The sequence below is a fragment of the Bufo gargarizans genome, chromosome 2 (genome assembly GCF_014858855.1).
Source record: "Bufo gargarizans isolate SCDJY-AF-19 chromosome 2, ASM1485885v1, whole genome shotgun sequence".
Classification (NCBI taxonomy): domain Eukaryota; kingdom Metazoa; phylum Chordata; class Amphibia; order Anura; family Bufonidae; genus Bufo; species Bufo gargarizans.
Window position 1 is genome coordinate 9,779,142 of NC_058081.1, and position 72,089 is coordinate 9,851,230.

A 72,089-nucleotide genomic window follows, 5' to 3' on the forward strand; every position below is an offset into this window, starting at 1 on the left:
GTAACAGAGAATCTGTCTTCATGTCAGCAGAGAATCAGTCTGCATGTCATAGCAGAGAATGAGGCTTCACGTCAGCCACCACTGCAACAGTCCATTGGCATATATTTAGGCCTAGCACACAGGCAGAGGAGAGGTTCATTCAACTTTGGGTAGCCTCGCAATATAATGGTAAAATGAAAATAAAAATAGGATTGAATGAGGAAGTGCCCTGGAGTCCAATAATATATGGTTATGGGGAGGTAGTTAATGTCTAATCTGGACAAGGGACGGACAGGTCCTGTGGGATCCATGCCTGGTTCATTGTTATGAACGTCAGCTTGTCCACTGCAGAAAGACGCAGCAGTTGGCACCTGTGTTTCGTCATCATCAGAGACATGCTGAGGTGGTATTCCCATGTCCTCATCATCAGGAAACATAAGTGGTTGTGCGTCAGTGCATTCTATGTCTTTCACCGCTGGGGAAGGGCTAGGTGGATGCCCTTGGGAAACCCTGCCAGCGGAGTCTTCAAACAGCATAAGAGACTGCTGCATAACTTGAGGCTGAGACAGTTTCCCTGGTATGCATGGGGGTGATGTGACAGACTGATGGGGTTGGTTTTCAGGCGCCATCTGTGCGCTTTCTGCAGAAGACTGGGTGGGAGATAATGTGAACGTGCTGGATCCACTGTCGGCCACCCAATTGACTAATGCCTGTACCTGCTCAGGCCTTACCATCCTTAGAACGGCATTGGGCCCCACCATATATCGCTGTAAATTCTGGCGGCTACTGGGACCTGAGGTAGTTGGTACACTAGGACGTGTGGATGTGGCAGAACGGCCACGTCCTCTCCCAGCACCAGAGGGTCCACTAACACCACCACGACCATGTCCACGTCCGCGTCCCTTACTAGATGTTTTTCTCATTGTTATGGTTCACCACAACAACAAATATATTATTTGGCCCAATGTATTGTATTCAAATTCAGCGGGATATAAATTTGAGGCCTAGTATTTAGGCGCTGGGTGACAGGTATGGGTTTAGTGACAGAATTAGATTTGGAAATGCACAGTAGCGGGTGTGTGAAGTTATTCTGAATGACCCTATGTGCACCTTGAATATTATATACCCTTTTAGGGATAGATTTCAAATAGCTCTGATATAGCAGAAACCACTAAATTATGAAATTGCTAAATTGGGAATTGTATTTCAACCCAGAACAAGAAATGTGCTTGAACGGACACTAAATAACTCGCCCAGCTACAGCACTAGGGACAGATTTAGCGGGATATAAATTTGAGGCCTAGTATTTAGGCGCTGGGTGACAGGTATGGGTTTAGTGCCAGAATTAGACTTGGAAATACACAGTAGCGGGTGTGTGTGAAGTTATTCTGAATGACCCAATGTGCACCTTGAATATTATATACCCTTTTAGGGATAGATTTCAAATAGCTCTGATATAGCAGAAACCACTAAATTATGAAATTGCTAAATTGGGAATTGTATTTCAACCCAGAACAAGAAATGTGCTTTGACGGACACTAAATAACTTTCCCAGCCACAACAGGACAGCGGTAACGAGAGATTTAGCGGGATATAAATTTGAGGCCTAGTATTTAGGCGCTGGGTGACAGGTATGGGTTTAGTGACAGAATTAGATTTGGAAATGCACAGTAGCGGGTGTGTGAAGTTATTCTGAATGACCCTATGTGCACCTTGAATATTATATACCCTTTTAGGGATAGATTTCAAATAGCTCTGATATAGCAGAAACCACTAAATTATGAAATTGCTAAATTGGGAATTGTATTTCAACCCAGAACAAGAAATGTGCTTGAACGGACACTAAATAACTCGCCCAGCTACAGCACTAGGGACAGATTTAGCGGGATATAAATTTGAGGCCTAGTATTTAGGCGCTGGGTGACAGGTATGGGTTTAGTGCCAGAATTAGACTTGGAAATACACAGTAGCGGGTGTGTGTGAAGTTATTCTGAATGACCCAATGTGCACCTTGAATATTATATACCCTTTTAGGGATAGATTTCAAATAGCTCTGATATAGCAGAAACCACTAAATTATGAAATTGCTAAATTGGGAATTGTATTTCAACCCAGAACAAGAAATGTGCTTGAACGGACACTAAATAACTCGCCCAGCTACAGCACTAAGGACAGATTTAGCGGGATATAAATTTGAGGCCTAGTATTTAGGCGCTGGGTGACAGGTATGGGTTTAGTGCCAGAATTAGACTTGGAAATACACAGTAGCGGGTGTGTGTGAAGTTATTCTGAATGACCCAATGTGCACCTTGAATATTATATACCCTTTTAGGGATAGATTTCAAATAGCTCTGATATAGCAGAAACCACTAAATTATGAAATTGCTAAATTGGGAATTGTATTTCAACCCAGAACAAGAAATGTGCTTGAACGGACACTAAATAACTCGCCCAGCTACAGCACTAAGGACAGATTTAGCGGGATATAAATTTGAGGCCTAGTATTTAGGCGCTGGGTGACAGGTATGGGTTTAGTGCCAGAATTAGACTTGGAAATACACAGTAGCGGGTGTGTGTGAACTTTTTCTGAATGACCCAATGTGCACCTTGAATATTATATACCCTTTTAGGGATAGATTTCAAATAGCTCTGATATAGCAGAAACCACTAAATTATGAAATTGCTAAATTGGGAATTGTATTTCAACCCAGAACAAGAAATGTGCTTTGACGGACACTAAATAACTTTCCCAGCCACAACAGGACAGCGGTAACGAGAGATTTAGCGGGATATAAATTTGAGGCCTAGTATTTAGGCGCTGGGTGACAGGTATGGGTTTAGTGACAGAATTAGATTTGGAAATGCACAGTAGCGGGTGTGTGAAGTTATTCTGAATGACCCTATGTGCACCTTGAATATTATATACCCTTTTAGGGATAGATTTCAAATAGCTCTGATATAGCAGAAACCACTAAATTATGAAATTGCTAAATTGGGAATTGTATTTCAACCCAGAACAAGAAATGTGCTTGAACGGACACTAAATAACTCGCCCAGCTACAGCACTAGGGACAGATTTAGCGGGATATAAATTTGAGGCCTAGTATTTAGGCGCTGGGTGACAGGTATGGGTTTAGTGCCAGAATTAGACTTGGAAATACACAGTAGCGGGTGTGTGTGAAGTTATTCTGAATGACCCAATGTGCACCTTGAATATTATATACCCTTTTAGGGATAGATTTCAAATAGCTCTGATATAGCAGAAACCACTAAATTATGAAATTGCTAAATTGGGAATTGTATTTCAACCCAGAACAAGAAATGTGCTTGAACGGACACTAAATAACTCGCCCAGCTACAGCACTAAGGACAGATTTAGCGGGATATAAATTTGAGGCCTAGTATTTAGGCGCTGGGTGACAGGTATGGGTTTAGTGCCAGAATTAGACTTGGAAATACACAGTAGCGGGTGTGTGAAGTTATTCTGAATGACCCAATGTGCACCTTGAATATTATATACCCTTTTAGGGATAGATTTCAAATAGCTCTGATATAGCAGAAACCACTAAATTATGAAATTGCTAAATTGGGAATTGTATTTCAACCCAGAACAAGAAATGTGCTTGAACGGACACTAAATAACTCGCCCAGCTACAGCACTAAGGACAGATTTAGCGGGATATAAATTTGAGGCCTAGTATTTAGGCGCTGGGTGACAGGTATGGGTTTAGTGCCAGAATTAGACTTGGAAATACACAGTAGCGGGTGTGTGTGAAGTTATTCTGAATGACCCAATGTGCACCTTGAATATTATATACCCTTTTAGGGATAGATTTCAAATAGCTCTGATATAGCAGAAACCACTAAATTATGAAATTGCTAAATTGGGAATTGTATTTCAACCCAGAACAAGAAATGTGCTTTGACGGACACTAAATAACTTTCCCAGCCACAACAGGACAGCGGTAACGAGAGATTTAGCGGGATATAAATTTGAGGCCTAGTATTTAGGCGCTGGGTGACAGGTATGGGTTTAGTGACAGAATTAGATTTGGAAATGCACAGTAGCGGGTGTGTGAAGTTATTCTGAATGACCCTATGTGCACCTTGAATATTATATACCCTTTTAGGGATAGATTTCAAATAGCTCTGATATAGCAGAAACCACTAAATTATGAAATTGCTAAATTGGGAATTGTATTTCAACCCAGAACAAGAAATGTGCTTGAACGGACACTAAATAACTCGCCCAGCTACAGCACTAGGGACAGATTTAGCGGGATATAAATTTGAGGCCTAGTATTTAGGCGCTGGGTGACAGGTATGGGTTTAGTGCCAGAATTAGACTTGGAAATACACAGTAGCGGGTGTGTGTGAAGTTATTCTGAATGACCCAATGTGCACCTTGAATATTATATACCCTTTTAGGGATAGATTTCAAATAGCTCTGATATAGCAGAAACCACTAAATTATGAAATTGCTAAATTGGGAATTGTATTTCAACCCAGAACAAGAAATGTGCTTGAACGGACACTAAATAACTCGCCCAGCTACAGCACTAAGGACAGATTTAGCGGGATATAAATTTGAGGCCTAGTATTTAGGCGCTGGGTGACAGGTATGGGTTTAGTGCCAGAATTAGACTTGGAAATACACAGTAGCGGGTGTGTGTGAAGTTATTCTGAATGACCCAATGTGCACCTTGAATATTATATACCCTTTTAGGGATAGATTTCAAATAGCTCTGATATAGCAGAAACCACTAAATTATGAAATTGCTAAATTGGGAATTGTATTTCAACCCAGAACAAGAAATGTGCTTGAACGGACACTAAATAACTCGCCCAGCTACAGCACTAAGGACAGATTTAGCGGGATATAAATTTGAGGCCTAGTATTTAGGCGCTGGGTGACCGGTATGGATTTAGTGACAGAATTAGACTGGGATATGGCCAAAAAATAAACAGACTATTGCTGGTTAAATGCACTTGGTGTGACAGCTTCACCCTGATGTAGGCTTTAGCCAAAAAACAACCACACCATTGAGGGTTAAATGCACTTGGTGACAGGCGCAGCTTGCCCCTGATTTAGTATATGGCCAAAAAATGAACAGACTATTGCTGGTTAAATGCACTTGGTGTGACAGCTTCACCCTGATGTAGGCTTTAGCCAAAAAACAACCACACCATTGAGGGTTAAATGCACTTGGTGACAGGCGCAGCTTGCCCCTGATTTTGTATATGGCCAAAAAATGAACAGACTATTGCTGGTTAAATGCACTTGGTGTGACAGCTTCACCCTGATGTAGGCTTTAGCCAAAAAACAACCACACCATTGAGGGTTAAATGCACTTGGTCGCAGCTTGTGCTGGCGCACCACAAGACACAAAATGGCCGCCGATCACCCCAGAAAAATGTGACTGACAAACGGTCTGGGCAGCCTAAAAACAGTGAGCAATTGAGGATCAGCAGCTCAATGATCCACAGCTGCAGATCGATCAGTTAATCAAGTCCTTTGGAGGAGTTAATCTGCCTAATCTCGCCCTACTGTCGCAGCCGCAACCTCTCCCTACGCTAATCAGAGCAGAGTGACGGGCGGCGCTATGTGACTCCAGCTTAAATAGAGGCTGGGTCACATGGTGCTCTGGCCAATCACAGCCATGCCAATAGTAGGCATGGCTGTGATGGCCTCTTGGGGCAAGTAGTATGACGCTTGTTGATTGGCTGCTTTGCAGCCTTTCAAAAAGCGCCAAGAAAGCGTCACAAAAGCGCGAAGAAAGCGACGAACACCGAACCCGAACCCGGACTTTTACGAAAATGTCCGGGTTCGGGTCCGTGTCACGGACACCCCAAAATTCGGTACGAACCCGAACTATACAGTTCGAGTTCGCTCATCCCTATACAGGATGTAATCAAATGTGCCAGGCTGCCCAGAGGCAACGACAAGCTGTCCTCTGTGGGAGGTGTATCGTCTGTGTCCTCTGTATCTTGCCAGCCACGCACCAGCGATGGCCATGAGCTGGTTTGGGTGCCACCCTGCTGTGAACATGGTTCCTCCTCCTCTATCTCCTCCTCCTCATCCTCCACATCGTCATCCTCCAGAACTGTGCCCTGGCTGGACAATTGTGTACCTGCCGTTTGTGGGTGCAGGAACACTCTCTCGGAGCCACTTGTGAATGACTGGCCAGAAACCCTATGAAATGATGCCTCTTCCTCCGCCTCTTCCTGTGCCACTTCCTCTTCAATCAGCGCCAGAAGCATTTTTTCAAGGAGGCATAGAAGTGGGATATTAACACTGAGAACGGCATTATTGGCACTGGCCATGTTGGTGGAGTACTCAAAACAGCGGAACAAGGAACACAGGTCTTGCATGGAAGCCCAGTCATTGGTGGTGAAGTGGTGCTGTTCCCCAGAGCTACTCACCCGTGCGTGCTGCAGCTGAAACTCCACTATCGCCTGCTGCTGCTCGCACAGTCTGGCCAGCATGTGCAAGGTGGAGTTCCACCTTGTGGGCACGTCGCATATGAGTCGGTGAGCTGGAAGGCGAGCTGGACAGGCGAGCAGCAGCAGGGTGAGAACGCCGAAAGCGCGCATATACGGCCCGCACTTTATGCAGCAGCTCTGACATATTGGTGTTATTTTTAAGGAACCTCTGCACCACCAAATTCAGCACATGTGTCAGGCAATGGATGTGCGTCAAACCGGCTAGTCCCAGAGCTGTTACGAGATTTCGCCCATTATCACACACCACCAGGTCGGAATAAAGAAATCTTCACTCAAAGATTACAGGGGCTGGAATCCTTTCATCTTTATATTAGCATGAAGAGGATGTCTGGATTCATCTTGGACTCCCAGGTCGCTGCTAGGAACTATGTTGTCCGAGTAGTACGCCACTTTTACAGACTGACAATAATACACACCAAAACGAAGATAAAATTGATTTTAGAGGAAAACAATTTTGGGAAATTTTCTTTTCTGTATATTTACTTGTATAAAAAGTGCAAATGCTGCCAAAAATTGCAAGGAAGATGTACTCCGATACAACCTGTATATCACATAAAGTAGGGCCTCATTTACATTGTCGTACAATTGCTCAGGGAAAGGGCTGCCAAAAATTACAAGGATAACACATAAAGGAGTGCATCATACACACACTTGAAAAATGATTATTTATGGCCTGCTGGTGACCCTCAAAAACATTAGGCCGAGGGCCTGCTGCTGATCTGACCATCTAAAACAGTAAGGGTGAGGGTCTGCTGCTGAGCTGACCATCTAAAAAAATTTGTGGGCAAGGGCCTGCTGGTGAGCTGACCATCTAAAAAATGTTGTGGGCGAGGGCCTGCTGCCGGGCTGACCAACTAAAAATTTATGGGCGAGGCCTGCTGCCGAGCTGACCATCCCAAAAATTTTGTTGGCGAGGGCCTGCTGCCGAGTTAATCATCTAAAAAATTTTGTGGGCGAGGGCATGCTGCCAAGCAGCCCATCTGAAAATTTTGTGGGCGAGGGCCTGCTGCTAAGCTGACCATCTAAAAAATGTTGTGGGCGAGGGCCTGCTGCCGGGCTGACCATCTAAAAAATTATGGGCGAGGGCCTGCTGCCGAGCTGACCATCCCAAAAATTTTGTTGGCGAGGGCCTGCTGCCAAGTTAATCATCTAAAAAAAATTGTGGACGAGGCCCGCTGCCGAGCAGCCCATCTGAAAATTTTGTGGGCGAGGGCCTGCTGCCAAGCTGACCATCTAAAAATTGTTGTGGGCGAGGGTCTGCTGCCGAACTGTCCATCTAAAAATTTAGGGGTGAGGGTCTGCTGATGAGCTGACCCTCAAAAACATTATGGCCTACTGCTGAGCTCACGCTCTATATCATTAGGAGTGAGGGAAGCCTAATAAGCATGTTGATATGATGGAGGAGGAGCACGAGAAAAGGGAGATTTGGGTGGGTATTTGCGCTTTTGTTCAAAGACCTGAGATATAGACATCTGTACTCTGCGCTGGTACACAGAAGTGTATGTGCTAGCTGATGGTGCTTGCGAAGGTCCAGGTGCATGGCGGGAGGCATCCAGGCCTGCATCTTGGACAGGGGATTGGCCAGCACGTAACACAGGGAAAGAGAAGGCAGTGGTGTGACCCACAGACACTGGTTGTGGACCCAGGCGTTTGGCCCACCTATTTGGGTGCTTTGATGCCATGTGGGGGATCATGCTGGTGGTACTGAGGTTGCTAGTGTTCACGCCCCTGCTCATTTTGGTACGGCGAGGATTGTGTTGACCAGACTCTTGGCTACTGAGACTGAACTTTATGAAAGACAGGGTGGTGCTTAACCGACTGGAAGAATTATCTGCTGCAATCCAACCGAACACCTGGTCGCATTGGTCTGACTTTGAGTGTGGTGTCCTGTGCCGTCCTGCAAACTAGAACATAAAGCTAAGTATCGTGGATGAGTGTGTTTCTTGTGCTCTGGCATCAGGCACAGTTTCACCGTGCCCAGGGTTACAGCCTCTGCGTGCATCATCAGCAGCACGGCCACTTCCCTGTCCCTTACTGCTCACCTTGCGCATATTAAATGGTATATATGCTCTCAAGTATGTCACATGTACAGTAGCGTAGGTTTTGTAAGTGTATGCACAAATAAAGTACACAGAATGTCACAGATATTTTTAGGATGTGCACATGTTAAACAGGAGGTATAGCGCAAGTAATGTCTCTGTCACCACCGCATAATAAAAAAAGACACTGAATTAATGTCACTGATATTTAGTATGCACAAACGTTATACCGGAGGTTAAGCGCAAGTAATTTAACTGTACGCATTGGACACCGTCTACGGAAAAAGTACACTGGATGTCACAGATATTTTTAGGATGTGCACACGTTAGACAGGAGATGTAGCGCAGATAATGTCGCTGTCTGCAGTGGCCAAACAATTGCAAGCTATTTAGCGCAGGTTGCGCTAAAAATATAAATTGCTGCCACACACAACAATAGTCCTTAAGATGACTTTTGGGTCTATAACAAGTATAAAAGCTAAAAATTCCTATTTCACTCCCTGCACAATCTGTCCCTTCCTCAGCACACTTCTCCCTGACTAATACTGAGCCGAGCCCGTGTCATCGGGTGCTATATAACACCCGATGACGCGTTTCGGCTAGCCAATCACTGTAATGCCAGTACGGCGTTTTAGTGAATGACAGTAGTTACCTGCACGTTCATTGGCTGCGTAGCAGGCAAAAAACGTGAGGGGAGGAGACTCGAGCATCGCGCTAAAGCACACGCTATATTCAGCCGAACACCGCGATGTGCCGAGCATCCCGATGCTCGAGTAAAATTTGTGTTCGGCCGAGCATGCTCGCCCAACACTAGTGAACAGTACATTTAGAGATACACGCATATCTATGACTCAGAAGCTAAAAGTAAGTGTTATATCTTACCCAAGTGCTTTATTCACATCACTTCTGTTCTTAATATTTCTATAATGTGATCTCTGGTTCTTTCAAGTGACTCTTTGTGAGTGAGAAGTAGCTGTGGAGCAGAATCTGTTGTCTCATTGTGTAGTCTCTGGGCAGACATGATCCTGTAAGATAGCCCACAAACTAAGGGAGGATTAAGAATTATAAATAAATCTTATAGCATATCTCCCAACTGTCGCAGATCCAACGGGACAGACCCGGATTTGAGTGGCTTTCTGTATGTCCCAGAATGGTTGAGGAATGCCCCAATCTACGCTGTCTCTGCATCCATAGAACGCAGAGACTGTTGTTTGTAATGGTGAAGCTGGGGACCGTTGGCTCCATGCTTCACTATTCAGCTCAGCTGCCGTGCTCCGCATTGCTGGACTGTGTAGGAGGAGTGGTGCTGGCCCAGGAATCAACCTGTGGACTCCCCCTACACAGACCAGCATCACGATGTGTAACAGTATCCTGATTGCTGCTGCCTATGCAGGATGAGCTGTAATGATCATTGGAGGAACTAGGTCAGTATTTACTGTTTTTAGTTTTTTTTTTACTTCCTGTGAAGGGGGGCATAGTTATTGTGAAGGGCGCACATATCTTGGCATATCCACTGTGAATGGGGCACATCCGGGCAAAGCTACTGTTAGGGGATACATATAGGCATAACTACTGTGAGGGATCTGTGCATAACTACTGTGAAGTGGGCACATATCTGGGCATAACTACTGTAAAGGGGGCGCATATCTGGACATAGCTATTGTGAAGGAGGCACATATCTGGGAATAACCACTGTAAAAGGGGCACATCTGGTCATGGCTACTGTAAAGGTGGCACATTTGGGCATAGCTACTGTGAGGGGATACATGTAGGCATAACTACTGTGAAGGAGACATATCTGAGCATAACTACTGTGAATGGGGAACAAATCTGGGTATAACTGCTGTGAGGGGGCATAATGGGAAAATAATTACTATGTGGGGTAATAAGGGGACTGGGTGTGTATGATTATATTTTGGGCAGAATTAGAGGTATGGCCTAGTGTGCTTTTCCAAAGTTGTGTGGTATGACTATAGAGGGAAATCAGATAAAATGGAGATACAAGTCATATGATGGCCAGATATTGTGTTATTCCTCATGTACACACATGGCAGCTTATTCTGAAAAGTTCTCTGAAAGTGTCAGTAAACTTTTTATTTCTTGGTTATTTGCTTTAGATAAAGTTTAACTTTTTTACTTTGGAAACTTTGTGACCTCTTGACAGCACATATGAAGTTTTCCTCCTCAGAGATCTCGGCCCCAGGAGACACATGAGGTAATGGTAATTGGTTTCCACAGCCCATTCTCTTCACTATGTGGATATACTATATATACAGGCAGTGACATTGCTCCTGTGAACCTCACAGAGGTCCCTACACCAGAAAACTGCTGCGTTACATTGTAAAATGTTCTATTCTTTTTATATTAGGAGAATATTTATGTGGAAACAATGACTGGAACATCTCATCAATAAAGAAGTCATCTGCCAGGAAAATCCCTAAAATCTGATGTAAGTTCATATTCAGTGTGGAGACTCTCAGTCATTGCAGGAATAGATATGTGACACGGTAGGTTTATTGCTGTCAGACATTGATTTATTATTATTATTATTATTGCTATTATTATCAGTGTTGATGAATCGTAGTTAATGAAGTGGACTTCGATTCGGATTTCAGGAAAAATTTGTTTCATCATGAAGGGGAATTTCCTCTTGTTTTGTGGAAATTAATACATTTTTCCTAGATTGGCGAGGGGGGGGGGGGGGGGTGGGGGACAAAATGCAGCATCTGAGGGGTTTAATGACCGGGGCGACACCATGGCCGTTCTCATCTTTGCGCCTACTACATACAATGTAATGTGATTGATGACAAAGTAATTCGTAACTAATCAAATTTCTTGTTGGAATTTGGCAAAGCAGCCAAATTGAATTTTTTAAAACTTCTCTCATCTCTAATTATTATTATTGTGTTTTTGTTGCTCAATGCTGTAATGTGTACGGTAGTAATAACTGGTTACACAGGCAAATACAATTAACAGCAAGAAAGACGTAATGGGGGTCATTTATCAAACCGAATATGTCAGGTTTTTGGTCTAAAAATACCACACGACATGACAATTGTGACTTTTTTGCAACATTTCTGCAATCTTACGGAGACACGGCACTTTTCAATGTGGTCTATGTATACGGCAGAAAAGTGAGATTAGGTTCACTGCCTAAGGGTTCATGCACACAAAACTATTTTTTGTCTGTGTTAATTCTGTTTCTTTTTTTTGTGGCCCGTATACGGAACCTTTCATTTCAATGGAGCTGCAAAAGAAAAGGAAATGACTCTGTGTGTCCGCAAGTCTATTCTGTTTTGCAGACAAGGACAGGCATTGTTACAATGTATCTGCAAAAAAAATGGATGTAACACTGACGGCGCCTGTTTTATTTTTTTTTGCAGATCGGTGTTTTGCGAACCTCAAAATACCTACGGTCGTGTGCATGAGGCCTAAAGGACGGTAAAACAAAACAAGAAATAACTTTATTGATATCCCTAATTAAATAAAGTAAACATCCTGTAATTGTAATATTAGTGGACTGCTCCTTCTCAATATAAATGATGGGCAGCAGATAGCGGTACCGTTGTGTCCCCTGCAGTATGAGCAGCACCAGGTCCCCAGAAAAGTAACAGTCCTAGCAGTGTTCTGATGTTGTACAAACCAGCCGGTTCCCGCTCATTTTATGGGGATATGCTGGAGCAAAAATTGACGCTGTCCTAACAGAGCCAATAAGAGGAGGGGAGACGTCTACTGCCGAAGTCATTACCCCCCGAGTCCTAGTGCCCTCTGTGTGATGTACTGTTATGTGCCATCTCATTACTTGCAAGTGGTGGTGAAGAAGGGATCAAGCAGCCTATTATATAACAAAGCAGGGTATAAATGGCAAAAATAACCATATATCATTTTCTTCTCCCTTTACTAGAAATGAGTGAAGTTATCAAAAATTGTATTTGGCTGCTTTGTCGAAATTCAATTTGTTACAAATTACTTCATCACTAATCACATTCCATTGTATGTAGCGGGCACAATGACGGGGAACGGTGATGGAGCCACCCCGCCATCATTGTACCACTCAGATGCCGTGTTCTATGCTGATTGTGGCATCTGATATTATAATGAACGCCTTTCAGGGGTTAATCAGGGTTAAAAAAAAAAGTTTAAAAGACTCACCTTGTCCTTTTGCTCACAGAGAGGCCGTCCCGGCCATTTTATTTGAAGTTACCGATGATGTCATCACGCTGGGCAGACACATTGACGTCATCACTGATCTCACACATCACTGTTAGTGAGATTTTGCTCAATTTCTTCAAATAAGATAGCTCTGTGAGAAAATGGATAAGGTGAGCATGTTTTTTTTTGTTCTTTTTCTTTACCACCATTTCAAGAAAAATAGATTTGTTAACACAAAGCACAAGGAAATTTGGCTTTGTGGCAAATCAAATATATCCTGAAATTCAGATCAAAGTCAATTTGTATGACTTCAATTTGCTCAACACTACCCTTAACTCATACAAACCTTGTGTTAGTCTATTGCAGTGATGGCAAACCTTTTAGAGACCGAGTGCCCAAACTGCAACCCAAAACCCACTTATTTATCGCAAAGAGCATACACGGCACTTTACCCTGAACACTACAGTCCAGTATAGTGTATCTTCCATGTACTTTATCATTTAGCTATAATAGCCTGCCTACATTAAGTGCGCTGCTTGTGCTGTTCATAGTGCGCCCTGCGCTGATGAATGGCAGGAAAAGTCTAAGGCATGTTGGTACACCATAGACTGTTTTCAGGGTGCGGGTGCCCATAGAGAGGGCATATATATGGTCTATCATATATATGTCCATATTGGGTAATTGCAGAGCAAAATTTATTCCTGTAAGTAACAAGTATAAACAGTTAAAATTAACCCCTCCCCCCCCCTATGGCTTTCAGCTACTGTAAAAAGGGCAATAAATGACAAAAAGGGCATTTATTAAAAAACAAATCTGAGGGGTCAGCTGTAAGCTTTGAAGTTTACAAAGTGCTTAATAAAATCTGTAAAAAGGAGATAAAATCTGCAAAAATACAAAACGAACAGTAGGTGGCAAAAGAGAGCAAAACAAATCCCCAAAAGTTATTTAAATATAGAAATGCTGAAGAAACAAGGTCTGAGCAGGTAGGTCCCCTAAATAACTGTAAAGAGGGGTTAGTCACTGAAGATAAGGAAAATACAGAGTTACTAAATGTTTTTTTAGCTCTGTATATACAAAAGAGAAAGGAGCTGATATCTGTGGTGCTGGGGCGGTTAGTACATCTAGTAATATACTCAAATGGCTAAAAGTAGATATGGTCCAAGCTAAGTTAAATAAGGTAAGTGTGAACAAGGATTCAGATCCAGATGGATAACACCCAATTGTGAGAAAATGTTTGAAGGACTCTTAAGGGACTATATACAGGAGTATGTGACTGTAAATAATATTATAAGTGATAACCAGCATGGGTTTACCAAGGACAGAAGTTGTCAGACTAACCTGATTTGTTTTTATGAGGAGGTGAGTAGTAGCCTGGACAGAGGGATGTCTGTGGATGTAGTGAGGTAAGTAGTAGCCTGGACAGAGGGGCGGCTGTGGATGTAGTGTTTCTGGATTTTGCAAAGGCTTTTGATATTGTCCCTCATAGACATTTAATGGGTAAAGTAAGGTCTATAGGCTTGGAAACTATAGTCTGCAATTGGATTGAAAAACTGGCTGAAGGACCGTGTCCAGAGAGTTGTGGTTAATGCTTCCTATTCAGAATGGTCCCAGGTTATAAGTGGTGACCCCAAGGTTCAGTGCTGGGTCCTTTATTATTTAACCTATTTATTAATGATATTGAGGAGGGGATTTATAGCACCATTTCTATTTTTGCAGATGACACTAAGCTGTGTAGTACTGTGCAGTCTATGGAAGATGTCCATGAACTACAAGCTGACTTGAACACTCTGAGTGATTGGGCATCAACTTGACAAATGAGGTTCAATGTGGATAAATGTAAAGTTCTGCATCTTGGTAGTAATAATCTCCGTGCTTCATATGTCCTAGGGGAGGTAACACTGGGAGAGTCACTTATAGAGAAGGATTTAGGTGTCCTTGTGGATGGTAGATTAAATAACGGCATACAATGTCAGTCAGCAGCTTCTAAGGCCAGCAGGATATTGTCATGCATTAAACGAGGCATGGACACGCGGGGCAGGGATGTAATACTAACACAAAGCGTTTGCTTGGCCTCATCTGGAATATGCAGTTCAGTTCTGGGCACCAGTCCATAGAAAGGACGCGCTGGAGCTGGAAAAAGTACAGAGAAGAGCGACTAAACTGATAAGGGGCACGGAGGGTCTTAGTTATGAGAAAAGATTAAAAGAATGAAGTGTATTTAGTCTTGAGAAGAGACGTCTAAGGGGGGACATGATTAATCTATACAAATGTATACTGTGAAAAACTGTTCCATGTAAAATGCCCTCAAAAGACAAGGGGGCACTGCCTCCGACTGGAGAAGAAAAAGTTCAGTCTCCAGAAGAGTCAAAGCTTCTTTACTGTAAGAACTGTGAATCTGTGGAATAGACTTCCTCATGACGTGGTCACAGCAGGAACAGTGGACAGTTTAAAAAAAGGTTTAGATGAATTCTTAAAAGTAAATGACATTAATACTTATGAAAATGTGTAGAAATCGGAGTCCCGCTTCTTCCTATGATTCACGTCCCCACCTATCCCTTGATTGAACTTGACAGACTAATGTCTTTTTGTCAACCGTATTAACTATGTAACATAAAATCCCAATAAAAAACATTTACGTTTATAAATACTTTTATTTTTTTATTTTTTTTATTTGAAGTATTCAAAATTGTACAATCATGAGAGATGCAGGAATCGTACATAGTCAATACTAAATTGTACAAGGTTAATGTTTGATATAAACAGTAACAGAGAAATGAAACTGTAACTTGGACACATGTGTTAGTTACTAGATAAAATCTGAAACACAAGCTTCTCTTGGAATCTGGCATGAGAACATAAGAACATATTTGTATGCCTTTGCTTCTTTTACATACTGGATAGATGACAGTTAGGGATGTGTATAAAATACTGCTCTTTACTGACTGGAGATTACTGTGTGTATTCCTGTTGGCAGAAGTCGGCTATTTGGCAGAGGTAGCTTGTCCGTGTTTGGAGTGACTGTATTTCACCCAGTTATCCCATCTACCACAAATTTTTTTGTAATTGCGCGCTTCAGCAGCCGCCAGTTCCTCGAATCTGTATATTGTATCAATCTTTTCCCTCCATAAGTCAGGGGACGGGAGATCAGCTGTGAGCCAAAAACGAGGTAATAGGAGGCGTGCGGCCATGAGCAGGGTGTGGAATAATGGAGGAATTATTGATGTAGAATCAGATTGTGGGAGACTTAGTAAGGCTAACTGGGGAATTGATGGAATTGAGGTTTTGCATATTTTGTTACTCCTGTCAAATATATCTTTCCACCAACTTAATACACGAGGGCATAGCCACCAAATGTGGAGAAAAGTTCCCTTTGAATCATTACACCTCCAACATTTGTCAGATCTTGAGCTACTGTATTTGGATGTGATGTCAGGGGTTCTGTACCACCTTGTGAGTAGTTTATAGCTATTTTCCTGGATGAGGACACATCTTGAAGATTTGTGTGGGGTAATAAATAGTTTGTTTAAGTCTCGTGGTAAGAATGATATTTCTAAATCTCTTTCCCATAAGCCAATAAAAGCTGGTTTTGGCATGTTAATAGGGGTATTCAATTTTTTGTATATTTGAGAGATTGGTTTATTAATTGTAGTTTGGCTGCATATCCATCCTTCAAACCAGGTGATTGGTCTGAGAAGAGTTTGAAGGGGTATGTATTTAGTAATATAGGTGTGCAGGAAAGATATTGGAGAAGGAATTGAGTCCGAGGTGGATAGTATTGAGGAAATTTCTTTTTTGTTAATTAACTCCCCTTCTTCATTGAACAGTGAAATAATAGGGATTTGGGATGTTTTAAGTGAGTTGGGAAGACATTGTTTCAATTCTAGTGGGGCCAATTCTAGCACATCTCTCACTTGAATCAAGGGGGAGGGTAGAGGAAAACCCCAACTGGATTCTTGGAACCATTTCCATACTGTGAGCGAGGAATTAATGATCTGGTTGGTATTTGAAAGGGGTGTAATTTTTTCTTTATCACCCGTCAGTAGTGCCCTTAGTGAGAATTTGGTTGTGGAGGACTCCATATCCACCCAGGATTTATGAGGTGGTTTGCGAAACCAGTCTAGAACTCTGGTTAGATTAATTGCTTTGTTGTAGAGTTGGGGGTTGGGAAGACCAATGCCCCCCAAGTCCCTGGGTTTTTGTAGAGTAGTTGTCGCCAATCTCGGGCTTTTTTGTTTCCATATAAATCTACGGATCAAATTCAATATAGTCGTGAAATATTTATTTTTAATTGGGATAGGGAGAACTTGCTGCAGGTAGTTAAGTCTTGGGATGATCAGAGAAGTGACTAGGTTTTTCCTACCGAACCACGATAGCGTCTGGAGATCTAAATGTTTTAGTTGGTCAGAAATTGTAACAATACAGCCTGGACCGCAGCGGCTCCCTGTGACGATACGCTGGCTTGTGCTCCAGCGTGGAACGCACCGGCCGCCGGGCCTTCTGTGACTCCGCCCACCTACCATTCAGCCCTTAAATTGAAGACAGGTGCTAAGCAGGGTGTTCCACTAATGGAGTGCGCATCCTGCTAGCTCCATGGTATCTGAAGACTCTGTCCACATATCCAAAGCTGGATGCCTAACTACATCGTGAAGGACTGTCTACCTTCTTGCCACTGGCTTTCTAGCCAGGGCCAACTAACCGCAAGTATATGCCTGTTACCTGCTCTGATTAATGTCCTGGAACTCAGAGTGAACCTACTGCATAGTATATATCAAACTGTGGACATGCTATACTAACTCTGAACCTACTGCATAGTATATATCAAACTGTGGACATGCTATACTAACTCTGAACCTACTGCATAGTATATATCAAACTGTGGACATGCTATACTAACTCTGAACCTACTGCATAGTATATATCAAACTGTGGACATGCTATACTAACTCTGAACCTACTGCATAGTATATATTAAACTATGGACATGCTATACTAACTCTGAACCTATGGCATACTATATACTAAACTGAGGACATGCTATATACTAACCTTGAACCTATGGCATACTATATACTAAACTGAGGACATGCTATATACTAACTCTGAAGCTATTGCATACTAGATGCTAACTCTGAACGTTGCACAAGCTTATACTAACTCGTGACTCCTGTAATTCTGAGAGCCCCTCCTTACCATCAGTAAAACTAATTAGATGGATAGCGGTAAATGATTTTGTTACCCCAAACTCTCCGCCTAAGACTGAGAGTGACGCCTGGGGTACATACTGAGTAACCGCGAATCTCACAGCCAAACACAAGGGTGGTGGGATAATAGTGGATGTCCATTGCTTCCGCAGTTGAGATCCTAACTGATCAACTAGGTGCGTTACAGAAATAGACTGAAGTAATGGGGTATAGTTAAGATTGAAAAGATTGCTGGGATCAGGGCCTATTTTTATTCCTAAATAGGTGATATAAGGGTTATCCCAATTAAAGGGAGATTTAGTTTTTAGGGAATTTTTCATAGATATGGGGACGCCTATGCCCATGGCCTGAGATTTTTTCATATTGATTTTAAAATTGGACAGAGGACTGAACCGTTCTAGTAAGTTGTAGATGACAGTTAAGGAAGTATGTGGGTTCGTAATTAGGATCAAAAGGTCATCTGCAAATGCAGCGGTTTTATGTTCTTGTTTGCCTGTTTTTATCCCCGCTATTTTTGTATCTTGTCTGATGGTTTGTAGAAGTGGTTCCATCGATAATACGAATAAAAGGGGGGATAAGGGACAGCCTTGCCTCGTGCCATTTTTAATGGCGAACGGGGGGGATATTGTGTCATTTACCAGCACTGATGCGGAGGCATTAGAATACATAGCAAAAGTGGCTTCTATAAATGGGGTAGGGAAGTCGAATTTGTTCATTGCACAGCGCATGAACTTCCAGTTGACCCTGTCAAATGCTTTTTCCGCATCAGTGCTTAGCAATGTCAGAGGGATACCTTTCTTTTTTGCGTGGTAGATGGCATTAAGGATTCTTGCAGTGTTCTCACAAACCCTGTTTGATCTCTATGAATCAAATCTGGAAGAAATGGGGCAAGACGGTTAGCTAACATTTTTGCAAGAAGTTTTAAATCAATATTTAGCAAGGATATGGGGCGGTAACTTGAGCACTGAGAAGGGTCTTTACCCTCCTTGGGAAGAATGGTAATATGGGCTTTAGTCATGTCTGTTGTGAGGGGTAGACCCAGAAGGGAATTATTACAGATCTGTAGCAAATGTGGAATGAGGGTTTTACTGAAGGAGCGATAGTAAAGAGCTGGGAGACCATCTGGGCCCGGAGCCTTACCATTTGGGAGTTTTTTTTTAAAGTTTAATTTATTTCTTCTGATTTGAATGGAGCAATGAGGGCTGATTTTTGAATTTCAGTCAGTCTGGGAAGGGTGATAGCATTAAGGAAGGAGTCAATGGTGACTGGGATTGAAGAGTTTTGGTCTTTTAACCTACTTTGTGGGATGTTGTATAGAGATTGGTAATACTCTTGAAACTGAAGAGCAATGTCTTTGGAATATGTGGCCGTACCTCCTTCTCTTTTATTAATTTTGCTAATATGCTTTTGGACTTTCCTCTTTTTTATGAGGCCCATCATTAACTTGGAAGCTTTGTTGCCATGAGCGAAGTATTTAAATTGGGAGTGTAAGTAAAGTCTGGCTGATTTGGCATTGAGGAGGTTTTTTAGTTCTGATCTAAGATCGTTAAGCTGGGAGAGGTTTGAGACTAGCAGGGATTTTTTGTGGATCTCCTCTATTTTCTGGATTTCCGAGAGAAGATGTTCTATCCTTGCATTTCTCTTTTTTTTTTAGTTGAGTTCCAAGTTTAATAAACTGTCCTCTTATATAGGCTTTGTGGGCATCCCACACTACATGAGGGGAGGTTTTGGGAATGGCATTTAGGAGAAAATATTCCTCTAGGTAGTTTTGTACTTGTTTTTATAAATCGGGGATAGTAATTAGTTGCTCGTTTAATCTCCATTTGAATGCTTTTAGAGTGTTTTGGGGGATGGAGATCTGTAGGTAAATGAAGGAGTGGTCTGACAAGTGTATGGATCCAATTTTAGCATTAGTGCAAAACTGGAGGTGTTCTTTAGAAATAAATAAATAATCTAATCTATGATATGAATGATGCATATTGGAGTAGAAAGTATAATCTCTACATAAGGGGTTTAAAATTCTCCATGCATCCACCAATTGGAGTGAATGGAATTGTTTGCGGATAATCCTGAGATTCTTTTGGGATAGAGCAGATTTTTGTGAGGTGGAATCCAGAGTGGGGTCCAGTGAAATGTTAGTCCCCGCCCATAACGACTATCCCTTTAAATTTTTCCACAATTGGGGAGAGGGAAGAATACCATTTGTGTTGATGAGTATTAGGGGCATAAATGTTGATGAATGTATATAACTGATTTGCAAGAGTACCTTACACCATTATGTAACGGCCATCGGGATCCTGAATGTGTGAGCTGTATTGGAATGGATTACCTTTTTTGAATCCTATGCTTACTCCCCTGGAGGCTGAAGACTCAGATCCACTGTGGTACCACACTGGGAAACTAGAAAAGGAGAGGTTAGGGTAGTGTTCAGATTTGTAATGTGTTTCTTGAAGGAAAATGATGGAGCAGTTCTCCTTTTTCAGTAAAGAGAAAATTTGGGCTCTTTTGGAAGGAGACTTGAAGCCTTTGACATTGTATGAGGAAATATGGAGATCTGTCATGGCAACAGTAAGAAGGAATGTCTCATGCGTGCAACTGATGTTTGGGTGTGGGTGGATTCCAAGCCTCCAGCCTCCAGAGGAGCCACAGACCCATCTATATGACTTGAGTCGTCCTCGTTACACAGATTCTGTCTATAGTTGCGGTGTCCCTTTAAACCAATAATAACATGAACAAGAAATTAGCAATATGCCCGGGTTAGTGTGCGAGCCATTGCTGGGTAATACAACAACATAACTTTTGGAAGTAACTTAAGTAGTAGTAGGGAGTGAGTATAGAACCCTGGAGTACCAGGTAGGGAGAGTAAGTAGAGTAAGGGGGAAGGAGGGGGGGGGGGAAATGGGTTAGGTATCAATAGGATCACCCTATAAAGAGGTTATTAACCATCTGGGAAACAATAGGTGTGTGACTATAGAGAATATACCATATACCTAAGGAAGCAAATTGACTGGAGAAGGAGTTAGGATAGATAATAGAGCAGATAAAGCGAAATGCAGAACATTGAATCAATATACTTTTAGCAGTGTATACTTAGTGGTAATTAATTGGATATCAATTGTCCACTTGTAGACGTCTTGGAGATGGACCTCGGGTGTTTTTCCTGTGTCTTTGAGACTTCGGTGTTCGCTGTTTTTGACAAGGATCCATATTGGGTATTTCTGGAAGTTCTAGGAGGTCCTGGACCAGGTCCCAATTTTGGACGTTTAGAGGACCGCATCCTAGCAGATCATATATTGACTCTAAGTCCGGATGAGAGGTGATTAGACAGTCTGCGTCCTTCAAACATAAAGGAGATCCCAAAAGGAAAGGACCAACGGTAGAGAATCTTCTTGGACCTAAGCCAGTCTGTAAGAGGTTTAAGTGCTCTCCTCTTGCTCAGGGTAGACTGGGCCAGGTCTTGGAAAATGAGGATGTCCTTTCCTTCCCATTGTATGGGGGCTCCGGATCTTGCTTTATACATGATCGCTTCCTTCACTGGGAATGCCAGAAACTTGCAGATCACATCCCTGGGGGGTTCAGACGGTGCAGGTCTTGGTTTCAAAGCCCTATGGGCCCTCTCCAGGATAACTTTGTGGGCTGTGTCAGGTCCCAGAAGCATGAGGCATATCTGTACTACTGTGTAAGGCTACTTTCACACTAGCGTTCGATCGGATCCGTTCTGAACGGATCCGATCATAATAATGCAGACGGAGGCTCCGTTCAGAACGGATCCGTCTGCATTATTTTAGCATATAACAGCTAAGTGTGAAAATAGCCTCGTACGGATCCGTCCAGACTTTCAATGTAAAGTCAATGGGGGACGGATCCGCTTGAAGATTGAGCCATATTGTGGCATCTTCAAACGGATCCGTCCCCATTGACTTACATTGTAAGTCTGGACGGATCCGCACGGATCCGCACGCCTCCGCACGCCGCCAGACTGATGCAGTCTAAGCGGATCCGCTCCATTCAGACTGCATCAGGGCTGGACGGAGGCGTTCGGGTCCGCTCGTGAGCCCCTTCAAACGGAGCTCACGAGCGGACCGACGAACGCTAGTGTGAAAGTAGCCTAAGGAAGATCTCCTGCAGTTACAGATTCGGGGATGCCGCGGAAGCGAAGGTTGTTACGTCTTCCTCTGTTTTCCTGGTCTTCAATTGCGCTGTAAATGCTATTGAAATTTTTCTGAACCAGGGAGAGGCTATTTGTAACCGCTTTCTGATGTTGAATGACGCTTGTCTGGTTTTCTTCCAGGGTCTCTACTCTTCTCCCTATCTTTCTCACATCAAGTTTAATGGATGATAGATCAGAGCTGATAGGCTCTAGTGCAGAGGATAGCGAAGACGCCAGGGCTTCTTTCAGAAAAGATCTGGAGATGGGGAGGTTGTCTATTTCTTCTCCACTCTCCCATTCTTGGGCCGGGATTTCGGCCTGTTTGCGGCTTGAGGCGTTTGGGGTGTCTGGCGCCATTTTAAGTTCTCTGGCTGCGACAGTTGCAGCTGCTTTTTTCAAAAATGTATCCATCTCTCCATTTGTTGGATTAGATTTTTGCTGACCAGCTGCTTCCCCAGCTTTGGAGCCACCTATTTTTACCATCTTGGTTAAATCAGGCTAATATGCCACGCTATTAGGGTGAATATTGGTTAGGGCAGCGAGGTTAGACCATCTCGCTCTGTATTTATCTTTTCACTTTTTTATTATTTAAGGCTTAAATTGTTGCATCTAGAGAACTTCTGTCATTTTGTGTTATTATTCCAAATATGACACTGTCTCTTTAAATCAGGATCCAGGTGTGACACTGTCTCTTTAAATCTGAAAGCTTTCGCACCACCCCTTCCTCCCAATTTAAACCCTTAGGTATTTGTAGGGGTTTATGTGCCCTGTCACTATTGCACTGCTGTGCCTTCAATCTTTATTATTAAGCAGATTCAATGCTATGGTAGCTTAGTGTGGGAAGTGAATTGAATTTTGCGCCTGTTTAAGTCCGGCGGATGAATCTATGGAATGACTGCCGGGTACCTTCTGCCTATTGCTGGTGGCGTTTGCTGGGGTAAGTAATAGTCCCCTTGATTTCTTCTATTTAGCTGCCGCTTAGAAGGGAATGGCCCAGGGCACTTACCTCTCCAGCGATTACTTGTAGAGAGGCATCAGAAGGGGGGACATTCAATGATTTTTGCTTTCCAGACCCGCCGCGATTTACGGCCGGATCTACATTCGCCGGTTTCTATTGCAGCTGGAACCACAGCAAGCGTTGCTGTTTAATCGCAGTTTATCCGGCTTTCTTCTTTCCTTCCTTCAGCTGATCCAGTTGTAAATAAGGATCTCTGTTAGCTTCAGTGTCGGGAGGCACATAAGCCGCGGGGCACGGCTCTTGCTACCCTTATGGGCGCACTAATTTAGTCCGGTGTTTTCCAGGGTGCAGTAGGCCGCGATTTTTCGCTGTCACTATTTCCAGTAATAAAGATGTCCTGGTGTTCCAGGCTAAATCCTGTGACAGGAACTATGAATTTCGGGCCGATTCTATCAGTTTTCACAGATTTTTAGCTTTATTTACCAGAGCTCATATAAGCAGCTTCTGAACAGCTCTGCCGCTAGCTCCGCCCCCCTATAAATACTTTTTTCAGGGCACTATGGGGATAATTTATTTTCCAGAAATCCGCCTATATGAGGTGTAATTCAGACGCAGATTTCAGCGCAATGGTTAGTTGCGCCAAAATCTGCGACTTCTAAACGCTCACGTCAGGTCTAAAAAAGTGGGTATGACGTGGGCAAGGAAGCAGATGGACCTGTTTTAGGAGTGGAAAATGGTCTAAATGTAAGAAGCTAGGAAGCGGTCTTCCATTTAGAACTGGCGGAGGATCCACCGAAGTTATAAAGAGGCCGACGCTTCATAACTTCGGCGATTCACTACCAGCTATAGGGGTTATTAAGACCGGCATCTAAAACTCTGGTCTTAATAAATGTGCCCATATATATATAGTTATCTGTATAGTATAGCTGTGTTGGTCATAGGGTGTACGCAGCTGTCCTGTGTGTGTCTGTCAGCGGTGTAGCAGAGCTGTCTGTCAGGTGTGTGTGTAGCAGTGCTGTGTGTGTAAGTTACTATCATTGACTCCTCCATTTTATTAAACTACTGGAAAAGCTTTACTAAGTAGAAAATGTTTTCTTTTAATTCTTTGTTGGTAAACCTGCATCTTTTTGTCTGGTCTTATTGACAGAACGGAAAATATTGCTTTTTATCATCTTGACAGCACTATTAGTAATGTGCGCCGAGAACTTACCTGGCGGCGAGCTCTAAACCAACAAGGCATCCGATATACGAGCCTCTGTGGAACCAAGCGGTGCAGCCAGTCCAATAGCTGTACCGAGCCCTCTGCACAGTGCAGGCGGACTACTCTCAGGACGCCGACAGGACGTGCAGCGTGTGAGGCCAACTATCTACACAAGTAGTGGTGAGTTTGTCCTATAAGCCCAGAACTGGGGGAGTGATATTTACATCTGTGGACAAATCTCAACTCAGGACCTTCATACTGTTGGCGCATCTCATCTATTACTTATTCTCTAGAGCGTTTAGGCGCAGATCTCTTGGATATACTTCTGGTGCAGATCATCTATTGGAAATCTGTGGCGCAATTTCTGGCACATACTTATATGGAGTATTCGGTAAGTATTAGTGCACATTTGTGCTGACCATAATACCTAGCGGAACATTGCCGTTGCTGCAGAGCCTACAGTAAGATATTCCTTGATTGGATCGCATACAGTATGTGGTTAAATCACATTTTTATGTTAAACACATTTTTAAGGTTTTTGGTGTGTTTTTTTTCTTAATTTTCCATATCACTATATTTTAAAATAAATACATAAATAAAATCCTGCACTGGTCTCTAGACTTAAAACATGTTATGACTTCCTCAGAGCAGCAACATGGGCCACAGACACAATGGACAGGAGATGACGCTATTATTTTCTATGGGAGAGTTTTCTAAGGATGTTGTGTGACCTGTGCAGAGTTCAGGAGGGAGCAGATAAGCTGTGATATTGCCTATTCTGAGTGATGGATCCTTTGTTATCTATACAGAGGTGTTACTCGTCATTGTAATTCTGATAATGAAAACAGCTGTTACCTGTAGAGAACATGAAAGCGAGATCTATTATTTGATCTAGAGGCCAGTGTGAAAATTGCTGGATTATATACATTTAAAAAATAGATAATAGCTAACCTATAACTCTCCTGGATTAACTAAAGGACTAATTTGCCTGAGATTAATTAAGAACTAACTTGCCTGGACTAACCAAGAATTAACGCGCATATAGTAACTAAGGACCTACTTTCTGTATACGAACAGTGCTTCTGCTGTGGTCAGGTGGTGGTGGTTCCAGATACGGCGGATGGGTGGTCTCTACTACCCCCCCTTATTACTCCTGAACTATTACTAGAAAAGGTTAACAAAGATTTTTTTATTTTTTTTTGCTGTGTTATAGTAATATTAATTTCACTGCTATAATCTATTGTTTGGCCCATCTCTCTCTCTCCTGTTTGGAACCAAGTTATATGTACGGATTGGTTTGATTGGACCACTCCAGGACTAATCGCTAACGGTTAACAAACTAATAAGGTTTAATGCTGATATGTTGGAATAAGAATTTTTGGAACAGAGTGGAAGATAGTTGGAAGAATTAATAATAAGTGTAAAAAAAAAAGGGGGAGAGGGAGAGGGTACAGTAATAGAGGACGAGTGTATTTGCTGGGAAAAGCAATAACAAAGTATAAAAATGTCCCCTAAGAAAAAAGAAGAACAACGCCCCCCTGCTACCAGTACCAGCAGTAGGAAATCAATATCAGGGTTAGAGAGTGGGCAAAAACAGCATAATTTAAGTAAATACTTGGCCCCAAATTCCCCAGTTGCCACCCCGTTACAGAAAGAGAAAATTATATATACGGCGGTACATACTGAGATACAGGAGAAGGGGAAGGTAGATAATACAGGTGACTTCAGAATGCTCGAATTAATTAACGGAGACAAAAAAAATGATGAGGGAGATATTTCAGGCTGTGTCTAGGACGGAAAATACAATGGGGAGTATAGTGACACAGATTGGGGCAGTGCAAGCAGATGTTAACATAATACGAGGTGATATGGAAAAAAATAAGAGAGCGATTACACGAGATGGAAAAAAGGATCCCCTCTTTAGAGCATTCAGGGGGGAGAGGAATGGGAAAACCCTTTTTTTTTTTTTTCTTCCATCCCTCCGCTAGATGATTAAAGTTGTTTCACTAAACGTGTGTCACGGCTGAGGATGGGGGAAACCCTCAGCCGTGAGATGGCTGGTGGTGTAGTGGCTACTCGGCCATGAGAACAGGATAGGGAGCAGGTCACCTCCTCACGCATCCCTACCCTGACCCTAACTCCTAACCTGCATGGGCCGACCTTTAAGGTAGGAGGACCCATGCGCAGGAACCTCGGAGCCCTGTCTTACCCTCCGCAGATCCCTGAGCTAGGAGCTGGGTAAGACGACCTACTCCTCCTTGGCACGGAGAAGCAGGAGTCTCAATGGCCAAGCTGTTGGGAAAAGGGGGACATGAACAGCCTCACGGGAATGGCAGGCGAACACCAAGTTCCACCAACCTGCCACAGCCTTGCTGACTGGATCCCTGAGAAGACAGGAAACCAGAACCGTGAGCTGCACCAAACATAAGAAGGTCCCAACAGAACAACATACAACCACACACGCATAAAGACATCAAACATAACGACAATTATTTTTATGACCACAGGGGTGGCTCTCACAGGCAGGTCATAAGCACAGGAGGCTGCTCCAGCCATGGATGACTGAAGCAACCTACTGAGCCATGCCAGACACTCAGGCTATATAGGCCAAGAAGCCACACCCCACAGTCGGACACACCCAGTGACATCACACACACACTGGGAAGGGAGTTAACCCTTCCAGCACCACAGAAGGGAAAACACACATATAGGGGAAAGTGTCCAACTGCATCACACACTGTGGCTGTTGCCGCTGGCAACGACATGGGTGGCAACCATGTCCAGGGAGTCAGCCCGAAGGCCGAGACAGTGCCACCACATGTACAAACTACAACAAACGTTGCCACGGGCAACCACAGTGCGGGGAAGGATGTCAGTGCACACCACAAAACACCGTGCACACAGACATACCAAAAGTGCATACACACATGCACACAACTCCCAGGGAACCGCACACATAGCTGTTGTCCGCGGAAACCGCACTGAGGCAAACTACATTATGTCTCAGCTGTGGTTGACACAACAACCCAAACCGCGGGCAACTGTATGCGGCTCCCCAGGAGTCACGGCTATAACCGTGGCCGTGACAACGTGAGAGGTTTGCGGGAAAGAATAAAAAGATATGCTGTCTTTGAGTGGATGAGGAGGTTCTTGCCAGCCATTGTCTGCCTCCAAGAGACGCATTTAGTTAAAGATTCTCTTTTATGGATGGAAAAAGGGTGGATAGGGAGGGGGTACCACTCGATGTACACTACTTATTCTAGAGGGGTTTCGATACTGGTACATAAAAAGATAAATTTTGAAGGTGTCAAATGTGAGGCGGACGACTATGGCAGGTACCTCTTTTTACATTGTAATATAGAAGGGGTCAATATGGTTATCGCAAATATATATATTCCTCCACCATATAGGTCAGAAGTGCTGTACGAGTTGCATAGATTTATGCTGAATAGACAGGAATGTATAATGATTGCGACAGGAGATTATAATGCGTTCATGGATCCACTCAGAGATAGACTGTCTAGCGGAGGGGGAAGAATACAAAATGTAGATCTGTATAAAATGGCCTTGGAATTTAATTGGATAGATGTTTGGCGATTATTTAAATCCAGAACAAACAATGTACTCTTGTTACTCTAAAACGCACCAAACGTGGTCAAGGATAGATATGGTTCTAGGAAACAAAAATTTAATGACTCAGAGTAGGATTAAGATAAAGTATATGCCTATGGCCTTATCTGACCACAGTGCAGTAGTAATGGATCTTGATCTGAATAAGAACCAACACCTGCCGTTGTTTAAATTCAATCCCTACTGGTTATCATTTATTCCTGATAAAGAGAGTATAATGTTGGAGCTAAAAAAAAAATTCGAAGACAATAATGGCTCTACCACTAGACATATAGTATGGGATACCGCTAAGGCATATTTAAGAGGATGTTTGATTAAAAGGGTTAACTACTATAAAAAAATTACTAGAGAAAAGGGGGGTTATTAGAAAAAAAGTTAGAAGAGGCAAGACTTAAATGTATAATGAACCCCACAGGGAATAATAAAAAGAAATGGGAAGAGGAACATGAAAAGTTAAAAATACACTATATGGATAAAACAAGGAAGGAACTTTTTTTTCAAGGGTTTCAGTTAGCATCAGAAGGAGAAAAGGTTGGAAAAATTCTAGCAGGTATAGTGAAAAATCAGAGAGGGAAATCATGGATAGGGGCAATCAGGGATGATAGAGGTGAAATAATTAGCTCACCTGATGGAATAAAAAAAAGTCTTTGAGGACTACTTTCAGGAACTTTATAGGACTAAGGTGCAATATACTAAAAAAGAACTTGATGAGTATTTGGACCATATTGCGTTAACAGAGATAACTAAAGCACAAAAAGATTATCTGGATAAAGAAATATCTAATTCAGAAATAATAGAGGTTTTGGGTCAGGTGAAACCAGTAAAATCCCCGGGGAGAATTTTTCGCAGGTTTTAATACCAGAATTAAGAGCAACATTGTGTGAAGCTAAAAAAACAGGTGAGCTACCAAAATCAATGAAAGAGGCAATTATAACCTTAATCCTAAAAAAGGGTAAAGATCAATTAGATCCGGCCTCATATAGACCAATATCTTTGCTGAATACGGACGTTAAAATCCTAGCTAAAGTCTTGGCAGGAAGGCTATCCAAAGTAATTAAAGGCCTAATACAAGAAGATCAGACAGGTTTTATACCCGGAAGAACAATATACTCAAATATCAGAAGACTCTATCTTAATATTGAAGTCAATAATACAGAAGCTGATGAAAAAGCAATACTCTCATTGGATGCACATAAAGCCTTTGACTGTATCGAATGGGAGTATTTGTGGGCAGTTTTGAGAAGGGTTGGTATAGGGGAGGGATTTATAACATGGATTCAACTTATATATTCTAAGCCAACATCTCGGGTGATGGTGGATTGGAGCTTGTCCCTGCCTGTTGCCCTGTACAGGAACACCAGGCAGGGATGCCCTCTCTCCCCGTTACTATTTGCTATTGCAATAGAACCCTTGGCATGTATGATAAGAAATAGTAGGGACTGCAGGGGGTTTCAATATAAGGAGGGAAATGAGAAATTAATAATGTATGCTGATGATATTTTATTATTTTTGCACAACACAGGGGATGAGTTTAATACTGTAATCGATATAATAGATACGTTTTTTTTTTTCAGGTTTAAAGATAAATTGGGGGAAATCTCATATGATGCTATTAGGGAAAGGGATATCACCGAACGTCTCAAGGGTGCATGTGCTTGGGCAACATGAGAGCTTTAAATATCTAGGTATTCATATCTCGAGAAATACACAAGATTATGAAAAATTAAATGTAGTCCCTTTAATAAAAGAACTTAGAACTAAAATGCACATCTGGAAAAAATTACCAATGTCAATTCAGGGTCGGGTGAATTTAATAAAAATGATTTTTCTCCCAAAAATACTCTGTGATACAAAATGCCCCAATATGGTTGTCCAAGAAAACTTTTAGGTTGTTGGACAGCCTAATGGGGGAATTTGTTTGGAAAGGCGAGACTCCAAGGCTAAGGCGAAAAGTCCTTCAACTTCCAGTAAAAAAAGGTGGACTAGCAGTGCCCAATTGGTTTTTCTATTATTTAATATCACAATATAGTCAGATAAAAGGAAGTTTGGATGGAGTAGTGGGGAGGGAGGAATTATTAAAAATAGATAAATAGATAGACATGAGATAGATAGAGTGATAAAAAAATGGTTTGGGTAAAAGTTATAGCATTTACAAACTATGGTACAAAAATGTGAATTTCCGCTTTTTGAAGCAGCTCTGACTTTCTGAGCACCTGTCATGTTTCCTGAGGTTCTACAATGCCCAGACAGTAGAAAAACCCCACAAATGACCCCATTTCGGAAAGTAGACACCCTAAGGTATTCGCTGATGGGCATAGTGAGTTCATAGAACTTTTTATTTTTTCTCATAAGTTAGCAGAAAATTATGATTTTTTTTTTTTTCTTACAAAGTCTCATATTCCACTAACTTGTGACAAAAAATAAAAACTTCCATGAACTCACTATGCCCCTCACGGAATACCTTGGGGTGTCTTCTTTCCAAAATGGGGTCACTTGTGGGGTAGTTATACTGACCTGGCATTTTAAGGGCTCAAAAGCTGGGTGGCCTCTGGGACTGGAGGTGGTGTTGTCGCTAAAGTGCAGGAAACGCATGATGGTCTCAAATCGTGTCCTGGACATAGCAGCAGAGAACATGGGCATGTGATGAATTGGGTTCGTGGACCAATATGACCGCAATTCATGCTTTTTGGTTAGACCCATGTTGAGGAGAAGACCCAGAAAAATGTTAATTTCGGAAACTTTGACTGGTTTCCACCGGAAAGGCTGGGCATAAAAGCTTCCCGGGTTGGCGGATATAAATTGAGTGGCATACCGATTTGTTTCTGCCACAACTAAGTCCAAGAGCTCCGCAGTCAAGAACAGCTCAAAAAATCCCAGGGCCGAACCGATCTGAGCTGTCTCAAAGCGAACTCCAGACTGGGCGGTGAAAGGGGGAACTACAGGTGCGGCTGAAGTTGGGGACTGCCAATCAGGGCTTGCCAGCACCTCAGGGATTCTAGGGGCTCTACGGGCCTGTCTGTGCGGTGGCTGCGACGGGGTAACTACTGCACGTGCCACCGTACCAGCTTCAACTGCCTTTCTGGTGCTCGCCACTTCACCATGTTGTACGACAGTGCTGGTACTAGGTCCAGGATGGGCTGCTGGTGTATACCTCACCACGTAATCCAACAGCGCCAGCCCCACTCTGCTGCCCTTGAAGCGGATCCTGCGCAACCTGTGGTCTAGCAACACGGGGCCGGGTATGCCTGGTGGTATCAGGGACCTCAACCTCCTCGTCCGAACTTTGGGTCAGACTGCCACTGCTTTCTACAGGTTCATATTCTGACCCGCTGGATTCGTCAGATGAGGGTTCCCATTCCTCATCCGACTGGGTCAGAAGCCTGTAGGCCTCTTCAGAAGAATACCCCTTGTTTGACATTTGGACTACTAAATTTAGGGGTATTCCCTGAGACTACCCAAGAAAAAAAGCAAGCCTGTCTTACAAATGGGAGGCTAGCGAAGTACTGGAGGCCGCTGCGATTGATAAAAATATCAAAACTGATTTTTTTTTTTATCGTCGCAGCGCTTGTAAAGTGATTGTGCAGTGATCAAAAAAAATAAAAATTTGTCACTGCAGCGGGGCGGCGTGGGCGAACGCACGTGTGGGCGACCGATCAGGCCTGATCGGGCAAACACTGCGTTTTGGGTGGAGGGCGAGCTAAGTTGACACTAATACAATTATAGATCTGACTGTGAGATTTTTTAATTTTATTTTTTATTTGAAGTAATCACAATTGTACAATCATGAGAGGAAAAGGAATCGTACATAGTCAATAATAAGTTGTACAAAGTATATAATAGATGTAACAGTAACAACAAAGTAAAACTGTAAAGAGGACACAATTAAAAGTTAATAGGTGCGATTGAGTACAAACAATCCTACTGGAATCTGGAATGAGAGCATATTTGTATTTCCTTATTATTTCTTACCAAATAGTGGATAGATGGCCGTTAGATAGATGATTATAACCTATCTCTCTACTGACCGGAGGGTACTTTGTGTACCCCCATCAGTAGGAGCTGATCATATGGTAACAGTAGTCTGCTTGTGATTAGAGTGGCTGTACTTTACCCAGTTATCCCATCTATCACTAAACTTTTGGAGATTGCGCTCTTCAGCACCCGCCAGTTCTTCAAATCTGTAAATACTATCAATCTTATCCCTCCAAAGATCAGGGGGCGGAAGTTCTGTTGTGAGCCAAAAGCGAGGTAGAAGGAGGCGTGCAGCCATAAGAAGGGTGTGGAATAAAGGAGGAATCTTAGAGATGAAGTCTGATGGTGGGAGACTTAATAAGGCTAATTGGGGATTCGGCGGTATTGAGGTCTTGCATATTTTGTTGCTCCTGTCAAATATATCTTTCCACCAACTTAATACAATGGGGCAGATCCACCAAATATGGAGAAAAGTTCCCCTTGATTCCTTGCACCTCCAACATTTATCTGATCTCGAGCTATCATATTTGGATGTAATGTCAGGGTGTTTTGTACCACCTTGTTAGTAGTTTATAACTATTTTCCTGGATTAGGACACACCTTGACGATTTATGTGGGGTAGTAAATAGTTTGGTTAAGTCTAGCGGTGAAAATGAGATTTCCAAATCTCTTTCCCATAATCCAACAAAAGCTGGTTTTGGCATACTAATAGGGGTATTTATTTTTTTGTATATTTGAGAGATCGGCTTATTTATTGTAGTTTGGCTACTTATCCATCCTTCAAACCAAGTAATTGGCCTGAGAAGTGTTTGGAGTGGGATGTGCTTAGTGATGTAGTTGTGAAGGAAAGATATTGGGGAAGGGAGTGAGTCCGAGGCAGAGAGTAGTGAGGCTATTTCTTTCTTATTTATTAACTTACCCTCCACATCAAACAGTGAGATAATAGGGATTTGAGATGTTTTAAGTGAATTGGGGAGACACTGTTTCAATTCTAAGGGGGCCAGTTCTAGCACGTCCCTTACTTGAATCAAGGGGGAGGGTAAAGGGAAACCCCAACTGGATTCTTGAAACCACTTCCATACTGAGAGCGAGGAGTTTATAATCTGGTTTGTATTGGAGAGGGATGCAAATTTTCCCTTGTCACCTGTTAGAAGTGACCTGAATGAGAGTTGGGCTATGGAGGATTCCATTTCCACCCATGATTTATGGAGTGGTTTCCGAAACCAGTCGAGAATTCTGGTCAGATGAATAGCCTTGTTGTAGAGTTGGGGGTTAGAAAGGCCTATGCCCCCCCGATCCCTAGGTTTTTGCAAAGTAGTTGTCGCTAATCTCTGGCTTTTTTGTTTCCATATAAATCTGCAAATCGCAGACATCAACGTCTTGAAATGTTTTTTCGGAATTGGAAGTACTTGCTGCAGATAGTTAAGTCTTGGGATGATCAAGGAAGTAACTAAGTTCTTCCTACTAAACCATGACAGTGTCTGAAGGTCTAAATGGTGTAACTGATCTGAAATAGACTGAAGTAATGGGGTATAATTAAGGTTGAAAAGGTTATTAGGATCGGAGCTTATTTTTATTCCCAGGTAGGAGATGAAATGGTTATCCCAGTTAAAGGGAGATTTAGCTTTTAGGGAATTAATCATGGGTGTGGGGATGCCAATGCCTATGGCTTGAGAATTGCTCATATTGATTTTGAAGTTGGATAAGGGACTGAACCTTTCTAGTAAATTGTGTATGGCCTTTAAGGAAATTTGAGGGTTTGTGGTGATTAAAAGATCATCCGCAAAAGCTGCGGTTTTATGTTCTTGCTTATCCAATTTTAACCCCGCTATTTTTGGGTCTTGTCTGATAGTTTGTAAGAGTGGTTCCATTGTTAAAACAAATAAAAGGGGGGATAGGGGGCTTCCTTGCCTCGTGCCATTTTTAATTGCGAACGGGGGAGATATGGTATCATTTACCAGCACTGAAGCGGAGGCGCTAGAGTACATAGCAAAGGTGGCTTCTATAAATGATGTAGGAATGCCAAATTTGATCATTGCACAGCGCATGAAATTCCAGTTGACCCTGTCGAATGCTTTCTCCGCATCAGTGCTTAGCAATGTCAGGGGAATACCTTTCTTTTTTGCGTAGTAGATGGCATTGAGGATTCTTGCAGTGTTGTCTTTCCCTTCTCAGCCTTTTACAAAGCCTGTCTGATCTCTATGGATCAGGTCCGGAAGGAATGGGGCAAGATGGTTAGCTAACATTTTAGCGAGAAGTTTTAAATCTAAATTTAACAGGGAGAATGGGGCGATAGCTAGAGCACTGAGATGGGTCTTTGCCCTCCTTGGGAAGGATGGTAATATGGGCTTTAGTCATGTCTGCTGTGAGGGGTAGGCCTAGGAGGGAGCTATTACATACCCGAAGCAAATGTGGGATGAGGGTGTTACTAAAGGAGCGATAGTAGAGGGCCGGGAGACCATCCGGGCCTCGGTGCTTTGCCGTTTGGGAGATTTTTTATAGTTCTATTGAGTTCTTCTGTGTTAAAGGGGGCAATAAGGGCTGACTTTTGCTTTTCAGTCAGTTTGGGAAGGGTGATGGCATTAAGGAAGGAGTCAATAGTATCCGGAATTGATAAGTCTTGGTCTCTTAACTTACTTTGTGGGATGTTGTATAGAGATTGGTAATATTCTTGGAATTGAAGGGCAATATCTTTGGAGGTTATGGCCACTCCCCCCTCTTTTTTATTAATTTTACCAATGTTTTTTACCAAGGTTTTGGACTTTCCTCTTTTTTATAAGGCTCATCATTAGTTTGGAAGCTTTATTGCCATGAGCAAAATACTTAAATTGGGAATGTAAGTAAAGTTTGGCTGATTTTGCGTTGAGGAGGTTTTTTAGTTCTGATCTAAGATCATTAAGTTGGGAGAGATTTGAAATTAGAAGGGTCTTTTTGTGGATCTCCTCTATCTTCTGGATTTCCGAAAGAAGCTGTTCTATCCTCGTCATTCTCTTTTTTTTTTAAGTAGGGATCCAAGCTTGATAAATTGTCCTCTTATATAGGCTTTGTGTGCATCCCACACAACTTGGGGGGATGTTTCAGGAATGGCATTTAGGAGAAAATATTCCTCCAGGGAGCTTTGTATTTGTTTTTTAAAATCATGGATAGTAATTAGTTGTTCATTTAACCTCCATTTGAATGTTTTTGGCGTATTTTGGGGGTTGGAAATCGATAGATAGGGGAATGGTCTGAGAGGTGTATGGATCCAATTTTGGCATTAGTGCAAAACTGGAGGTGTTCTTTCGAGATGAATAGATAATCCAATCTATGGTAGGAATGGTGCATATTGGAGTAAAAAGTGTAGTCTCTACCTAAGGGGTTTAAAATTCTCCAAGCATCCACCAGTTGGAGAGAGTGGAATCTTTTACGGCTACGCCTGAGATTTTTTGGGGAAAGAGAAGATTTTTGTGAGGTGGAGTCCAGAGTGGGATCTAGTGAGATGCTAAAATCCCCGCCCATGACAACAATGCCTTCTTTAAACTTTTCCACCAGTGGGGACAAGGAAGAATACCATTTGTGTTGTTGAGTGTTAGGGGCATAAATGTTGATAAAGGTGTACAATTGATTTGCAAAGGTACCTTTCACCATTATATAACGGCCATCAGGATCTTGGATATGGGAGGTGTATTGGAATGGACTGCCTTTTCTGAATCCTATGCTTACTCCCCTGGAGGCTGAAGAGTCGGATCCACTATGGTACCACACTGGAAAACTAGAAAATGAGAGGTTACGATAATGGTCAAGTTTATAATGTGTTTCTTGAAGAAAAACAACAGAGCAGTTCTCCTTTTTTAATAAAGATAAAATTTGGGCTCTTTTGGAAGGTGTTTTGAAGCCTTTGACATTGTATGAGGAAATTTGGAGGTCTGTCATGGCATGAATATGAAGGGGTATTTCGGAAGTGCTACTTGTATTTGGGAGCGAGTGGATTCCAGGTTTCCAGCCACCAGGGGAGTCACAATCCTATCCATATGACGTAAGACTTTCTCACTACTCAGATTCTGTCTAGCATTACAGTGTCCCTTTAAACGAACAATAACATGAACATAAAATGAGCAATATGCCCGGGTTAGTGAGCGGGCCATTGCTGAATAATACAACAAAATAACTTTCAGAGTAAAATAGGTAGTAGTAGTTAGTGGGTGTAAAACCCAGGGGAATTGGGTAGAAAGAGTAGGGGGGGGGAGGGGGGGAAGGATTTGGTGTCAGTTAGATCACCCTAAGTAGAGGTTAATAACCGTCTGAAGTGCGATAGGTGTATAACTATAGAGAGTATACCACATCCTTAGAGAGGCAGAGTGACATGAGAGGGAGATGAGACAGAGGAATAGGTAGAGATAGTTAGAAAAGAAAGCTTATAATCGGTGGTGATTGGCTGGGTATTAATTGTCCACTTGTAGACGTCTTGGAGAAGGGCCATGGACATTTCTCCTGTGTCTTTGGGACTTCGGTGTGTACGCAATTTTTCCCAAGGTTCCAGTTTAGGGTAATTCTGGAAGTTCTAGAAGGTCCTGGACAGGATCCCAATTTTGGATGTTTAGAGGGCCACAGCCTAGAAGATCATATACTGATTCTAGTTCCTGATGCGAGGTGATAGACAGTCTGCGACCATCGAACATAAAGGATATTCCAAAGGAAAGGACCAACGGTAGAGAATCTTCTTGGACCTAAGCCAGTCTGTGAGAGGTTTAAGTGCTCTCCGCTTCCTCAAGGTGGACTGGGCCAGGTCTTGAAAAATAAGGATGTCCTTCCCTTCCCATTGTATGGGACCTCCGGACCTTGCTTTATACATGATCGCTTCCTTCACAGGGAATGCCAGAAACTTGCAGATCACATCTCTGGGGGGTTCTGACGGTGCAGGTCTAGGCTTCAGAGCCCTGTGGGCCCTTTCCAAGATAACTTTGTGGGCTGTGTCAGGGCCCAAAAGCATGAGGCATGTCTGAACCACTGTGTAGGGAAGATCACCTGCGGCAACGGATTCGGGGATGCCACGGAAGCGAAGGTTGTTTCGCCTTCCTCTGTTTTCCTGGTCTTCAATTGCGCTGAATAAGCTGTTGATGTTTTTCTGAGTCAAGGAGACGCTGTTTGTGACCGCTTGTTGATGTTGAATGACGCTTGCCTGGTTTTCTTCCAGAGTCTCTACTCTTCTCCCTATCTGCTTCACATCAAGCTTGATGGCTGACAGGTCAGAGCTGCTAGGCTCTAGCGTTGAGGAAAGCGAGGACGCCAGGGCTTCTTTCAGGAAAGATCTGGAGATGGGTAAGTTGTCCATATCTTCCCCACTTTCCCATTCATGGGCAGGGAGTTCCGCTTGTTTGCGGCTTGAGGCGTTTGGAGTGTCTGGCGCCATTTTGTGTTCTCTGGCTGCGACAGTGGCGGCTGCTTTTTTTTTATAAATTTGTCAGTCTCACCACTAGTTGGGTTTGATTTCTGCTGACTGGCTGATTCCCCAGCTTTAGAACCACCGATTTTTACCATCTTGGTTAAACCAGGCTGCTATGCCACGCTATTAGGGTGTATACTGATTAGGACAGTGAGTTTACTCCATCCCACCCTGTTGTTTTCCCCCAATTCTTAACTTTTAAGGCAAGATGTAAATTTGGCTAGATATCTTCTGGCATTTTAGAGCAGCAGACCAAATGTGACACTGTCTCTTTAAATCGGGGGATGCAGAGAAGACAAACTTTGAATGGCCTGTAATCTTCTATATTGATTCTTGATTTGTCAGGAGGGCAGGTAAGGCGAGAGGCACTAATACCTAGCACTAGGCAAAAAACTGGGAGCTTGAGGAGACTGTTGTAAACTGGATGCGGGTTTGACTGGGAGCGATCATATAAGTCTCCAGCAAGCAGCCCCTGCAGCTATCCGGCTCCCTCGGCAGAGATCTCCCACTGGCTGTTATTGGCTTTATTGATCCTGGGGCAGAGTCTGCCTCCGGTAACAGGCAGTTGCTCTAGCGGGTTAACAAGATGGCGCCCGTGCCGGGATCACTAACCTACAGGACGCTGCAGCGATCCCCTTTGCCACCGGATTGAGGTGAGTTCTTTTTGTGGGGCAGATTACCTTTTAGCCGATCTGCGGTATCGTATATCCTGCCGATGGAGACGGGGTGAGTCTCTGTCTTCTCCTTTATGCCGCTACAAATTCAGGCCGGGGATTCTTCCTCCGCTAGGCCTCACACTTAGATCCGGAATGGAGCTGTATCTTGACTCCAGAAGAGGCTCTGGTCAGAGCAGATGTTAGTTAGAGTCTTAGGGGATCCAAGATGAGGTCTGTAGACCTAGATTATAGGGCAGATGGAGTTAGATTTATTTTATAATGACGGAGCTGCTGCGAGATACGTCCTTCCCGGTCAGCAGCTAGCCACGCCCCCCTGACTGTGATCAGTTTTGATCACTTTCAGATACTATAAAAGTACAAATGCTGATTAGCGATACGCTAATCAGCAAATAAGTGACTGCGGTGCAGTGGGCTGGGCGCTAACCGATCGCTAAACTACCTAACCAAGGGGCCTAAACTATCCTAAAACTATCAGTCAATACCAGTGAAAAAAAAGAAAAGTGACAGTTTACACTGATCACTTTTTTCCCTTTCACTAGGTGATTGACAGGGGCAAGAAGGGGTGATCAAGGGGTTAATTGGGGTGCTGGGGGGTGATCTGGGGCTAAGGTGTAGTGTTTGGTGCTACTCACTGTGATGCCTGCTCCTCTGCTGAGACCAACCGACGAAAAGGACCAGCAGAGGAGCAGGGAAGCCATATAACACCTTATATTTACAAATATAAGGTGTTATATGGCTTCTGATTAGAGATCATTGGCTGGCAGGCTGGTGACGAAATGGTGCTTCAACTTTTGCCGGCCCGCGATGCGCACGCGCGGGCCGGCTCAGACCGAAATCTCGCGTCTCGCGAGATGACGCACGGATGCGTCCAGGAGGAATGAATCGACCTCCTCCAGGACGCATCCGTGCATTAGGCGGTCCGGAGGTAGTTAATATGCATTACAAACATGATTACACCTGTGTACTTCATATGCAAATGATTACTAAATGAATAGATCTAAAGATTAGGCTCACCAGGGGACAAACAAGATGTGTGCACACCGATAACGGCGTTCACCTGGCGCCAATGCGCATGTCAAGGAAAAATAGAGGAGGCAGAGGAAAGCCAAAAGTGTATTGAGCATATCTGACATGCACTCTACCACTCTGGACTGTGCGGCAGCCATCTTGGAAAAGGGAGAACAAAAGGGCAAAATGTTCTATTAGTCAGTAATCACTTACAAGCGCTCTAGCTATTACTATGTCGCTAACACCCTATTGAAAAAGGGCAAACATCCTTGTAGGGCAATTGCAGAGGGCCGCCATATATTAAATTAAACTAAATACAGAAAAGAGACGAGTATATAGAAAATAATACTGGATACTTAGTTTCTTAAGTCAACCAGAAACAGAGGGGTCTCCTCAGTAAAATGGTAGCGGTGTGCAAATAATGTGGCATTACTAGAGAAGTGAAGAAAGAGTTCATCACTCCAAAACTGAAGAGACGGCCCCTGACTGTCAGGAAACCAAATGGTTGGACAACATACCACATATGTTACGCAACTTTCACACTCGCGATTTAGTTTTCTGGTATTGAGATCCGTCATAAGGGCTCAATACCAGAAAAAATAACACTTGAGTTTTGTCCCCATTCATTGTCAAAATGGCCAAAACTAAACTGAAGAGAACGAAGTGCTCCAAAATGCATTCTGCTCCGTTTAGTTGCGTTCCCATACCGGAGAGCAAACCGCAACATGTTGTATTTTGCTCTCTGTCCTTGGATGCGGAGCAAGATGGACCCGGCATGACCCCCAATGCAAGTCAATGGGGACGGATCCATTTTCTGTGACACAAACTGTCACACTAGAAAACGTATCCGTCTCCCATTGACATTCAATGGAGTTTATGATGGATCTGTCTTGGCTATAGAAGACATAATAGAACCTGATCAGTCTTGGGTATGTTAAACATAATACAACCAGATCTGTTTATAACGGATGCAGATGGTTCTATTATCAGTAACTGAAGCGGTTTTGCTGAACCCTGCCGGATCTAGTTGAAACGCTAGAGTGAAAGTAGTCTTAGGTCTACCAATTGTCTAAGAGGATTGTCCCATTACAAATAGGGATGAGCGAACCCGAGCTGTATAGTTCGGGTTCGTACCGAATTTTGGGGAGTCCGTGACACGGACCCGAACATTTTAGTAAAAGTCTGGGTTCGGTGTTCGTCGCTTTCTTGGCGCATTTTGAAAGGCTGCAAAGCAGCCAATCAACAAGCGTCATACTACTTGCCCCAAGAGGCCATCACAGCCATGCCTACTATTGGCATGGCTGTGATTGGCCAGAGCAGCATGTGACCCAGCCTCTATTTAAGCTGGAGTCACGTAGCGCCGCCCGTCACTCTGCTCTGATCAGTGTAGGGAGAGGTTGCAGCTGCGACTGTTAGGGCGAGATTAGGCAGTGATTAACTATTCCAAAAGACTTCATTCAGTGATCGATCTGCACCTGTGGATCATTGAACTGCTGCCATTCAATTGCTCACTGTTTTTAGGCTGCCCAGAGCGTTTTTCATTCACTTTTTTCTGGGGTGATCGGCGGCCATTTTGTGTCTTGTGGTGCGCCAGCACAAGCTGCCACCAAATGTGCATTTAACCATCAATAGTGTGGTTAATTTTTGGCTATATCCTACATATGGGGCAAGCTGTCACCAAGTGCATTTAACCATCAATAGTGTGGTTATTTTTTGGCTATATCCTACATCAGGGGCAAGCTGTCACCAAGTGCATTTAACCATCAATAATGTGGTTATTTTTTGGCTATATCCTACATATATGGCAAGCTGTCACCAAGTGCATTTAACCCTCAATAGTGTAGTTATTTTTTGGCTATATCCTACATCAGGGTCAAGCTGTCACCAAGTGCATTTAACCCTCAATAGTGTAGTTATTTTTTGGCTTTATCCTACATCAGGGGCTTGGCTGTGCTTGCTATTTTATTGAGGGGTGAAATACAATTGCCAAAATAGCAGTACCCTAAATCTGGTGTTTCAGCTGTGGCTAGCCAATTGTAATACTGTCTGCTGTCTGGCAAAGGATATATTTTTGTTCAGGGTTGAAATACAATTCCCAACTTAGCAATTTCCTAAATTAGTGGTTTCTGCTGTATCAGGGCTACTTTAAATCTATTCATTAAAAGGGTATATAAGATTCAAGGTGCAGATAGGGTCATTCTCAATAACTTCACACACAAGCTACTGTGCATTTCCAAGTCTAATTCTGTGTGTAAACGTATACCTGTCACCCAGCGCCTAAATAATAGGCCTCAAATTTACATTCATCTAAATCTGTGTTTATTGCTGTGGCTGGGAAAGTTATTTAGTGTCCGTCAAAGCACAGTTTTTGTTCTGGGTTGAAATACAATTCCCAATTTAGCAATTTCCTAATTTAGTGGTTTCTGCTGTATCAGGCCTACTTTAAATCTATCCCTAAAAGGGTATATAAGATTCAAGGTGCAGATAGGGTAATTCTCAATAACTTCACACACACGCTACTGTGCAATTCCAAGTCTAATTCTGTGTGTAAACGTATACCTGTCACCAAGCGCCTAAATACTAGGCCTCAAATTTATATTCAGCTAAATCTGTGGTTACTGCTGTGCCTGTATTAGTGTAATACGGTACCTAAATAGATAGCCAGATAGTGTTAGGTGTCTGTAAAAAAAGGCCTGAATTTGAATGCAATACATTGGGCCAAATAATATTTTTGATATTGTGGTGAACGGTAACAATGAGGAAAACATCTAGTAAGGGACGCGGACATGGTCGTGGTGGTGTTAGTGGACCCTCTGGTGCTGGGAGAGGACGTGGCCGTTCTGCCACAGCCACACGTCCTAGTGTACCAACTACCTCAGGTCCCAGTAGCCTCCAGAATTTACAGCGATATTTGGTGGGGCCCAATGCCGTTCTAAGGATGGTAAGGCCTGAGCAGGTACAGGCATTAGTCAATTGGGTGGCCGACAGTGGATCCAGCACGTTCACATTATCTCCCACCCAGTCTTCTGCAGAAAGCGCACAGATGGCGCCCGAAAACCAAGCCCATCAGTCTATCACATCACCCCCGTGCATACCAGGGAAACTGTCTGAGCCTCAAGTTATGCAGCAGTCTCTTATGCTGTTTGAAGACTCCGCTGGCAGGGTTTCCCAAGGGCATCCACCTAAACCTTCCCCAGCGGTGGAAGACATAGAATGCACTGACGCACAACCACTTATGTTTCCTGATGATGAGGACATGGGAATACCACCTCAGCACGTCTCTGATGATGACGAAACACAGGTGCCAACTGCTGCGTCTTTCTGCAGTGTGCAGACTGAACAGGAGGTCAGGGATCAAGACTGGGTGGAAGACGATGCAGGGGACGATGAGGTCCTAGACCCCACATGGAATGAAGGTCGTGCCACTGACTTTCACAGTTCGGAGGAAGAGGCAGTGGTGAGACCGAGCCAACAGCATAGCAAAAGAGGGAGCAGTGGGCAAAAGCAGAACACCCGCCGCCAAGAGACTCCGCCTGCTACTGACCACCGCCATCTGGGACCGAGCACCCCAAAGGCAGCTTCAAGGAGTTCCCTGGCATGGCACTTCTTCAAACAATGTGCTGACGACAAGACCCGAGTGGTTTGCACGCTGTGCCATCAGAGCCTGAAGCGAGGCATTAACGTTCTGAACCTTAGCACAACCTGCATGACCAGGCACCTGCATGCAAAGCATGAACTGCAGTAGAGTAAACACCTTAAAAACAAGGAAGTCACTCAGGCTCCCCCTGCTACCTCTTCTGCTGCTGCCGCCTCGGCCTCTTCTGCTGCTGCCGCTTCGGCCTCTTCCTCCGCCTCTGGAGGAACGTTGGCACCTGACGCCCAGCAAACAGGGGATGTACCACCAACACCTCCACCTCCGTCACTAAGCATCTCAACCATGTCAGACGGCAGCGTTCAGCTCTCCATCTCACAAACATTTAAGAGAAAGCGTAAATTCCCACCTTGCCTCCCTTGATCCCTGGCCCTGAATGCCAGCATTTCTAAACTACTGGCCTATAAAATGCTGTCATTTAGGCTGGAGGACACAGACAGCTTCAATCAGCTCATGTCGCTTGCTGTCGCACAGTATGTTGTTCCCAGCCGGCACTACTTCTCCAAGAGAGCCGTGCCTTCCCTGCACAACCAAGTATCCGATAAAATCTGTGCAATGCGCAACGCCATCTGTGGCAAGGTCCACCTAACCACAGATACGTGGACCAGTAAGCACGGCCAGGGACGCTATATCTCCTTAACTGCACACTGGGTAAATGTAGTGGCGGCTGGGCCCCAGGCGGAGAGCTGTTTGGCGCACGTCCTTCCGCCGCCAAGGAGGCAACATTCTTTGCCTCCTGTTGCCACCTCCTCCTACTCAGCTTCCTCCTCCTCTTCTTCCACCTACTCATCCAGTCAGCCACCTACTCATCCAGTCACCTTCACCACCAACTTCAGCACAGCCCGGGGTAAACGTCAGCAGGCCATTCTGAAACTCATATGTTTGGGGGACAGGCCCCACACCGCACAGGAGTTGTGGCGGGGTATAGAACAACAGACCGACGAGTGGTTGCTGCCGGTGAGCCTCAAGCCCGGCCTGGTGGTGTGTGAAAATGGGCAAAATCTCGTTGCAGCTCTGGGACTAGCCGGTTTGACGCACATCCCTTGCCTGGCGCATGTGCTGAATTTGGTGGTGCAGAAGTTCATTTACAACTACCCTGACATGTCAGAGCTGCTGCATAAAGTGCGGGCCGTCTGTTCGCGCTTCCGGCGTTCACATCCTGCCGCTGCTCGCCTGTCTGCGCTACAGCGTAACTTCGGCCTTCCCGCTCACCGCCTCATATGCGACGTGCCCACCAGGTGGAACTCCACCTTGCACATGCTGGACAGACTGTGCGAGCAGCAGCAGGCCATAGTGGAGTTTCAGCTGCAGCACGCACGGGTCGGTCGCACTGCGGAACAGCACCACTTCACCACCAATGACTGGGCCTCCATGCGAGACCTGTGTGCCCTGTTGCGCTGTTTCGAGTACTCCACCAACATGGCCAGTGGCGATGACACCGTTATCAGCGTTACAATACCACTTCTATGTCTCCTTGAGAAAACACTTAGGGCGATGATGGAAGAGGAGGTGGCCCAGGAGGAGGAGGTGGAGGAGGATTAAGGGGGGTCATTTTTAGCACTTTTAGGCCAGTCTCTTAGAAGTGACTCAGAGGGAGGTTTTTTGCAACAGCAGAGGCCAGGTACAAATGTGGCCAGCCAGTGCCCACTACTGGAGGACGAGGAGGACGAGGATGAGGAGGAGGTGGAGGAGGATGAGGATGAAGCATGTTCACAGTAGGGTGGCACCCAACGCAGCTCGGGTCCATCACTGGTGCGTGGCTGGGGGGAAATGCAGGACGATGACGATACGCCTCCCACAGAGGACAGCTTGTCCTTACCTCTGGGCAGCCTGGCACACATGAGCGACTACATGCTGCAGTGCCTGCGCAACGACAGCAGAGTTGCCCACATTTTAACGTGTGCGGACTACTGGGTTGCCACACTGCTGGATCCACGGTACAAAGACAACGTGCCCACCTTACTTCCTGCACTGGAGCGTGATAGGAAGATGCGCGAGTACAAGCGCGCGTTGTTAGACGCGCTACTTAGAGCATTCCCAAATGTCACAGGGGAACAATTGGAAGCCCAAGGCCAAGGCAGAGGAGGAGCAAGAGGTCGCCAAGGCAGCTGTGTCACGGCCAGCTCCTCTGAGGGCAGGGTTAGCATGGTAGAGATGTGGAAAAGTTTTGTCAACACGCCACAGCTAACTGCACCACCACCTGATACGCAACGTGTTAGCAGGAGGCAACATTTCACTAACATGGTGGAACAGTACGTGTGCACACCACTCCACGTACTGACTGATGGTTCGGCCCCATTCAACTTCTGGGTCTCTAAATTGTCCACGTGGCGAGAGCTAGCCTTTTATGCCTTGGAGGTGCTGGCCTGCCCGGCGGCCAGCGTTTTGTCTGTATTCAGCACGGCAGGGGGCGTCATTACAGACAAACGCAGCCGCCTGTCTACAGCCAATGTGGACAAGCTGACATTCATAAAAATGAACCAGGCATGGATCCCACAGGACCTGTCAATCCCTTGTGCAGATTAGACATTAACTACCTCCCCTTAACCATATATTTTTGTACTCCAGGGCACTTCCTCATTCAATCCTATTTTTATTTTCATTTTACCCTTATATTGCGGGGCAACCCACAGTTGAATGAACCTCTCTTCTGCCTGTGTGCCGGGGCCTAAATATATGACAATGGACTGTTCCAGTGTTGGGTGACGTGAAGCCTGATTCTCTGCTATGACATGAAGACTGATTCTCTGCTGACATGAAGCCAGATTCTCTGTTACGGGACCTCTCTCCTCTGCCTGGGTGCCGGGGCCTAAATTTATGGCAATGGACTGTTACAGTGGTGGGTGATGTGAAGCATGATTCTCTGCTATGACATGAAGACTGATTCTCTGCTGACATGAATCCAGATTCTCTGTTACGGGACCTCTCTCCTCTGCCTGGGTGCCGGGGCCTAAATTTATGACAATGGACTGTTACAGTGGTGGGTGACGTGAAGCATGATTCTCTGCTATGACATGAAGACTGATTCTCTGCTGACATGAAGCCAGATTCTCTGTTACGGGACCTCTCTTTACTCTGCCTGGGTGCCTGGGCCTAAATATCTGACAATGGACTGTTCAAGTGTTGGGTGACGTGAAGCATGATTCTCTGCTATGACATGACTAAATCTCTGCTGACATGAAGCCAGATTCTCTGTTACGGGACCTCTCTCCTCTGCCTGGGTGCCTGGGCCTAAATATCTGACAATGGACTGTTCCAGTGTTGGTTGACGTGAAGCATGATTCTCTGCTATGACAAGAAGACTGATTCTCTGCTGACATGAAGCCAGATTCTCTGTTATGGGACCTCTCTCCTCTGCCTGGGTGCCGGGGCCTGAATATATGACAATGGACTGTTACAGTGGTGGGTGACGTGAAGCCTGATTCTCTGCTATGGGACCTCTCTCCAATTGATATTGGTTAATTTTTATTTATTTTATTTTTATTTTTATTCATTTCCCTATCCACATTTGTTTGCACGGGATTTACCTACATGTTGCTGCCTTTTGCAGCCCTCTAGCCCTTTCCTGGGCTGTTTTACAGCCTTTTTAGTGCCGAAAAGTTCGGGTCCCCATTGACTTCAATGGGGTTCGGGTTAGGGACGAAGTTCGGGTCGGGTTCGGATCCCGAACCCGAACATTTCCGGGAAGTTCGGCCGAACTTCACGAACCCGAACATCCAGGTGTTCGCTCAACTCTAATTACAAACCCTTACAGCATATCCACAAAATGTGTCTGGTTGGTTGGGGTCCTACTACTGTGGTCATCAGCGATCACGATAATGTGGGCCCAGTGTTTCTTGAATATAATGATGGTATCTACATTATCCCAATATATGGGGCTGCCACAGACAGTCGAGCTCTTTTACTTAGCTGTCTCTGGCAGTCCCACAGGTTAGTGGAGTGACCATCACTCCATTCATTCGGAGAACACAAGGCCTCTATTTCTGAGATTGTTTGGACCCCTGCCAATACGGTACTCATCACCTATCCCATGTATAGGGGATGTGTTTACAATGGGAAAACCCCTTTAACGTTTACTCCTATAAAATATCATGACAAATGCATTTAATGATTTACTTGTTCTGGTCGATGATCAGACAACTAATTCCTAACACTTTTATTGTTATTTATGCAGGAGAAGAACATGACTACGGTCACTGAGTTTTTCATTGTAGGATTTCAAAGCAGCCGTTATTTAAGAATTTACTTAATCTGTCTCATCCTGATGATATATTGTGGGACAATATGTGGGAATCTCCTGATCATCACTCTGGTGTCCACCAGCAAGAACCTCCATGCCCCAATGTACTTCTTCATCTCACAGCTGTCTATTACTGATATCTTCTTAACTTCAAATATTGTCCCCACCATGATCCACATCCTACTGAATAATGGGGTGACCATTACCGTTATTAGTTGTATGACACAATTTTATGTTTTTTGTACTACAGAAATATCTGAATGTCTTCTTCTCACAGTGATGTCTTATGACAGATATGTGGCCATCTGTAATCCCCTCCTCTATTCTTCTATCATGACAAAAAAACGCTGTGTGACATTGGCCGTCATGTGTTGGGTGTTAAGTTTCTTTTTGGCATTTATTGAAACCTTATTTACATCAAAGCTAACGTTTTGTGGACAAAATGTCATTGACCATTTTTACTGTGATCTAGTTCCCGTTATGAAAATTGCCTGTTCTGGGGTGTACACTATGGAGTTAATGAACTATATACTGAGCTTTCCTGCACTCCTGAGCCCAATAACGATAATTATCATATCTTATACTAATATTATTGTCACAATCTTGCGGTTTCAGTCCAGAATCAGTAGACAGAAAGCCTTCTCCACCTGTAGCTCCCACCTCATTGTAGTCATCATATTCTTTCTTACTATACTGAGTGTTTACGTTTTCCCAACAGAAGGACAAACCTTGAATACTAGTAAACTCCTATCTCTGCTGTATACTGTATTTACTCCATTCATCAACCCCATCATATACAGTCTGAGGAATAAGGAAATCAAAAAATCTCTGCAGGAAATATTCAATAAATTAATCACAAAAAAGGAGAAATTCTAAAAGGACCAAAACAAAATGTATGTAATAATATATCAAGGTAGGAATAGGTAAATGAGAAACCCTTTGATTAATACACACTGAATGCTGTGAATCGTAAATTGACTTTCAACTGGAAATGCTATTTTATTTTGTTTTCACCAAGCATATGGAGTCAGCAGTCGTGTGATGGTTCTGGTAACTGGAGATAAGCAGCTCAGCTTATTCTAGTGTGAGCTCAAATCTACCAAGACCACAATAATATAGAAACTATTTCAGATGCTGTTACTATACATAACATGTCCTCCACAAACAGCGATTCACCCCTCACACTGCTATTCATGCAGCTGGTGGATCGCTACAACAGTCATCTCAATGACATGTACCTATAATGTAACAACAGGCCCTATTTACTTTGAAAGGCTACACTTCAGCACATATTTGTGGCTCAACGCGTTTCTACACCTAATACAATGTCTCATCAGGAGCCAGAGCTGTAACCTAATAATTCTTAAGTATAAGTAGGCATTAGTAGAGCACTGCCACTCTCTCACAGGGACCGCATTCCGGCGCTATGATGGCCTTGAAACTGCTGCCAAAACCCGGGTTATTTGAATGGGATAGCTCCACCTATCCCCACACGTCAGAGGTGGACCGCCCCCACAGTCATCCAGATCCATCGTGCATGGCACTGAGAGATCACGTGCCCCGTATGAGATCTTATGCTGTCATGTAAGCGGGGAGGTCCGCTAGGAGATAGCGCTCCCAGGTAATACAGGGATACAGTGGTGAATTTAGAAAGGGCAGTATCGAGCTGAAATGTCCACTGTGCCTCCTTCTGTAGTACTCGATTATCAAAATCACCCCCTTTTGGAGAGGGTCGAATGATTTCAATCCCCTGAAAATGGATAGCCTTAATATCACTGGTGTGGCATTCTTCCACATGTCTTGCCACTGGGGTATCGGCTTTAGGGATGAGCGAACTCGAACTGTATAGTTCGGGTTCGTACCGAATTTTGGGGTGTCCGTGACACGGACCCGAACCCGGACATTTTCGTAAAAGTCCGGGTTCGGGTTCGGTGTTCGTCGCTTTCTTGGCGCTTTTGTGACGCTTTCTTGGCGCTTTTTGAAAGGCTGCAAAGCAGCCAATCAACAAGCGTCATACTACTTGCCCCAAGAGGCCATCACAGCCATGCCTACTATTGGCATGGCTGTGATTGGCCAGAGCACCATGTGACCCAGCCTCTATTTAAGCTGGAGTCACATAGCGCCGCCCGTCACTCTGCTCTGATTAGCGTAGGGAGAGGTTGCGGCTGCGACAGTAGGGCGAGATTAGGCAGATTAACTCCTCCAAAGGACTTGATTAACTGATCGATCTGCAGCTGTGGATCATTGAGCTGCTGATCCTCAATTGCTCACTGTTTTTAGGCTGCACAGACCGTTTGTCAGTCTCATTTTTCTGGGGTGATCGGCGGCCATTTTGTGTCTTGTGGTGCGCCAGCACAAGCTGCGACCAAGTGCATTTAACCCTCAATGGTGTGGTTGTTTTTTGGCTAAAGCCTACATCAGGGTGAAGCTGTCACACCAAGTGCATTTAACCAGCAATAGTCTGTTCATTTTTTGGCCATATACAAAATCAGGGGCAAGCTGCGCCTGTCACCAAGTGCATTTAACCCTCAATGGTGTGGTTGTTTTTTGGCTAAAGCCTACATCAGGGTGAAGCTGTGACACCAAGTGCATTTAACCAGCAATAGTCTGTTCATTTTTTGGCCATATACAAAATCAGGGGCAAGCTGCGCCTGTCACCAAGTGCATTTAACCCTCAATGGTGTGGTTGTTTTTTGGCTAAAGCCTACATCAGGGTGAAGCTGTCACACCAAGTGCATTTAACCAGCAATAGTCTGTTCATTTTTTGGCCATATACAAAATCAGGGGCAAGCTGCGCCTGTCACCAAGTGCATTTAACCCTCAATGGTGTGGTTGTTTTTTGGCTAAAGCCTACATCAGGGTGAAGCTGTCACACCAAGTGCATTTAACCAGCAATAGTCTGTTTATTTTTTGGCCATATCCCAGTCTAATTCTGTCACTAAATCCATACCGGTCACCCAGCGCCTAAATACTAGGCCTCAAATTTATATCCAGCTAAATCTGTCCCTAGTGCTGTAGCTGGGCGAGTTATTTAGTGTCCGTTCAAGCACATTTCTTGTTCTGGGTTGAAATACAATTCCCAATTTAGCAATTTCATAATTTAGTGGTTCCTGCTATATCAGAGCTATTTGAAATCTATCCCAAAAAGGGTATATAATATTGAAGGTGCACATAGGGTCATTCAGAATAACTTCACACACACGCTTCTGTGCATTTCCAAGTCTAATTCTGTCACTAAATCCATACCGGTGACCCAGCGCCTAAATACTAGGCCTCAAATTTAAATCCCTCTAAATCTCTCGTTACCCACCGCTGTACTGTTGTTGCTGGGCAAGATATTTAGTGTCCGTCAAAGCACATTTTTTGTTCTGGGTTGAAGTACAATTCCCAATTTAGCAATTTCATAATTTAGTGGTTTCTGCTATATCAGAGCTATTTGAAATCTATCCCTAAAAGGGTATATAATATTGAAGGTGCACATTGGGTCATTCAGAATAACTTCACACACACGCTTCTGTGCATTTCCAAGTCTAATTCTGTCACTAAATCCATACCGGTGACCCAGCGCCTAAATACTAGGCCTCAAATTTAAATCCCTCTAAATCTCTCGTTACCCACCGCTGTACTGTTGTTGCTGGGCAAGATATTTAGTGTCCGTCAAAGCACATTTTTTGTTCTGGGTTGAAGTACAATTCCCAATTTAGCAATTTCATAATTTAGTGGTTTCTGCTATATCAGAGCTATTTGAAATCTATCCCTAAAAGGGTATATAATATTGAAGGTGCACATTGGGTCATTCAGAATAACTTCACACACACGCTTCTGTGCATTTCCAAGTCTAATTCTGTCACTAAATCCATACCGGTGACCCAGCGCCTAAATACTAGGCCTCAAATTTAAATCCCTCTAAATCTCTCGTTACCCACCGCTGTACTGTTGTTGCTGGGCAAGATATTTAGTGTCTGTCAAAGCACATTTTTTGTTCTGGGTTGAAGTACAATTCCCAATTTAGCAATTTCATAATTTAGTGGTTTCTGCTATATCAGAGCTATTTGAAATCTATCCCTAAAAGGGTATATAATATTGAAGATGCACATAGGGTCATTCAGAATAACTTCACACACACGCTTCTGTGCATTTCCAAGTCTAATTCTGTCACTAAATCCATACCGGTGACCCAGCGCCTAAATACTAGGCCTCAAATTTAAATCCCTCTAAATCTCTCGTTACCCACCGCTGTACTGTTGTTGCTGGGCAAGATATTTAGTGTCCGTCAAAGCACATTTTTTGTTCTGGGTTGAAGTACAATTCCCAATTTAGCAATTTCATAATTTAGTGGTTCCTGCTATATCAGAGCTATTTGAAATCTATCCCAAAAAGGGTATATAATATTCAAGGTGCACATTGGGTCATTCAGAATAACTTCACACACACGCTTCTGTGCATTTCCAAGTCTAATTCTGTCACTAAATCCATACCGGTGACCCAGCGCCTAAATACTAGGCCTCAAATTTAAATCCCTCTAAATCTCTCGTTACCCACCGCTGTACTGTTGTTGCTGGGCAAGATATTTAGTGTCCGTCAAAGCACATTTTTTGTTCTGGGTTGAAGTACAATTCCCAATTTAGCAATTTCATAATTTAGTGGTTCCTGCTATATCAGAGCTATTTGAAATCTATCCCAAAAAGGGTATATAATATTCAAGGTGCACATTGGGTCATTCAGAATAACTTCACACACACGCTTCTGTGCATTTCCAAGTCTAATTCTGTCACTAAATCCATACCGGTCACCCAGCGCCTAAATACTAGGCCTCAAATTTATATCCCGCTGAATTTGAATACAATACATTGGGCCAAATAATATATTTGTTGTTGTGGTGAACCATAACAATGAGAAAAACATCTAGTAAGGGACGCGGACGTGGACATGGTCGTGGTGGTGTTAGTGGACCCTCTGGTGCTGGGAGAGGACGTGGCCGTTCTGCCACATCCACACGTCCTAGTGTACCAACTACCTCAGGTCCCAGTAGCCGCCAGAATTTACAGCGATATATGGTGGGGCCCAATGCCGTTCTAAGGATGGTAAGGCCTGAGCAGGTACAGGCATTAGTCAATTGGGTGGCCGACAGTGGATCCAGCACGTTCACATTATCTCCCACCCAGTCTTCTGCAGAAAGCGCACAGATGGCGCCTGAAAACCAACCCCATCAGTCTGTCACATCACCCCCATGCATACCAGGGAAACTGTCTCAGCCTCAAGTTATGCAGCAGTCTCTTATGCTGTTTGAAGACTCCGCTGGCAGGGTTTCCCAAGGGCATCCACCTAGCCCTTCCCCAGCGGTGAAAGACATAGAATGCACTGACGCACAACCACTTATGTTTCCTGATGATGAGGACATGGGAATACCACCTCAGCATGTCTCTGATGATGACGAAACACAGGTGCCAACTGCTGCGTCTTTCTGCAGTGTGCAGACTGAACAGGAGGTCAGGGATCAAGACTGGGTGGAAGACGATGCAGGGGACGATGAGGTCCTAGACCCCACATGGAATGAAGGTCGTGCCACTGACTTTCACAGTTCGGAGGAAGAGGCAGTGGTGAGACCGAGCCAACAGCGTAGCAAAAGAGGGAGCAGTGGGCAAAAGCAGAACACCCGCCGCCAAGAGACTCCGCCTGCTACTGACCGCCGCCATCTGGGACCGAGCACCCCAAAGGCAGCTTCAAGGAGTTCCCTGGCATGGCACTTCTTCAAACAATGTGCTGACGACAAGACCCGAGTGGTTTGCACGCTGTGCCATCAGAGCCTGAAGCGAGGCATTAACGTTCTGAACCTGAGCACAACCTGCATGACCAGGCACCTGCATGCAAAGCATGAACTGCAGTGGAGTAAACACCTTAAAACCAAGGAAGTCACTCAGGCTCCCCCTGCTACCTCTTCTGCTGCTGCCGCCTCGGCCTCTTCCTCCGCCTCTGGAGGAACGTTGGCACCTGCCGCCCAGCAAACAGGGGATGTACCACCAACACCACCACCACCACCTCCGTCACCAAGCGTCTCAACCATGTCACACGCCAGCGTTCAGCTCTCCATCTCACAAACATTTGATAGAAAGCGTAAATTCCCACCTAGCCACCCTCGATCCCTGGCCCTGAATGCCAGCATTTCTAAACTACTGGCCTATGAAATGCTGTCATTTAGGCTGGTGGACACAGACAGCTTCAAACAGCTCATGTCGCTTGCTGTCCCACAGTATGTTGTTCCCAGCCGGCACTACTTCTCCAAGAGAGCCGTGCCTTCCCTGCACAACCAAGTATCCGATAAAATCAAGTGTGCACTGCGCAACGCCATCTGTAGCAAGGTCCACCTAACCACAGATACGTGGACCAGTAAGCACGGCCAGGGACGCTATATCTCCCTAACTGCACACTGGGTAAATGTAGTGGCAGCTGGGCCCCAGGCGGAGAGCTGTTTGGCGCACGTCCTGCCGCCGCCAAGGATCGCAGGGCAACATTCTTTGCCTCCTGTTGCCACCTCCTCCTTCTCGGCTTCCTCCTCCTCTTCTTCCACCTGCTCATCCAGTCAGCCACACACCTTCACCACCAACTTCAGCACAGCCCGGGGTAAACGTCAGCAGGCCATTCTGAAACTCATATGTTTGGGGGACAGGCCCCACACCGCACAGGAGTTGTGGCGGGGTATTGAACAACAGACCGACGAGTGGTTGCTGCCGGTGAGCCTCAAGCCCGGCCTGGTGGTGTGTGATAATGGGCGAAATCTCGTTGCAGCTCTGGGACTAGCCAATTTGACGCACATCCCTTGCTTGGCGCATGTGCTGAATTTGGTGGTGCAGAAGTTCATTCACAACTACCCCGACATGTCAGAGCTGCTGCATAAAGTGCGGGCCGTCTGTTCGCGCTTCCGGCGTTCACATCCTGCCGCTGCTCGCCTGTCTGCGCTACAGCGTAACTTCGGCCTTCCCGCTCACCGCCTCATATGCGACGTGCCCACCAGGTGGAACTCCACCTTGCACATGCTGGACAGACTGTGCGAGCAGCAGCAGGCCATAGTGGAGTTTCAGCTGCAGCACGCACGGGTCAGTCGCACTACAGAACAGCACCACTTCACCACCAATGACTGGGCCTCCATGCGAGACCTGTGTGCCCTGTTGCGCTGTTTCGAGTACTCCACCAACATGGCCAGTGGCGATGACACCGTTATCAGCGTTACAATACCACTTCTATGTCTCCTTGAGAAAACACTTAGGGCGATGATGGAACAGGAGGTGGCCCAGGAGGAGGAGGAGGAGGATGAGGAAGAGGGGTCATTTTTAGCACTTTCAGGCCAGTCTCTTCGAAGTGACTCAGAGGGAGGTTTTTTGCAACAGCAGAGGCCAGGTACAAATGTGGCCAGCCAGGGCCCACTACTGGAGGACGAGGAGGACGAGGATGAGGAGGAGGTGGAGGAGGATGAGGATGAAGCATGGTCACAGCGGGGTGGCACCCAACGCAGCTCGGGTCCATCAGTGGTGCGTGGCTGGGGGGAAAGGCAGGACGATGACGATACGCCTCCCACAGAGGACAGCTTGTCCTTACCCCTGGGCAGCCTGGCACACATGAGCGACTACATGCTGCAGTGCCTGCGCAACGACAGCAGAGTTGCCCACATTTTAACCTGTGCGGACTACTGGGTTGCCACCCTGCTGGATCCACGCTACAAAGACAATGTGCCCACCTTACTTCCTGCACTGGAGCGTGATAGGAAGATGCGCGAGTACAAGCGCACGTTGGTAGACGCGCTACTGAGAGCATTCCCAAATGTCACAGGGGAACAAGTGGAAGCCCAAGGCCAAGGCAGAGGAGGAGCAAGAGGTCGCCAAGGCAGCTGTGTCACGGCCAGCTCCTCTGAGGGCAGGGTTAGCATGGCAGAGATGTGGAAAACTTTTGTCAACACGCCACAGCTAACTGCACCACCACCTGATACGCAACGTGTTAGCAGGAGGCAACATTTCACTAACATGGTGGAACAGTACGTGTGCACACCCCTCCACGTACTGACTGATGGTTCGGCCCCATTCAACTTCTGGGTCTCTAAATTGTCCACGTGGCCAGAGCTAGCCTTTTATGCCTTGGAGGTGCTGGCCTGCCCGGCAGCCAGCGTTTTGTCTGAACGTGTATTCAGCACGGCAGGGGGCGTCATTACAGACAAACGCAGCCGCCTGTCTACAGCCAATGTGGACAAGCTGACGTTCATAAAAATGAACCAGGCATGGATCCCACAGGACCTGTCCGTCCCTTGTCCAGATTAGACATTAACTACCTCCCCATAACCATATATTATTGGACTCCAGGGCACTTCCTCATTCAATCCTATTTTTATTTTCATTTTACCATTATATTGCGATGCTACCCAAAGTTGAATGAACCTCTCCTCTGCCTGTGTGCTAGGCCTAAATATATGCCAATGGACTGTTGCAGTGGTGGCTGACATGAAGCCTGATTCTCTGCTATGACATGCAGACTAATTCTCTGCTGACATGAAGCCAGATTGTCTGTTACGGGACCTCTCTCCTCTGCCTGGGTGCTGGGCCTAAATTTATGACAATGGACTGTTGCAGTGGTGGCTGACGTGAAGCCTGATTCTCTGCTATGACATGCAGACTGATTCTCTGCTGTCATGAAGCCAGATCGTCTGTTACGGGACCTTTCTCCTCTACCTGGGTTCTGGGCCTAAATTTATGAAAATTGACTCTTACAGTGGTGGGTGACGTGAAGCCTGATTCTCTGCTATGATATGAAGACTGATTCTCTGCTGACATGAAGCCAGATTGTCTGTTACGGGACCTTTCTCCTCTGCCTGGGTTCTGGGCCTAAATTTATGAAAATTGACTCTTACAGTGGTGGGTGACGTGAAGCCTGATTCTCTGCTATGATATGAAGACTGATTCTCTGCTGACATGAAGCCAGATTGTCTGTTACGGGACCTTTCTCCTCTGCCTGGGTTCTGGGCCTAAATTTATGAAAATTGACTCTTACAGTGGTGGGTGACGTGAAGCCTGATTCTCTGCTATGATATGAAGACTGATTCTCTGCTGACATGAAGCCAGATTGTCTGTTACGGGACCTTTCTCCTCTGCCTGGGTTCTGGGCCTAAATTTATGAAAATTGACTCTTACAGTGGTGGGTGACGTGAAGCCTGATTCTCTGCTATGATATGAAGACTGATTCTCTGCTGACATGAAGCCAGATTGTCTGTTACGGGACCTTTCTCCTCTGCCTGGGTTCTGGGCCTAAATTTATGAAAATTGACTCTTACAGTGGTGGGTGACGTGAAGCCTGATTCTCTGCTATGATATGAAGACTGATTCTCTGCTGACATGAAGCCAGATTCTCTGTTACGGGACCTCTCTCCTCTGCCTGGGTGCTGGGCCTAAATTTATGACAATGGACTGTTGCAGTGGTGGCTGACGTGAAGCCTGATTCTCTGCTATGACATGCAGACTGATTCTCTGCTGACATGAAGCCAGATTCTCTGTTACGGGACCTCTCTCCTCTGCCTGTGTGTGTGCTGGGCCTAAATATATGCCAATGGACTGTTGCAGTGGTGGCTGACGTGAAGCCTCATTCTCTGCTATGACATGCAGACTAATTCTCTGCTGACATGAAGACAGATTCTCTGTTACGGGACCTCTCTCCTCTGCCTGGGTGCCGGGGCCTAAATATCTGAGAATGGACTGTTCCAGTGGTGGGTGACGGGAAGCCAGATTCTCTGCTATGGAACCTCTCTCCAATTGATTTTGGTTAATTTTTATTTATTTAATTTTTATTTTAATTCATTTCCCTATCCACATTTGTTTGCAGGGGATTTACCTACATGTTGCTGCCTTTTGCAGCCCTCTAGCTCTTTCCTGGGCTGTTTTACAGCCTTTTTAGTGCCGAAAAGTTCGGGTCCCCATTGACTTCAATGGGGTTCGGGTTCGGGACGAAGTTCGGATCGGGTTCGGATCCCGAACCCGAACATTTCCGGGATGTTCGGCCGAACTTCTCGAACCCGAACATCCAGGTGTTCGCTCAACTCTAATCGGCTTCCTTTTGGATGTCATTAATGTGTTTCCCAATACACCTCCGGAACTCACTTATGGTTTTACCCACATACTGTAACCCACATTCACATGTAATCAGATACACCAGACCTACAGAACGACAGTTTATAAACCATCTGATGCTATAGATGAGGCCAGTACTGGTACTTGAGAAGGTTTTGCCTTCCTTGATGGAGCCACATGCAATGCTGCACCCACATTTGAAAGTTCCTACAAGCTGTTTACTAAAGGGGTTGCTGGACTTCACAATGGGGGTATGCAAACTGTGGACAAGTCGATCCTTAATATTTCTGCCCCTCCTGAATGTAATTGAGGGGATATTGCCCACAAGATGCCCCACATCAGGGTCTGCTTGTAAAATACCCCAAAATTGTGACAGAATCTGCCTAATGGGCTTCATTATAGTCCGCAATAATGAGGATTTGGTCAAAACCTTCTCTGCGTGCCCGGGGATTAGGCACGGCCTGTCTATCACAACTCATAATGGTTAGATCAATGACTGTCCGTGTCGTTCCGCAAATTGCAGAACGCACATGGACGTCATCCGTGTTTTGCGAATTCGCGATTTGTGGACCACAAAACACACAACAGTCATGTGCATAAGGCCTAAATCAAGTTAAATGATCTGGACTGGGGGGGGCGGAGCCTAACCGCTGAACAAGACGGAGGTCTGAGCAGGAGCTCTCTCCCATCTAACCCACATTGCATTGCTTTTGCACACCACAAGCGGATCCAAAATGGTCAAGATCGGCAGAGAAAGGTCCAGAGAGGCCCCCGACACCCCAAGATCCAAAAAACACCAAGGAGATATGGATAAATTCTTTAGCAAAAAGACGGCACTGTCTCCTGCCCGGGCAGCTAAGATGGCGGCCCGCCGCATAGAGAAGGAAGTAGAGCGGGAATCCGAACAGGAGGAAGGAGAGACCGATTACCTAGATACCCCTGAAGAGGAACCAGCGCAAAAAGACAGCGACACCCTCACCAAAGCCTTCTTCAAAGAGACTTTATCACAAGCTTTGGCTCCTCTGCTACAAGAGGTAAGAGACTTAAGACACGATATGCGTGCCCTGGGTAATCGGGTTGAACAACTTGAGACCCGACAAGAACATGCTGCGTCTCACAGTGCCGGCTTAATTACAGCTATGGAAGCGCAGGTCTCCTCTCTTAATAATGCGTTCCTCATGATCGAGGATCAAGAGAATAGGAGCCGGCGTAAGAACATTAGGCTGAAGGGGTTAGATGAATCGATCGCCCCAAATGAATTAGAAGCAGCTGCCAAGTCTTTATTCACTAAACTACTGGGGGATAATAGAGCCGCAGAGATCACTATTGAACGAATCCATCGTTCACTGCGTCCCACACCCAAGGAGGGCGAAGCTCCCAGAGACGTGATTTGCGGCCTGCTTAGCTACAGAGATACAGCAGCCATTTTGCAGGCGGCCCGCAGGAGCACGGATCTCAGAATAGGAGATTCTTCAGTTGCGCTGTACCAGGATATTGCCTCCTCTACCTTGGCGAAACGCAGGATCTTAAAGCCATTAACCGATCATTTAAGGGACAACAACATATTATACAAGTGGCTGTACCCTTTCGGGATTACCTTTGCCAGGAATGGTCGTCGCTGCGCTGTGCGCACCCCGCAAGACTTACCTCATGCCTGGAAGATCTTGGACGTTTCCCCCATAAAGATAGATAGCTGGCTTGCAGTAGACATTGCGGTCCCTAGGCTACCTCAACAGCTCATTCAAGAAACCTGGTCTCTGCACTCTAAGCTGAAATCACCCAATAACAAGAGGATGCAGGAGAAAAGAGACCTCACTTGATTTCATCTGGACTTGTGAAGAATGGTTCTCAGAGTTTCTTTGGCAAATGCCTTAAGAGAACATTTTATAATTTTCGCCTGCTGCAGTGATGTTTTCTCTTCCAGCAATACCGCAGGTTTTTTCTATTACTTTTTTATGTTCTTTTTTATTGTATATTTTATATTTTCAGTAACATGGATCCTTCTATAGGAAGGCTAATGCTATGTGATTAGCTTAACGTTCTATTCTAGGTGTGCATTCCTTTAACCACCTTAATGTCAGTTTTATGCTATAAGGTTTGTTTTGCCTTAGCAAGGTGATTTTTCAATAATGGGCAATGTGGGTTAAGATGATCCGGGTTAGGATACATCTCGGTCCCCATATGTTGCGCCATGGCTTACAACGATGGCGCCTTTGCATTGATGATCACTCACAATGTCCATCTTTTCACATATTTGGTTCATTTATTGTTTTTGTTATTGGTTTCATAAATCCCCCTATAGTTGTACTCAGCTTTACGGCAGGTTACGTGCTCACTCCATACAATAACTACACTCACTACTCCTCTAACCAGCATAGAACTAGTTTATTAGCTTTAATGTGGGCCTCACCCCTTTATCTGTCTACTCAGATTTCTAGACAACAATCTTCACCTTATTCCCCATGACAGACCTACATATAACTACTTTCAATGTCAGAGGTTGTAACACCCCTCAGAAGAGATCACAAATTCTTACTCTCCTGAAGAAAAATGGAAGTGACATCTGTTTTCTCCAGGAGACTCATTTCAAGTCGAATAAAATCCCACAATTGCCCAAATGGAAGTATTCGCAATGGTTTCACAGCACACATGGTTCGGCCTCTAGAGGCGTCACTATTGCAATTAGCAAAAATGTTCAGTTTATAGCGACAACCGTTCAGCAGGACCCTGAGGGCAGATTCCTTTTCGTGAAAGGAAAAGTTGGTCATTTGGTTGTCTCTCTTGCTTGTTTATACGCTCCAAATGCTAGGCATCTTAGTTGGCTCAAGAGTGCACTATCCAAATTTAGTGATTTTGCGGAAGGGATCAAAATAATTGGTGGAGATTTGAACATTTCTTTAAATCCCCAACTTGATTCATCCTTAGGCACCTCCACTAAATCCCAGAAAACGCTTGGTGGAATACATAAGTTGTTAAAAGATATGTACCTTACAGACACGTGGAGGACACTTAACGCCACGACTAAAGATTACTCCTACTATTCAGCTGTCCACCAAACTTACCAAAGGCTGGACTACATCTTCCTCTCTAACCCCCATCTAGACATGTTAAAAAAGTCGGTCATAGGTCCAATCACAATATCTGATCATGCCCCTGTCACTTCCTCACTAAATTTCTCTAATCTCCCAGCAAGGGAATGGGTATGGAGGCTTAATGAAACGCTTCTTGACTCTGATAAACATGTTAGAGACATTACCCTTAAATTATCATACTACTTCCAAGAAAATATCCCACAAGACACTCCCCTTCCCATTATTTGGGAAGCCCACAAGGCCTTTATTCGCGGGGAGTTTATTGCACTAGGCTCCAAAGTTAAAAAAGAGAGGCAGAAGAAGCTCGATTCTCTTATCCACCAGATCTCTGCGATTGAATCCACTCAGAAGCTATCTAGGAGATCTGCTGCATCTGAGGAACTTGCCACATTGAGGAGGCAGCTGAAAGATCTACTCAATATAAAGTGCGCTAAGGCCTATCAATATACAAAGTTCAAACAGTACATTCACGGTGATAAAGGGAATAAGTATATGACACATCTGATTAAACAGAGAAAAGATGCCCAATTTGTCGCCTCAATCAAAACCAGGGAGGGTAAGTCAGTATCGACTACTGAAGCCATAGCAAAAGAATTTTGTTCCTTTTATGGTGCCCTATATAATTTGGACGACAGAACTGATAAATCCCCAAACACGTCATCTGTTTTAGGGAGAGAGAATCAGATAGACAATTTTCTGGAGAGGTTAAAGCTACCTAAAATTAGCCAAGAAGATTGTTCTTTATTATTGCAACCCATAACAGAGGCGGAAGTACAGAAAATTATAAAAAGCATGCCCCTAGGTAAAGCCCCAGGTCCAGATGGCCTACCAATTGGTTATTATAAAAAGCTATTACACATCTTATCCCCGCAGTTAGTCAAATGGTGCCATGCCTTATACACGGGTGAACCCCTTCCTAAACAATCGCTTGAGGCCATAATCACCATAATCCCGAAAGAAGGCAAAGACAGTAGTGATTGTGGTAGTTATAGACCCATATCTTTGCTCAACATAGACGTGAAGATCTGGGCAAAAATTTTAGCTTCTAGGCTTAGCACCATTATTCCTGGTATCATTAATGCAGAACAAGCAGGATTCGTGAAAGGGAGAGAGGGGAATTCTCAATCTTGTCGCCTTATAAACGCTATACATTGGGCCAAAAAGAACGCTAAACCACTTGTTTTACTAAGCACAGACGCAGAAAAAGCGTTCGACCGAGTAAGCTGGCTATATACCGAACGAACGCTAAATAGATTTGGAGTCCCCGAATCATTTATAAAAGCTATAATGTCACTTTATCTCAACCCTAGTGCCAAAGTTAGAGTGAATGGCACCCTATCCAAACCTTTTTCAATCTCCAACGGCACAAGACAGGGCTGCCCATTATCACCTACCCTGTTTATAATGGTGATGGAAACACTTCTTCAGGCATTTAGAGACAACCAAAACATACGTGGCCTATTACTGAACAAAACTGAACATAAATGCGCAGCCTTTGCGGACGACTTAATGCTTATAATTTCGAACCCTAAACAGGCACTTCCCCATGTATTAGACCTCTTTTCCATCTTTGGTACTGTCTCTAATTTTAAAATTAATTATTCAAAATCAGTAGCAATGGGGGTGGCTCTACCTCCCCAGTTGGCCCATTCTCTTAAAGCTTCTTCTCCCTTTAAGTGGAACGATAATTCTCTCACTTATTTAGGGATAGAACTCGCAAATGACCCCTCTAATCTATTTAAAATGAACTATGTACCCCTACTAAAAAAGATACAATCACAACTTCAAACTTTAACTCTGCCCTGGGTTTCTTGGATCGGACGAAAGAATGTTTTGCAGACGTATATTGTTCCAAAACTACTTTACCTTCTACAGATGGTCCCAATACATGTTCCTTGCTTGTACTTTAAGAAAGTCAGACAAACATTTGCTTCTTTTCTTTGGAAGGACAAGAAACCCAGGGTAGCACACGATAAACTAATCAGGACTCGTTCCAATGGGGGAATGGGTCTTCCTGATATACATTATTATTATAAGGCAATCCAACTGAAACGCTGGCTGCAAGTGTGTATACCCAAGTACCGAACAGTTGGAGTGGATATAGAATTGGATCTTATGTCCAGTAAACAACAGGCAGGGTTATGGGGAATCACTACCCCTACTAATACTCCCTTGGGTCTGTCTAAGGGCATATATCTGAATATGCGTACTCTTCAATCTGACATGAATCTACTTTCAGATCCCCCAGCCAGGTTGCCAGTAAGTCTTATGCCATATCTCGTTAAGCCAGATTCACCTGATATCCCACAATTCTGGAACACTTTGGATGATGTGGCTTTATTGGATTTGTTATCAGACTTGAAACGGAAGGAGAAAATCTCTATTCTTGATTACAATCATACTAGAGAAGGTGATTTCTTAGCAAAACTCGATTTTGACAATACGTGTCAGGTGCTTCGCACTAAATTTAGTTCTACGCATACCCCATCATGGTTTGAACAGTTGTCCTCCCATGACTCCCTACCAAGGCATAGTATGTCGCTGTTGTACAATTGGCTGATCCCCAAAAAAGGTATTAGTGCTCCAGCTTTTATTAGAGCTTGGGAAAGTGACTTGAATTGTTCACTATCTCCACAGGAGATTGACCTTACGTTCCGGAGATCCCATGGATTTTCCAAGTGTATAAAAATCCAGGAGCACTCTTTTAAAACCCTCACTAGATGGTATAATGATCCCCACAAACTGTTTAAAATGGGTTGTGCAGAAAACGATGTATGTTGGAGGTGCGGGGCCCAAACAGGCACATTAGGACATATTATGTGGAACTGTCCTGCGATTCGCAAATATTGGGAACAGGTTGAACAAAAAATCAATGAAATCTGTGGCACTACAATTGAACTGACCCCTCTTTCAGTCCTTCTTTGGCTCCCTTCCAAGAAGTGGAAGCCATCGAAATTTGATTTACCAACCATGCTTGTTCAGTCAGCAAGATTACTAATACCAGTTAATTGGCTTAACACCTCCCCCCCCTCACTGAAAAGCTGGTTCGAAAAGATTGACCAAATTTTTCTGATGGAGGAACTTGCTAGTTGGGCGAACAGAACGCATATGAAGTTTCTAAGTTTGTGGAGTCCTTGGAAAACGTATCGCGATTCTATGACCTCGTAGGACTTTCCACTCAAGTCTTAGAACCTACTCCCATACCAATGGAGAGTTGAGTCTGACTCTATGTCCACGAAATTGATCATTGAAGGATCATTAAATGGTTAAATGGTTTAATATACGTTATCTATTACTATTTATTGACCTCAGAGATGTCGCCTTGGAATGGGTCGCCTAGCCTGTAGCTAGTCAGCAGCCACTGACGGTTAATAACCAGGAGTGAGTGAGTAACATTTCTAGGACGCCTTTTAGTTACTGGTCTGGAGTGTCTCGAAAGTACTTTGTAACCTTACTACATTGCCTTGTAATAATATGGACATACTATAAGCTGAGTTGTTATCTCTGTTTGACTTTGTACATTCAACTCAATTTTGTTGGATTCTGATTTTGTATGTAATGTGTACACTGTGCCCCTTCCCCTTCTTTATCTTCTCATCCTTCCTATATCTTTCTACCCCCCTTCCTCCTTCCTCCCCTTCTCCCATCATATTTCCGCACTTGATCTCATTAATGCAGAAGAAGCGTTATCTGATTTTGTTGTAATACCATTATGCTACTATATGCATTCTGTGTGCTCTATATACTTTCCAAAATAAAAAGAGATTTGTTAAAAAAAAAAATGATCTGGACTGACATTCCGCTGTTTAGCCACAAGATGTTGCTGTTTCCTTAACACAGCTAACAGCATATTTTCCATATTCATGAGAGGTTGAGTTCAAAGATTGTAGAAGAAAGGGAGCAGCCATCTTAGAGGAAGCTGAGACCAAAGAACTGTGTGAGCAGAAGATCTGTCAGCATCTAGGTGTGGGAGCATCCCTAAGTGACCAGAGCTGCATCCAAGTGAAGCTGACGTGTCCTAGACACTGATCCTGTCCAGAGGTACGAGGATTGCTTCCAGGAATGCTAATGAGAGCTGAGGAGCAAAGAAACATACTCTGCGGCACCCCATGCATGTTGTAGAATAGTGTCACGAGGGTGTCAAGAGCCACGTCTGACTCCGTTATACCCGGGGTCAGGAAGTAGCAGCGGGTGGCTGCACGCTCTATGTCTAAAGATAGTGCTGTTTCTTAATGGTAGCTTTCTGGGTTTGCCTTGCAATCCTTTTTGGCTCACTCAGGGATCCGCAGCTTCTTCTCCTCAGCTGTTTCTTGTCCAGCAATCCCAACCTCCTTATATTCCCCTCTCCCACTTCTCTGGTGCCAGATATACAGCTTCCTGCCTGGACTTCTATACTGACCCACTGTGTAGCTGTGATTCCTGGTTGTTGTTCCAGAGCGTTACCCTCCGGATCCCTGTTGGGCTTTTGTTGTCTGCTGTTGTCGCCCATCTGGGATTATATATTTTGTCTGTATTGTCTGTCCTCTCCTTGGTGTTTTCCTTTAGTGTTAGTGGTGCGGACTAGTGTTCCCACCGCCCTATTCACTACGTAGGGCTCATCTCAGGGAAAACCAGAGTTTAGGCACGTGATCGGCGTACGGGTGAGGAACCCATCTAGGGACGTCAGGGCAGTCAGGTGCCAGCCTCAAGGTGAGTTAGGGGTCACCACCTTTCCCTTGGACAGGGCCTTCCCATTTCCCTTCCTTTGCGTCACGTATGTGATCGGCACGCCGGTCATGATAAATAGTGATGAGCGAGCATGCTCGGCCAAATACCGGTTCGGCTCGAGCATCGCTATGCTTGGAACATAGCGGTACTAGGCCGAGTACCACATGTGCTCGAGCGACATGTTCAAGTCCGCACGTTTCGCAGCTGCTAAGCAGCCAATACATGTGTAGGTAAGTAATGCCATCACTGTAATGCCAGTAGCAATGTTGGCTGCTGGCATTACAGTGATTGGCTGGCCGGACCGCGTCATCCGATGATATATAGCACCCGATGGCGCGGGTTCGGCTCATTGCGAGTCAGGGAGAGCTGCGCTTATGAAGGGACAGATAGTGTAGGGAGTAGTCATGTCCTGAACTATTCGCCCGCGAATAGTTCCCGACGAACATAGCTTGTTCGTGTTCGCCGCGGCGGGCGAACATATGCGATGTTTGGTCCGCCCCTATACATCATTATTGAGTAGACTTTGACCCTGTATCTCACAGTCAGCAGACACATTCCAGCCAATCAGCAGCAGACCTTCCCTCCCAGACCCTCCCACCTCCTGGACAGCATCCATTTTAGATTCATTCGGAAGCTGCATTCAAAGTGAGAGGAGGGACAGTGCTGCTGCTGCTGTTGCTGATTCAATAGGGAAAGCGTTAGCTAGGGCATTGTTCTGTGTCCACAGACTCATCTGCTGTACTGCTGTAAGGACAGCGTCCTGACAGCACCCCAAAAAGCCCTTATCAGGGCTGGTACATCAGTGTGCTTTTTTATATATATATATATATATATATATATTGCAGTTGCCTGGCTACCCGTGTGTGAGAGGCTGCAGGCTCAGTCACAGACAGCACGTGCGCACCATTCATACAGGGTGTGACAGAAAATACCTCGCAGATAAAAAAAAATTCTATTTAATATTTTTCTGTGACATAATCGGATTTGCAAGCCCGTGTGTGTCAGGCCCACACAGAAAAATTTGCAAATTTCAAAGTTTCAGTTTCTCTACTTCTGTAATACATAGTAATACCCCCAAAAATTGTGATGACTTAACATTCCCCATATGTCTACTTCATGTTTGAATTATTTTGGGAATGATATTTTATTTTTTGGGGATGTTACAAGGCTTAGAAGTTTAGAAGCAAATCTTGAAATTTTTCAGAAATTTACAAAAACCCAATTTTTAGGGACCACTACAGCTCTGAAGTCACTTTGCGAGGCTTACATAATAGAACCCACCCAAAAATGACCCCATTCTATAAACTACACCCCTCAAGGTATTCAAAACTGATTTTACAAACTCCATTAACCCTTTAGGTGTTGCACAAGAGTTATTGGCAAATGGGGATGAAATTTGAGAATTTCATTTTTTTGCCTAATTTTCCATTTTAACCCATTTTTTCCACTAACAAAGCAAGGGTTAACAGCCAAACAAGACTGTATCTTTATTTCCCTTACTCTGCCATTTACAGAAACACCCAATATGTGGCCGTAAACTACTGTACGGCCACACAGCGGGGCGTAGAGTGAAAGGTGCGCCATATGGTTTTTGGAAGGCAGGTTTTGCTAGACAGTTTTTTTGACACCATGTCCCATTTGAAGCCCCCTGATGCACCCCTAGAGTAGAAACTCCATAAAAGTGACCCCATCTAAGAAACTACACCCCTCAAGGTATTTAAAACTGATTTTACAAACTTCATTAACCCTTTAGGTGTTGCACAAGAGTTATTGGCAAATGGGGATGAAATTTGAGAATGTAATTTTTTTGCCTAATTTTCCATTTTAACCCATTTTTTCCACTAACAAAGCAAGGGTTAACAGCCAAACAAGACTGTATCTTTATTGCCCTGACTCTGCTGTTTACAGAAACACTCCATATGTGGCCGTAAACTACTGTACGGCCACACAGCGGGGCGTAGAGGGAAAGGTGCGCCGTATGGTTTTTGGAAGCCAGATTTTGCTGGACAGTTTTTTTGACACCATGTCCCATTTGAAGCCCCCTGATGCACCCCTAGAGTAGAAACTCCATAAAAGTGACCCCATCTAAGAAACTACACCCCTTAATGTATTAAAAAATGATTTTACAAACTTTGTTAACCCTTTAGGTGTTGCACAAGATTTAATGGAAAATAGAGATACAATTTCAAAATTTCACTTTTTTGGCAGATTTTCCATTTTAATATTTTTTTTCCAGTTACAAAGCAAGGGTTAACAGCCAAACAAAACTCATTATTTATGGCGCTGATTCTGTAGTTTACAGAAACACCCCATATGTGGTTGTAAACCGCTGTACGGGCACACGGCAGGGCGCAGAAGGAAAGGAATGCCATACGGTTTTTGGAAGGCAGATTTTGCTGGACTGGTTTTTTGACACCATGTCCCATTTGAAACCCCCCTGATGCACCCCTAGAGTAGAAACTCCAAAAAAGTGACCCCATTTTAGAAAGTACGGAATAGGGTGGCAGTATTGTTGGTACTAGTTCAGGGTACATATGATTTTTGGTTGCTCTATATTACACTTTTTGTGCGGCAAGGTAACAAGAAATAGCTTTTTTGGCACGTTTTTTTTTTTGTTATTTACAACATTCATCTGACAGGTTAGATCACGTGGTAATTTTATAGAGCAGGTTGTCACGGACGCGGCGATACCTAATATGTATACAATTTTTTTTATTTATGTAAGTTTTATACAATAACTTCATTTTTAAAACCCAAAAATTGTTTAGTGTCTCCATAGTCTGAGAGCCATAGTTTTTTCAGTTTTTGGGCGATTATCTTGAGTAGGGTCTAATTTTTTGCAGGATGAGATGACAGTTTGATTGGCACTATTTTGGGGTGCATATGACTTTTTGATCGCTTGCTATTACACTTTTTGTGACGTAAGATGGCAAAAAATAGCTTTTTTTACACAGTTTTATATATATTTTTTTACGGTGGTCATCTGAGAGGTTAGGTCATGTGATAATTATATAGAGTCGGTCGATACGGATGCGGCAATACCTAATATGTATACTTTATTTTTATTTATGTAAGTTTTACACAATGATTTTATTTTTGAAACAAAAAAAATGATGTTTTAGTGTTTCCATACTCTAAGAGCCATAGTTTTTTCAGTTTTGGGGCGATTATCTTGAGTAGGGTCTCATTTTTTGCGGGATGAGATGACAGTTTGATTGGCACTATTTTGGGGTGCATATGACTTTTTGATCGCTTGCTATTACACTTTTTGTGACGTAAGATGGCAAAAAATTGCTTTTTTTACACAGTTTTATATATATTTTTTTTACGGTGGTCATCTGAGGGGTTAGGTCATGTGATATTTATATAGATCCGGTCGATACGGACGCGGCAATACCTAATATGTATACTTTATTTTTATTTATGTAAGTTTTACACAATGATTTTATTTTTGAAACAAAAAAAATTATGTTTTAGTGTTTCCATAGTCTAAGAGCCATAGTTTTTTCAGTTTTGGGGCGATTATCTTGAGTAGGGTCTCATTTTTTGCGGGATGAGATGATGGTTTGATTGGTTCTATTTTGGCGTACATGCAACTTTTTTGATCACTTTTATTACCTTTTTTGGGAAGTAAGGTGGGCAAAATTTCAATTTTCTCATAGTTTTTTTTTTTTTTTTTTATGGCGTTCACTGTGCGGGGAAAGTAACATGACCGTTTTATAGATCAGGTCGTTACGGACGCGGCGATACCTAATATGTGTAGTTTATTATTATTATTTTTTTTTTATTCAGTGATAAATGTTTTTTTTTTTTATCTTAACTTTTTTCACTTATTTTTTTTATTTTTTGACCCAGACCCACTTGGTTCTTGAAGATCCAGTGGGTCTGATGTCTGTAAAATACAGTACAGAACCTATATAGGTTTCTGTACTGTATTTTACTTACACTGAACAGATCTATGCTTTCAGCACAGATCTGTTCAGCACCATGGACAGCAGGATGCCTGAGCAGGCGTCCTGTTGCCATGGGAACCTTCCCCGTCTGCCACAACTTCGCAGACGGGGAAGGGTGAGGACGGGGCTTCGGGGGGCTGTCTGGGGGCTCTCTCCCTCTCCCATCGGGGGGCTGCAAAGGCACAGCAGCCCCCCGATCGAAGAGGGAGGGAGCTCCCTCTTACTGTTAACCTTTTCCATACAGCGGTCCGTACGGACCGCTGTATGGAAAGGGTTAAACGGCTGACATCGCATCAACGATGTCAGCCGTTTATACCAGGGTGCCAGCAATGTGCTGGCACCCTGGTATACCCACTGTACACCAACGATTACGCAATGGGAGGCGGGCGGGGGATCGCGATCCCGCCTGCCGCACCGCCCGCCTCCCGCAACGCCCCCACCGCCTGTGACACCCCCCCTGCACCACTTGCTGCCATCAAATCGTGCAGGGGTGCAGGGGGGGGGTACACAATATTAATTTTAGGCACTCTAAAGCTTCTGATCCCCGCGGTCAGGGACCGCGGGGATCAGAAACTGCAAAAAGCGCAGCAAACCGCAGGTCTGAATTGACCTGCGGTTTGCTGCGATCGCCGACACGGGGGGGTCACATGACCCCCCCTGGCGTTTTAACAGGATGCCGGCTGAATGATTTCAGCCGGCATCCTGTTCAAATTAACCCCTGCGGCGCCGGAATGCCGATTTTAAAGTTAGGACGTACCGGTACGTCCTTGGTCCTTAAGGACTCGGGAAATAGGGTGTACCGGTACGTCCTATGTCCTTAAGGGGATAAAGCAGTATGGTGTACACATACTTATACTTCTAATTGATTTAGCACCACACAAAGAAGAAGGAGAAGCGCATGAATTGCGCTAACAAAATGGCGTCCCCATGGGTGGGCAGACAGCTTGCTTAACTTTCGATTCAAACGTCACGAGATTTACTTAAACGGAACCATCAGACAAGATCATATGCCGGCAAGGTAAGAAAGCTTTATTTCTTACGAATCTCCTCTAAAACTTCCGCCGTTTTTGGGGGTTCTCAAGAGTTGAATTGGTGTTATTGCGATATAAGGGTTCAAGTTATAGCTGATCTGTCCGTTAGAGCAGAAGAACCTGTTGAAATATTCCTTCTTTGTGTGGTAGGATATGCTGGAACTAAACGGAAGTTGTTAGACAGCTGAGTCGGATATCCTGTGACGTAGAATTGGATCCCAGCCAAGTTCTGACAAGAATCTTGAGCAAAGGGTTAACACCAATTATCATAGGCAATTGGATGTTATTAAGATTTTGTCTCCCGGTGAATTGACTAGGGGTCTTCACCAAGAGAGATTGTGGGCTCAATACTATTATATACCGTTTGATCTACGTGTAACTGCACTTAAGTTAGTGGGTTCGATAGCAATTACTTATAGTAATCGGATATCGTTTGATCTTTGTGCAAATACGCTTAATTTAGCGGGCTCGATAATAATGAGAGATTAGTTGATCTTTGTGTAACCACAATAATGGTAAATTCTAATGTTACAGGATATAGTGAGGAGATGTTAACAGCAGCTCAGTTGATGCAAGAAAGAAAGGAAAAGTTTCAGTTAGGAATAAAAGTTGAAAGCATTCTGTCATACTAAGTAGCAGCGATTTCCGGTATTACCTGGAAATATGCAGTTTTGTGTAAAAGTTCCCCCTAGAGGTTGCAAATAGAGTTGAGCGAACACCTGGATGTTCGGGTTCGAGAAGTTCGGCCGAACTTCCCGGAAATGTTCGGGTTCGGGATCCGAACGTGACCCGAACTTCGTCCCGAACCCGAACCCCATTGAAGTCAATGGGGACCCGAACTTTTTGGCACTAAAAAGGCTGTAAAACAGCCCAGGAAAGAGCTAGAGGGCTGCAAAAGGCAGCAACATGTAGGTAAATCCCCTGCAAACAAATGTGGATAGGGAAATGAATAAAAATAAAAATAAAATAAATAAAAATTAACCAATATCAATTGGAGAGAGGTCCCATAGCAGAGGATCTGGCTTCACTTCACCCACCACTGGAACAGTCCATTGTCAGAAATTTAGGCCCAGGCAGTGGCAACCAGGCAGAGGAGAGAGGTCCCGTAACAGAGAATCTGGCTTCATGTCAGCAGAGAATCAGTCTTCATATCATAGGAGAGAATCATGCTTCACGTCACCCAACACTGGAACAGTCCATTGTCAGATATTTAGGCCCAGGCAGTGGCACCCAGGCAGAGGAGAGAGGTCCCGTAACAGAGAATCTGGCTTTATGTCAGCAGAGAAACAGTCTTCATATCATAGGAGAGAATCATGCTTCACGTCACCCAACACTGGAACAGTCCATTGTCAGATATTTAGGCCCAGGCAGTGGCACCCAGGCAGAGGAGAGAGGTCCCGTAACAGAGAATCTGGCTTCATGTCAGCAGAGAATCAGTCTTCATATCATAGGAGAAAATCAGGCTTCACGTCACCCAACACTGTAACAGTCCATTGTCATATATTTAGGCCCAGGCACCCAGGCAGAGGAGAGAAGTCCCGTAACAGAGAATATGGCTTCATGTCAGCAGAGAATCAGTCTTCATATCATAGCAGAGAATCATGCATTAACGTCACCCAACACTGTAACAGTCCATTCTCATATATTTAGGCCCAGGCACCCAGGCAGAGGAGAGAGGTCCCGTAACAGAGAATCTGGCTTCATGTCAGCAGAGAATCAGTCTTCATATAATAGCGGAGAATCAGGCTTCACGTCAGCCACCACTGTAACAGTCCATTGTCCTAAATTTAGGCCCAGGCACCCAGGCAGAGGAGAGAGGTCCCGTAACAGAGAATCTGGCTTCATGTCAGCAGAGAATCAGTCTGCATGTCATAGCAGAGAATCAGGCTTCACGTCACCCAACATTGGAACAGTCCATTGTCAGATATTTAGGCCCCGGCACCCAGACAGAGGAGAGGTTCATTCAACTTTGTTTTGCCCCGCAATATAATGGTAAAATGAAAATAAAAATAGGATTGAATGAGGAAGTGCCCTGGAGTACAATAATATATGGTTACGGGGTGGTAGTTAATGTCTAATCTGCACAAGGGATGGACAGGTCCTGTGGGATCCATGCCTGGTTCATTTTTATGAACGTCAGCTTGTCCACATTGGCTGTAGACAGGCGGCTGCGTTTGTCTGTAATGATGCCCCCTGCCGTGCTGAATACACGTTCAGACAAAACGCTGGCCGCCGGGCAGCTTAGCACCTCCAAGGCATAAAAGGCTAGCTCTGGCCACGTGGACAATTTAGAGACCCAGAAGTTGAATGGGGCCGAACCATCAGTCAGTACGTGGAGGGGTGTGCACACGTACTGTTCCACCATGTTAGTGAAATGTTGCCTCCTGCTAACACGTTGCGTATCAGGTGGTGGTGCAG